Source organism: Procambarus clarkii, chromosome 8 (genome assembly GCF_040958095.1).
Source record: "Procambarus clarkii isolate CNS0578487 chromosome 8, FALCON_Pclarkii_2.0, whole genome shotgun sequence".
Taxonomy (NCBI): domain Eukaryota; kingdom Metazoa; phylum Arthropoda; class Malacostraca; order Decapoda; family Cambaridae; genus Procambarus; species Procambarus clarkii.
Genome location: NC_091157.1, coordinates 31102192 through 31174280, shown reverse-complemented (window position 1 = coordinate 31174280; position 72089 = coordinate 31102192). Strand labels below are relative to the sequence as shown.

At 45.5% G+C, this 72089-nt stretch overlaps 1 protein-coding gene across 1 annotated transcript; it reads right to left on the bottom strand.

Annotated features, from left to right (window-relative positions):
• Nucleotides 1–16297: 16297 nt before the first annotated feature.
• On the bottom strand, nt 16298–45628 carry LOC138360036 (tripartite motif-containing protein 59-like). Its single transcript, XM_069319964.1, has 4 exons — nt 45417–45628; nt 27874–27944; nt 17409–18062; nt 16298–16501 (listed from the first exon to the last, which is right to left on the bottom strand). Exons 2-4 carry the CDS (start codon nt 27877–27879, stop codon nt 16298–16300), a joined length of 864 nt encoding a protein of 287 aa, XP_069176065.1. The 5' UTR covers nt 27880–27944; nt 45417–45628.
• Nucleotides 45629–72089: the final 26461 nt, after the last annotated feature.

The window sequence follows — 72089 nt, the reverse complement described above, 5'->3', positions numbered from 1 at the left end:
CAACCCCTCCTTACTGGCAGGGGGTTGGTGCTGGACCTGTAGCTCCAGCCCCCCTCCACTGGCAGGGGGTTCGTGCTGGACCTGTAGCTCTAGCCCTCCTCTACTGGCATGGGGTTGGTACCGAACCTGTAGCTCCAGGACCCCCTCTACTGGCAGGGGGTTCGTGCTGGACCTTTAGCTCTAGCCCCCCTCTACTGGCATGGGGTTGGTACCGAACCTGTAGCTCCAGCCCCCCCCCCCCCTACTGGCAGAGGGATGGTGCTGGACCTGTAGCTCCAGACCCCTATCTACTGGCTGGGGGTTAGTTCTAGACCTGTACCTCCAGCCCCCATCTACTAGCAGGGGGTTGGTGCTGGACCTGTAGCTCCAGCCCCCCTCTACTGGCAGGGAGTTGGTGCTGGACCTGTAGCTCCAGCCCCCCTCTACTGGAAGGGGGTTGGTGTTGACCTGTAGCTCCAGCCCCCCTCTACTAGCAGGGGGGTTGGTGCTGAACCTATAGCTCCAGCCCCCCTCTACTGGCAGGGGGTTAGTGCTGGACCTGTAGCTCCAGCCCCCCTCTACTAGCAGGGGGTTGGTGCTGGACCTGTAGCTCCAGCCCCCCTCTACTGGCAGGGGGTTGGTGATGGACCTGTAGCTCCAGCTCCCTTCTACTGGCAGAGGCTTGGTGCTGGGCCTGTAGCTCCAGCCCCCCTCTACTAGCAGGGGGTTGGTGCTGGACCTGTAGCTCCAGCCCCCCTCTACTGGCAGGGGGTTGGTGATGGACCTGTAGCTCCAGCCCCCCTCTACTAGCAGGGGGTTGGTCCTGGACCTGTAGCTCCAGCCCCCCTCTACTAGCAGGGGGTTGGTGCTGGACCTGTAGCTCCAGCCCCCCTCTACTGGCAGGGGGTTGGTGATGGACCTGTAGCTCCAGCTCCCTTCTACTGGCAGAGGCTTGGTGCTGGGCCTGTAACTCCAGCCCCCCCCCCTCTACTGGCAGGGGGTTTGTGCTGGGCCTGTAGCTCCAGCCCCCCCCCCTCTACTGGCAGGGGGTTTGTGCTGGGCCTGTAGCTCCAGCCCCCCCCCCTCTACTGGCAGGGGGTTGGTGCTAGACCTGTAGCTCCAGGCCCCCCTCTACTGGCAGGGGGTTGGTGCTAGACCTATAGTTCCAGGACCCCCTCTACTGGCAGGGGGTTCGTGCTGGACCTGTAGCTCCAGCCCCCCTCTACTGGCAAGGGGTGGGGTGCTGGACCTGTAGTTCCAGCCCCCCTCTACTGGCAGGGGGTTGGTGGTGGACCTGTAGCTCCAGCCCCCCTCTACTGGCAGGGGGTTGGTGCCGGACCTGTAGCTCCAGCCCCCCTCTACTGGCATGGGGATGGTGCTGGACCTGTAGCTCCAGCCCCCCCCCCCTCTACTGGCAGAGAGGTGGTGCTGGACCTGTAGCTCCAGCCCCCCCCCCCTCTACTGGCAGGGAGTTGGTGCTGGACCTGAAGCTCCACCCCCCCACCTACTGGCAGGGGGTTGGTGGTGAACCTGTAGCTCCAGGCCCCCCCCCCCTCTACTGGCAGGGGGTTGGTGCTGGACCTGTAGCTCCAGCCCCCCCCCCTCTACTGGCAGAGGGTTGGTGCTGGACCATTAGCTCCAGCCCCCTTCTACTGGCAGGGCGTTGGTGCTGGACCTAGCTCCAGGACCCCCCCCCCCCCACTCTACTGGCAGCGGGTTGGTGCTGGACCTGTAGCTCTAGCTCCCTCTACTGGCAAGGGGGGTGGAGCTAGTGCTGGATCTGTAGGTCCAGCCCCCTCTACTGGCAGGGGGGGGGATGGACCTGTAGCTCCAGCCCCCCCCCTCTACTGGCAGGGGGATGGTGTTGGACTTGTAGCTCCAGCCTTGCTCTATTGGCAGAGGTTGGTGCTGGACCTATAGCTCCATCCCTCCACTACTGGCAAGGGAGGTTGATGCTGGACCTGTAGCTCCAGCCCCTCCTCTACTGGCAGGGGGTTGGTGCTGGATCTGTAGCTCCAGCCCCCCTCTACTGGCAGGAGGGTTGGTACTGGACCTGTAGCTCCAGCCCCCCTCTACTGGCAGGGGGTTGGTGCCGGACCTGTAGCTCGAGCCCACCTCTACTGGGAGGGGGATGGTGCTGGACTTGTAGCTCCAGCCTCCCCTCTACTGGCAGGGGGTTGGTGCTGGACCTTTAGCTCGAGCCCACCTCTACTGGAAGGGGGATGGTGCTGGACCTGTAGCTGCAGCCCCCCCCCTCTACTGGCAGAGGGGTGGTGCAGGACCTGTAGCTCCAGCCCCCCTCTACTGGCAGGGGGTTGGTGCTGGACTTGTAGCTCCAGCCCCCCCCCTATACTGGCAAAGGGTTGGTGCTGGACCTGTAGCTCCAGCCCCCCCCTCTACTGGCAGGGGGTTGGTGCTGGACCTGTAGCTCCAGCCCCCCCCCCCCCCACTCTACTGGCAGCGGGTTGATGCTGGACCTGTAGCTCCAGCCCCCCTCTACTGGTAGGAGGTTGATGCTGGACCTGTAGCTCTAGCCCCTCTACTGGCAGGGGGGGTTAGTGCTGGACCTGTAGCTCCAGCCCCCTCTACTGGCAGGGGGGGGGGGTGCTGGACCTGTAGCTGCAGCCCTCCTCTACTGGCAGGGGGATGGTGTTGGACTTGTAGCTCCAGCCTTGCTCTATTGGCAGAGGTTGGTGCTGGACCTGTAGCTCCACCCCCCACTACTGGCAGGGGAGGTTGATGCTGGACCTGTAGCTCCAGCCCCCCTCTACTGGCAGGGGGTGGGGTGCTGGACCTGTAGCTCCAACCACACTCTACTGGCAGGGGGTTGGTGCTAGACCTGTAGATCCAGCCCCCCTCTACTGGCATGGGGATGGTGCTGGACCTGTAGCTCCAGCCCCCTCCCTCTACTGGCAGAGGGGTGGTGCTGGACCTGTAGCTCCAGCCCCCCCCCCCTCTACTGGCAGGGAGTTGGTGCTGGACCTGAAGCTCCAGCCCCCCCACCTACTGGCAGGGGGTTGGTGGTGGACCTGTAGCTCCAGCCCCCCCTCTACTGGCAGGGGGTTGGTGCTGGACCTGTAGCTCCAGCCCCCCCCCCCTCTACTGGCAGGGGGTTGGTGCTGGACCATTAGCTCCAGCCCCCCTCTACTGGCAGGGGGTTGGTGCTGGACCTGTAGCTCCAGCCCTCCTCTACTGGCAGGGGGTTGGTGTTGGACCTGTAGCTCCATCCCTCCACTACTGGTGGGGGTTGGTGCTGGACCTGTAGCTCCAGCCTCCCTCTACTAGCAGGGGGTTGGTGCTGGACCTGTAGCTCCAGCCCCCTTCAATTGGCAGGGGGTTGGTGTTGGACTTGTAGCTCCAGCCCTCCTATACTGGCAGGGGGTTGGTGTTGGACTTGTAGCTTCAGCCCCCCTCTACTGGCAAGGGGTGGGGTGCTGGACCTGTAGCTCCAGCCCCCCTTAACTGGCAGGGGGTTGGTGCTGGACCTGTAGCTCTAGCCTCCCACTACTGGCATGGGGTTGGTGCTGGACCTGTAGCTCTAGCCTCCTACTACTGGCAGGGGGTTGGTTCTGGACCTGTAGCTCCAGCCCCTCTCTACTGGCAGGGGGATGGTCCTTGACCTGTAGCTCCAGAACCCCCCCCCCCTCTTGTGGATGGGGGGTTGGTGCTGGACCTGAAGCTCCAGCCCCCCCCCCCTCTACTGGAAGGGGTTTGGTTCTGGACCTGTAGCTCCAGTGCACTTCTACTGGCAGGGGGTTGGTGCTGGACCTGTAGCTCCAGCTCCCCTTTACTGGCAGGGGATTGGTGCTGGACCTGCAGCTCCAGCCCCCCCCCCTCTACTAGCAGGGGGTTGGTGTTGGATCTGTTGACCGAGGCCCCCTCTACTGGCAGGGGATGATACTGGACCTGTAACTCCAACTCCCCATTACTGACAGGGGATTGGTGCTGGACCTGTAGTCCCAGCCCCCTACTACTGGCAGGGGGTTGGTACTGGACCTGTAGCTCCAGACCCCCTCTACTGGCAGGGGGTTGGTGCTGGACCTGTAGCTCCAGACCCCCTCTACTTGTAGGGAGTTGGTGCTGGACCTGTAGCTACAGCCCCCCTCTACTGGCAGGGGGTGGGGTGCTGGACCTGTAGCTCCAACCACACTCTACTGGCAGGGGGTTGGTGCTAGACCTGTAGCTCCAGCCCCCCCTCTACTGGCAAGGGGTGGGGTGCTGGACCTGTCGCTCCAGCCCCCCTCAACTGGCAGGGGGTTGGTGCTGGACCTGTAGCTCCAGCCCCCTCCCTCTACTGGCAGAGGGGTGGTGCTGGACCTGTAGCTCCAGCCCCCCCCTCTACTGGCAGGGGGTTGGTGCTGGACCTGTAGCTCCAGCCCCCCCCCCCCCTTCTACTGGCAGGGGGTTGGTGCTGGACCATTAGCTCCAGCCCCCTTCTACTGGCAGGGGGTTGGTGCTGGACCTATCTCCAGGCCCCCCCCCCCCCCACTCTACTGGAAGCGGGTTGGTGCTGGACCTGTAGCTCTAGCCCCCTCTACTGGCAAGGGGGGGGAGCTAGTGCTCGATCTGTAGCTCCAGCCCCATCTACTGGCAGGGGGGGGGGCTGGACCTGTAGCTCCAGCCCCCCTCTACTGGCAGGGGGATGGTGTTGGACTTGTAGCTCCAACCTTGCTCTATTGGCAGAGGTTGGTGCTGGACCTGTAGCTCCATCCCTCCACTACTGGCAGGGGAGGTTGATGCTGGACCTGTAGCTCCAGCCCCCCCCTCTACTGGCAGGGGGTTGGTGCTGGACCTGAAGCTCCAGCCCCCCTTCCACTGGCAGGGGGTGGGGTGCTGGACCTGTAGCTCCAGCCCCCCTCTACTGGCAGTGGGCTGGTGTTGGACTTGTAGCTCCAGCCCCCCTCTACTGGCAGGGCGTTGGTGCTGGACCTGTAGCTCCAGCCCCCCCTCTACTGGCAGGGGGTTGGTGCTGGACCTGTAGCTCCAGCCCCCCTCTACTGGCAAGGGGTTGGTGCTGGACCTGTAGCTTCAGCCCCCCTCTACTGGCAGGGGATTGGTGCTGGACCTGTAGCTTCAGCCCCCCTCTACTGGCAGGGGGTTGGTGCAAGAACTGAAGCTCCAGACCCCCTCTACTGGAAGGGAGATGGTGCTGGACCTGTAGCTCGAGCCCCCCCCCCCTCCCTACTGGCAGGGGGTTGGTGCTGGACCTGTAGCTCTAGGCCCCCCTCTACTGGCAGGGGGCTGGTGCTGGACCTGTAGCTCCAGCCCACCTCTACTGCCAGGGGGCTGGAGCTGGACCTGTAGCTCCAGCCCCCTCTCTACTGGCATGGGGTTGGTGATGGACCTGTAGTCCCAGCCCCTTCTACTGGCAGGGAGTTGGTGCTGGACCTATAACTCCAGCCTCCCCCCCTCTACTGGCAGAGGGTTACTGCTGGACCTATAACTCCAGGCTCCCTCCACTCTACTGGCAGGGGGGGTTGGTGCTGGACCTGTAGCTCCAGCCCCCCTCTACTGGCAGAGGGGTGGTGCTGGATCTGTAGCTCCAGCCCCCCCCCCCTCTATTGGCAGTGGGTTGGTGCTGGACCTGAAGCTCCAGCCCCCCCCCCCTCTACTGGCAGGGGGTTGGTGCTGGACCTGTAACTCCAGCCCCCCTCTACTGGCAGAGGGGTGGTGCTGGACCAGTAGCTCCAGCCCCTCCACCTCTACTGGCAGGGGGTTGGTGATGGACCTGAAGCTCCAGCCCCCCCCCTTCTACTGGCAGGGGGTTGGTGCTGGACCTGTAGCTCCAGCCTCCCTCTACTGGCAGGGGGTTGGTGCTGGACCTGTAGCTCCAGCCCCCTTCAATTGGCAGGGGGTTGGTGTTGGACTTGTAGCTCCAGCCCTCCTCTACTGGCAGGGGGTTGGTGTTGGACTTGTAGCTTCAGCCCCCCTCTACTGGCAAGGGGTGGGGTGCTGGACCTGTAGCTCCAGCCCCCCTCTATTGGCAGGGGGTTGGTGCTGAACCTGTAGCTCCATCCCTCCACTACTGGTGGGGGTTGGTGCTGGACCTGTAGCTCCAGCCTCCCTCTACTAGCAGGGGGTTGGTGCTGGACCTGTAGCTCCAGCCCCCTTCAATTGGCAGGGGGTTGGTGTTGGACTTGTAGCTCCAGCCCTCCTCTACTGGCAGGGGGTTGGTGTTGGACTTGTAGCTTCAGCCCCCCTCTACTGGCAAGGGGTGGGGTGCTGGACCTGTAGCTCCAGCCCCCCTCTACTGGCAGGGGGTTGGTGCTGGACCTATAGCTCTAGCTTCCCACTACTGGCATGGGGTTGGTGCTGGACCTGTAGCTCTAGCCTCCTACTACTGGCAGGGGGTTGGTTCTGGACCTGTAGCTCCAGCCCCTCTCTACTGGCAGGGGGATGGTCCTTGACCTGTAGCTCCAGAACCCCCCCCCCCTCTAGTGGAAGGGGGGTTGGTGCTGGACCTGAAGCTCCAGCCCCCCCCCCTCTACTGGAAGGGGCTTGGTTCTGGACCTGTAGCTCCAGTGGACTTCTACTGGCAGGGGGTTGGTGCTGGACCTGTAGCTCCAGCTCCCCTTTACTGGCAGGGGATTGGTGCTGGACCTGCAGCTCCAGCCCCCCCCCCTCTACTGGCAGGGGGTTGGTGTTGGATCTGTTGACCGAGGCCCCCTCTACTGGCAGGGGATGATACTCGACCTGTAACTCCAACTCCCCATTACTGACAGGGGATTGGTGCTGGACCTGAAGTCCCAGCCCCCTACTACTTTCAGGGGGTTGGTACTGGACCTGTAGCTCCAGACCCCCTCTACTGGCAGGGGGTTGGTGCTGGACCTGTAGCTCCAGACCCCCTCTACTTGTAGGGAGTTGGTGCTGGACCTGTAGCTCCAGCCCCCCTCTACTGGCAGGGGGTGGGGTGCTGGACCTGTAGCTCCAACCACACTCTACTGGCAGGGGGTTGGTGCTAGACCTGTAGCTCCAGCCCCCCTCTACTGGCAAGGGGTGGGGTGCTGGACCTGTCGCTCCAGCCCCCCTCTACTGGCAGGGGGTTGGTGCTGGACCTGTAGCTCCAGCCCCCTTCTACTGGCAGGGGGTTGGTGCTGGACCTAGCTCCAGGCCCCCCCCCCCGCTCTACTGGCAGCGGGTTGGTGCTGGACCTGTAGCTCTAGCTCCCTCTACTGGCAAGGGGGGGGAGCTAGTGCTGGATCTGTAGGTTCAGCCCCCTCTACTGGCAGGGGGGGGGGGGCTGGACTTGTAGCTCCAGCCCCCCTCTACTGGCAGGGGGATGGTGTTGGACTTGTAGCTCCAGCCTTGCTCTATTGGCAGAGGTTGGTGCTGGACCTGTAGCTCCATCCCTCCACTACTGGCAGGGGAGGTTGATGCTGGACCTGTAGCTCCAGCCCCCCCTCTACTGGCAGGGGGTTGGTGCTGGACCTGTAGCTCCAGCCCCCTTCTACTGGCAGGGGGTTGGTGCTGGACCTGTAGCTCCAGCCCCCCCCCATCTACTGGCAGAAGGGTTGGTAATGGACCTGTAGCTCCAGCCCCCCTCTACTGGCAGGGGGTTGGTGCCGGACCTGTAGCTCGAGCCCACCTCTACTGGCAGAAGGATGGTGCTGGACTTGTAGCTCCAGCCTCCCCTCTACTGGCAGGGGGTTGGTGCTGGACCTTTAGCTCGAGCCCACCTCTCCTGGCAGGGGGATGGTGCTGGACCTGTAGCTGCAGCCCCCCCCCCTTTACTGGCAGAGGGGTGGTGCAGAACCTGTAGCTCCAGCCCCCCTCTACTGGCAGGGGGTTGGTGCTGGACCTGTAGCTCCAGCCCCCCCCCCTATACTGGCAAAGGGTTGGTGCTGGACCTGTAGCTCCAGCCCCCCCCCCTCTACTGGCAGGGGGTTGGTGCTGGACCTAGCTCCAGGCCCCCCCCCCTACTCTACTGGCAGCGGGTTGGTGCTGGACCTGTAGCTCTAGTTCCCTTTACTGGCAAGGGGGGGGGGGGGAGCTAGTGCTGGATCTGTAGGTCCAGCCCCCTCTACTGGCAGGGGGGGGCTGGACCTGTAGCTCCAGCCCCCCTCTACTGGCAGGGGGATGGTGTTGGACTTGTAGCTCCAGCCTTGCTCTATTGGCAGAGGTTGGTGCTGGACCTGTAGCTCCATCCCTCCACGACTGGCAGGGGAGGTTGATGCTGGACCTGTAGCTCCAGGTCCTCCTCTACTGGCAGGGGGTTTGTGCTGGACCTGTAGCTCCAGCCCCCTTCTACTGGCAGGGGGTTAGTGCTGGACCTGTAGCTCCAGCCCCCCCCCCCCATCTACTGGCAGGAGGGTTGGTACTGAACCTGTAGCTCCAGCCCCCCTCTACTGGCAAAGGGTTGGTGCTGGACCTGTAGCTCCAGCCCCCCCCCCCTCTACTGGCAGGGGGTTGGTGCTGGACCTGTAGCTCCAGCCCCCCCCCCCCACCCCCCACTCTACTGGCAGCGGGTTGATGCTGGACCTGTAGCTCCAGCCCCCCTCTACTGGTAGTAGGTTGATGCTGGACCTGTAGCTCTAGCCCCCTCTACTGGCAGGGGGGGGGGTTAGTGCTGGACCTGTATCTCCAGCCCCCTCTACTGGCAGGGGGGGGTGGTGCTGGACCTGTAGCTCCAGCCCTCCTCTACTGGCAGGGGGTGGGGTGCTGGACCTGTAGCTCCAACCACACTCTACTGGCAAGGGGTTGGTGCTAGACCTGTAGCTCCAGCCCCCCTCTACTGGCAAGGGGTGGGGTGCTGGACCTGTAGCTCCAGCCCCCCTCTACTGGCAGAGGGTGGGGTGCTGGACCTGTAGCTCCAACCACACTCTACTGGCAGGGGGTTGGTGCTAGACCTGTAGCTCCAGCCCCCCTCTACTTGCAAGGGGTGGGGTGCTGGACCTGTCACTCCAGCCCCCCTCTACTGGCAGGGGGTTGGTGCTGGACCTGTAGCTCCAGCCCCCCTCTACTGGCAGGGGGTTGGTGCCGGACCTGTAGCTCCAGCCCCCCTCTACTGGCATGGGGATGGTGCTGGACCTGTAGCTCCAGCCCCCCCCCCCTCTACTGGCAGAGAGGTGGTGCTGGACCTGTAGCTCCAGCCCCCCCCCTCTACTGGCAGGGAGTTGCTGCTGGACCTGCAGCTCCAGCCCCCCCACCTACTGGCAGGGGGTTGGTGGTGGACCTGTAGCTCCAGCCCCCCCTCTACTGGCAGGGGGTTGGTGCTGGACCTGTAGCTCCAGCCCCCCCCCCCTCTACTGGCAGGGGGTTGGTGCTGGACCATTAGCTCCAGCCCCCTTCTACTGGCAGGGGGTTGGTGCTGGACCTAGCTCCAGGGCCCCCCCCCCACTCTACTGGCAACGGGTTGGTGCTGGACCTGTAGCTCTAGCTCCCTCTACTGGCAAGGGGGGGGAGCTAGTGCTGGATCTGTAGGTCCAGCCCCCTCTACTGGCAGGGGGGGGCTGGACCTGTAGATCCAGCCCCCCTCTACTGGCAGGGGGATGGTGTTGGACTTGTAGCTCCAGCCTTGCTCTATTGGCAGAGGTTGGTGCTGGACCTGTAGCTCCATCCCTCCACTACTGGCAGGGGAGGTTGATGCTGGACCTGTAGCTCCAGCTCCCCCTCTACTGGCAGGGGGTTGGTGCTGGACCTGTAGCTCCAGCCCCCTTCTACTGGCAGGGGGTTGGTGCTGGACCTGTAGATCCAGCCCCCCTCTACTGGCAGGGGGTTGGTTCCGGACCTGTAGCTCGAGCCCACCTCTACTGGCAGGGGGATGGTGCTGGACTTCTAGCTCCAGCCTCCCCTCTACTGGCACGGGGTTGGTGCTGGACCTTTAGCTCGAGCCCACCTCTACTGGCAGGGGGATGGTGCTGGACCTGTAGCTGCAGCCACCCCCCTCTACTGGCAGAGGGGTGGTGCAGAACCTGTAGCTCCAGCCCCCCTCTACTGGCAGGGGGTTGGTGCTGGACCTGTAGCTCCAGCCCCCCCCCCCTATACTGGCAAAGGGTTGGTGCTGGACCTGTAGCTCCAGCCCCCCCCCTCTACTGGCAGGGGGTTGGTGCTGGACCTAGCTCCAGGCCCCCCCCCCCCCACTCTACTGGCAGCGGGTTGGTGCTGGACCTGTAGCTCTAGCTCCCTCTACTGGCAAGGGGGGGGGGGAGCTAGTGATGGATCTGTAGGTCCAGCCCCCTCTACTGGCAGGAGGGGGGGCTGGACCTGTAGCTCTAGCTCCCCTCTACTGGCAGGGGGATGGTGCTGGACCTGTAGCTCCATAGCTCCATCTTTCCACTACTGGCAGGGGAGGTTGATGCTGGACCTGTAGCTCCAGGCCCTCCTCTACTGGCAGGGGGTTTGTGCTGGACCTGTAGCTCCAGCCCCCCTTTACTGGCAGGGGGTTTGTGCTGGACCTGTAGCTCCAGCCCCCCCTCCCCATCTACTGGCAGGAGGGTTGGTACTGGACCTGTAGCTCCAGCCCCCCTCTACTGGCAAAGGGTTGGTGCTGGACCTGTAGCTCCAGCGCCCCACCCCCTCTACTGGCAGGGGGTTGGTGCTGGACCTGTAGCTCCAGCCCCCCCCCCCCACTCTACTGGCAGCGGGTTGATGCTGGACCTGTAGCTCCAGCCCCCCTCTACTGGTAGTAGGTTGATGCTGGACCTGTAGCTCCAACCACACTCTACTGGCAGGGGGTTGGTGCTAGACCTGTAGCTCCAGCCCCCCTCTACTGGCAAGGGGTGGGGTGCTGGACCTGTAGCTCCAGCCCCCCTCTACTGGCATGGGGATGGTGCTGGATCTGTAGCTCCAGCCCCCCCCTCTACTGGCAGGGAGTTGGTGCTGGACCTGAAGCTCCAGCCCCCCCACCTACTGGCAGGGGGTTGGTTGTGGACCTGTAGCTCCAGCCCCCCTCTACTGGCAGGGGGTTGGTGCTGGACCTGTAGCTCCAGCCTCCCCCTCTACTGGCAGGGGGTTGGTGCTGGACCATTAGCTCCAGCCCCCCTCTACTGGCAGGGGGTTGGTGCTGGACCTAGCTCCAGCCCCCCCCCCCACTCTACTGGCAGCGGGTTGGTGCTGGACCTGTAGCTCTAGCCCCCTCTACTGGCAAGGGGGGGGAGCTAGTGCTGGATCTGTAGCTCCAGCCCCTTCTACTGGCAGGGGGGGCTGGACCTGTAGCTCCAGCCCCCCTCTACTGGCAGGGGGATGGTGTTGGACTTGTAGCTCCAGCCTTTCTCTATTGGCAGAGGTTGGTGCTGGACCTGTAGCTCCATCCCTCAACTACTGGCAGGGGAGGTTGATGCTGGACCTGTAGCTCCAGCCCCCCCCCCCTCTACTGGCAGGGGGTTGGTGCTGGACCTGAAGCTCCAGCCCCCCTTCTACTGGCAGGGGGTGAGGTGCTGGACCTGTAGCTCCAGCCCCCCTCTACTGGCAGTGGGCTGGTGTTGGACTTGTAGCTCCAGCCCCCCTCCACTGGCAGGGCGTTGGTGCTGGACCTGTAGCTCCAGCCCCCCCTCTACTGGCAGGGAGTTGGTGCTGGACCTGTAGCTCCAGCCCCCCTCTACTGGCAAGGGGTTGGTGGTGGACCTGTAGCTCCAGCCCCCCTCTACTGGCAGGGGATTGGTGCTGGACCTGTAGCTCCAACCCCCCTCTACTGGCAGGGGGTTGGTGCAAGAACTGAAGCTCCAGACCCCCTCTACTGGAAGGGAGTTGGTGCTGGACCTGTAGCTCGAGCCCCCCCCCCCTCTCTACTGGCAGGGGGTTGGTGCTGGACCTGTAGCTCTAGGCCCCCCTCTACTGGCAGGGGGCTGGTGCTGGACCTGTAGCTCCAGCCCACCTCTACTGCCAGGGGGCTGGAGCTGGACCTGTAGCTCCAGCCCCTTCTCTACTGGCAGGGGGTTGGTGTTGGTCCTGCAGCTCCAGCCTCCCACTACTGGCAGGGGGTTGATGCTGGACCTGTAACTCCAGCCCCCCTCTACTGCCAGGGGTTGGTGCTGGACCTGTAGTCCCAGCCCCTTCTATTGGCAGGGGGTTGGTGCTGGACCTATAACTCCAGCCTCCCCCCTTGTACTGGCAGAGGGTTACTGCTGGACCTATAACTCCAGCCTCCCCCCACTCTACTGGCAGGGGGGGTTTGGTGCTGGACCTGTAGCTCCAGCCCCCTTCTACTGGCAGAGGGGTGGTGCTGGATCTGTAGCTCCAGCCCCCCCCCCTCTACTGGCAGTGGGTTGGTGCTGGACCTGAAGCTCCAGCCCCCCCCCCTCTACTGGCAGGGGGTTGGTGCTGGACCTGTAACTCCAGCCCCCCTCTACTGGAAGAGGGGTGGTGCTGCACCAGTAGCTCCAGCCCCCCCCCCTCTTCTGGCAGGGGGTTGGTGATGGACCTGAAGCTCCAGCCCCCCCCCCTCTACTGGCAGGGGGTTGGTGCTGGACCTGTAGCTCCAGCCTCCCTCTACTGGCAGGGGGTTGGTGCTGGACCTGTAGCTCCAGCCCCCTTCAAAAGGCAGGGGGTTGGTGTTGGACTTGTAGCTCCAGCCCTCCTCTACTGGCAGGGGGTTGGTGTTGGACTTGTAGCTTCAGCCCCCCTCTACTGGCAAGGGGTGGGGTGCTGGACCTGTAGCTCCAGCCCCCCTCTACTGGCAGGGGGTTGGTGCTGGACCTGTAGCTCTAGCCTCCCACTACTGGCATGGGGATGGTGCTGGACCTGTAGCTCTAGCCTCCTACTACTGGCAGGGGGTTGGTTCTGGACCTGTATCTCCAGCCCCTCTCTACTGGCAGGGGGTTGGTGCTGGACCTGTACTCCAGCCCACGTCTACTGGCAGGGGGTTGGTGCTGGACCTGTAGCTCCAGCCTCTCTCTACTGGCAGGGGGTTGATGCTGGACCTGTAACTCCAACCCCCCTCTACTGACAGGGGGTTGGTGCTGGACCTGTAGTCCCAGCCCCTTCTACTGGCAGGGGGTTGGTGCTGGACCTATAACTCCAGCCTCCCCCCCTCTACTGGCAGAGGGTTACTGCTGGACCTATAACTCCAGCCTCCCCCCACTCTACTGGCAGGGGGGGTTGCTGCTGGACCTGTAGCTCCAGCCCCCCTCTACTGGCAGAGGGGTGGTGCTGGATCTGTAGCTCCAGCCCCCCCCCCCCTCTACTGGCAGGTGGTTGGTGCTGGACCTGGAGCTCCAGCCCCCCCCCCTCTACTGGCAGGGGGTTGGTGATGGACCTGAAGCTCCAGCCCCCCCCCCTCTACTGGCAGGGGGTTGGTGCTGGACCTGGAGCTCCAGCCTCCCTCTACTGGCAGGGGGTTGGTGCTGGACCTGTAGCTCCAGCCCCCTTCAATTGGCAGGGGGTTGGTGTTGGACTTGTAGCTCCAGCCCTCCTCTACTCGCAGGGGGTTGGTGTTGGGCTTGTAGCTTCAGCCCCCCCCCCTCTACTGGCAAGGGGTGGGGTGCTGGACCTGTAGCTCCAGCACCCCTCTACTGGTGGGGGTTGGTGCTGGACTTGTAGCTCTAGCCTCCCACTACTGGCATGGGGTTGGTGCTGGACCTGTAGCCCAAGCCTCCTACTACTGGCAGGGGGTTGGTTCTGGACCTGTATCTCCAGCCCCTCTCTACTGGCAGGGGGATGGTCCTTGACCTGTAGCTCCAGAACCCCCCCCCTCTAGTGGAAGGGGGGTTGGTGCTGGACCTGAAGCTCCAGCCCCCCCCCCCCCTCTACTGGAAGGGAGTTGGTTCTGGACCTGTAGCTCCAGTGCACTTCTACTGGCAGGGGGTTGGTGCTGGACCTGTAGCTCCAGCTCCCCTTTACTGGCAGGGGATTGGTGCTGGACCTGCAGCTCCAGCCCCCCCCCTCTACTGGCAGGGGGTTGGTGTTGGATCTGTTGACCGAGGCCCCCTCTACTGGCAGGGGATGATATTGGACCTGTAACTCCAACTCCCCATTACTGACAGGGGATTGGTGCTGGACCTGTAGTCCCAGCCCCCTACTACTGGCAGGGAGTTGGTACTGGACCTGTAGCTCCAGACCCCCTCTACTGGCAGGGGGTTGGTGCTGGACCTGTAGCTCCAGACCCCCTCTACTGGTAGGGAGTTGGTGCTGGACCTGCAGCTCCAGCCCCTCCTTTATAGCAGGGGGTGGGTGCTGAACCTGTAGCTCCAGCCCCCCTCTACTGGCAGGGGATTGGTGCTGGACCTGTAGCTCCAGCCCACTTCTCCTGGCAGGGGGTTGGTGCTGGACTTGTAGCTCCAGCCCCCCTCTACTGGCAGTGGGATGGTGCTGGACTTGTAGCTCTAGCCCCCCGCCCTACTGGTAGGGGTTTGGTGCTGGACCTGTAGCTCCAGCCCCCCTCTACTGGCATGAGGTTGGTGCTGGACCTGTAGGTCCATCCCCCTCTACTGGAAGTCGTTGGTGCTGGACCTGTAGCTTTAGCCCTTCTCTAATGGCAGGGGGTTGGTGCTGGACCTGTAGCTCCAGCCCACCTCTACAGGCAGGGGGGTTAGTGCTGGACCTGTAGCTCCAGCCCCCCTCTACAGGCAGGGGAGTTAGTGCTGGACCTGTAGCTCCAGCCCCCCTTTACTGGCAGGGGGTTGGTGCTATACCTGTAGCACCAGCCCCCCTCTACTGGCAGGGGGTTGGTGCTAGACCTGTAGCTCCAGCCCCCTCTTCTGGCAGGGGGTTCGTGCAGGACCTGTAGCTCCAGCCCCCCTCTATTGACAGGGGGTTGGTATTGGACCTGTAGCTCCAGCCCCACTCAACTGGAAGGGGGGTTTGTTCTGGACCTGTTTCTTCAGCCTCCTCTACTGGCAGGGGTTGGTGCTGGACCAGTAGCTCCCCCAACCCCTCCTTACTGGCAGGGGGTTGGTGCTGGACCTGTAGCTCCAGCCCCCCTCCACTGGCAGGGGGTTCGTGCTGGACCTGTAGCTCTAGCCCTCCTCTACTGGCATGGGGTTGGTACCGAACCTGTAGCTCCAGGACCCCCTCTACTGGCAGGGGGTTCGTGCTGGACCTTTAGCTCTAGCCCCCTCTACTGGCATGGGGTTGGTACCGAACCTGTAGCTCCAGCCCCCCCCCCCTACTGGCAGAGGGATGGTGCTGGACCTGTAGCTCCAGACCCCTATCTACTGGCTGGGGGTTAGTTCTAGACCTGTACCTCCAGCCCCCATCTACTAGCAGGGGGTTGGTGCTGGACCTGTAGCTCCAGCCCCCCTCTACTGGCAGGGAGTTGGTGCTGGACCTGTAGCTCCAGCCCCCCTCTACTGGAAGGGGGTTGGTGTTGACCTGTAGCTCCAGCCCCCCTCTACTAGCAGGGGGGTTGGTGCTGAACCTATAGCTCCAGCCCCCCTCTACTGGCAGGGGGTTAGTGCTGGACCTGTAGCTCCAGCCCCCCTCTACTAGCAGGGGGTTGGTGCTGGACCTGTAGCTCCAGCCCCCCTCTACTGGCAGGGGGTTGGTGATGGACCTGTAGCTCCAGCTCCCTTCTACTGGCAGAGGCTTGGTGCTGGGCCTGTAGCTCCAGCCCCCCTCTACTAGCAGGGGGTTGGTGCTGGACCTGTAGCTCCAGCCCCCCTCTACTGGCAGGGGGTTGGTGATGGACCTGTAGCTCCAGCCCCCCTCTACTAACAGGGGGTTGGTCCTGGACCTGTAGCTCCAGCCCCCCTCTACTAGCAGGGGGTTGGTGCTGGACCTGTAGTTCCAGCCCCCCTCTACTGGCAGGGGGTTGGTGATGGACCTGTAGCTCCAGCTCCCTTCTACTGGCAGAGGCTTGGTGCTGGGCCTGTAACTCCAGCCCCCCCCCCTCTACTGGCAGGGGGTTTGTGCTGGGCCTGTAGCTCCAGCCCCCCCCCCCTCTACTGGCAGGGGGTTTGTGCTGGGCCTGTAGCTCCAGCCCCCCCCTCTACTGGCAGGGGGTTGGTGCTAGACCTGTAGCTCCAGGCCCCCCTCTACTGGCAGGGGGTTGGTGCTAGACCTATAGTTCCAGGACCCCCTCTACTGGCAGGGGGTTCGTGCTGGACCTGTAGCTCCAGCCCCCCTCTACTGGCAGAGGGATGGTGCTGGACTTGCAGCTCCTGCCCCAACTACTGGCAGGGGTATTTTGCTGGACCTGTTGCTCCAGCCCTCCTCTACTGGCAGGGGAGATTGGTGCTGGACCTGTAGTTCCAGCCCCCCTCTACTGGCAGGGGGGATTGGTGCTGGACCTGTAGCTCCAGCCCCCCTCTACTGGCAGGAGGTTGATGCTAGATCTGAAGCTCCAGCCTCACTTTACTGGCAGGGGGTTGGTGTTGGACCTGTAGCTCCAGCCCCCCTCTACTGGCAGGGGGTTAGTGCTAGACCTGTAGCTCCAGCCCCCCTTCTACTGGCAGGGGGTTGGAGCTGACATTGTTTGGGAGTTTGTTGGCAGTTTCAAGGTTTCAGTCTCTTCGAACCCAGCAGTGGTTTGTTTTGGTTCACTGTCTTCCTGGATGCTTTCCGGGTAAGATGGAGAGTGGTGACACTCCACTACTCCACTTGGTAGAGTGTCACTCGCTCTCTGTGCCTCTGTGAGGGGGCAAGGATCCTGGGTTCAATAGAAGATCACAGGTTCAATCACCATGCAGGACAGAAGTGGTTTACATCTTTCCTTTCACCTGTTCCACCTGTTCACCTACCAGTAAATATTTATCCCAGAGGTAGGAAACTATTGTAAATTGTATGTTAAGGAAAGTCAGTAGGTGACCTTGGGGAACCCCGATAAACCTAAGAACAGGCTTCCTCTCCTCAAAACGCAACTCAATATCTTGTGATATGATCTATGAGAGAAAATAAAAAACTTACTGTTAACTGCTTCTGGTGGATCTCTCCAGTGATTTCCTGAACTTTATTCATGATGCTGGAGGCTGTCTCTCCCAGGTGTACGGGGTCAGCTGTGGCACCTGTCTCTGTGGTCATCATCTCCAGGGCCTCCCTGATGGTCTCCTGCACCTGTCATTACCAACACAAACATTAATGGTGGAGGCTGAGTCTCCCAGGTGTACGGGGTCAGCTGTGGCACCTGTCTCTGTGGTCATCATCTCCAGGGCCTCCCTGATGGTCTCCTGCACCTGTCATTACCAACACAAACATTAATGTGGAACCTGGACTATAATGAATCATCAGGCTCTGAGTAAAGTAACTGGACTATAATGAAACATCAGGCTCTGAGTAAAGTAACTGGACTATAATGAAGCATCAGAATGAGTAATTTCACAACATAAGTAATTTTGTTTCTCTACACTGACCACAGTGTAGAGAAACACCAAGATGACAGTTGACTTTATTATTAATAACAATGTTTCAGGTGTTAGAGCAAAAAGTTTCCTATCTATAAAGTCAACTCTCATCTTGATGTGTCTCCATGTCAAAAGTGTATATATAGAGGCAATACTACACTCAGTTGGGTGAGAACAATGTGACCTTCAGCAGCGTACCTTCACTGAGGTGTGGACAGTCTTGACATCTGGGAAGAGTTCCTGGCACTTCTGGAGCCAATCTTCTACCTTCATGCTGCACCCATCAGCTGTGTCTATGGTTGTGTCAACCTCCTGTAGGGTGTTGACTGTGTCGAGGTTCCCCAACATGGCCTGCAGCTGAGTCTTCCCTTCCTCTCCTTGTGTTGTCATATCCACCACACTGGTATCCTCCAGTTCCAAGAGCTGCATTGCTGACTTGTTCTCCTCTACCAGAGCATAGAGTCTGTCCTGGAGCTGGAGGTGGCAAGTCTTCCAGTCCCCCAACTGCCCCCGGTACTCCCCCAGCTGGGACAGTACCTCTTCACAGCTAGTAATGAGGCTGCTGATGCTGCTCTTCTGCTCCTGCACCAGGGAATGTAACTTCTTTTTTACTGGTACAGTTTTCTTTTGTGTTAGCTGGATATCTTTCAGTTTCCTAACAAATGCCTCCACAGCATAGCTAATTGGGAACTGAGTAGCAGCTGTGGCAGCGTGCTGGGCACGGCAGTTGGGGCAGGTCAGCTGACCATTCTCGATAGCATTGTCAATACACTGGGAGCAGAATGTGTGGCCGCACGGCAGTGTGCGAGGCCGTAGCTGATTGTCATCATAATCGTTATAACACACTGAACATTCCTCTGGCTTGTTATCCTGTGGAAAGAATATTTGGTTAAGCTATACGTATTATTACAGTACAGTATCACATCGAAAAAAAGTAATATTACAGTACAGGTACTTTATTTACTAACAGTAATTATATAATATTTACATATTTTATTTGCTTTATTTATTTATTTATTTATTATTTACATATATATTTGCTGAGCATATTGGATTCAAACACCACCGTGTGATGCCACTACATCCTCAAGCAAATGGAGAAGTTGAGAGATTCATGCAACCTCTCATGAAAGCGGTACGCTGTGCTCATGCCGAAGGACGATCCTGGAAACAAGCTATGTATGCTTTTCTCAGGAACTACCGTGCAACACCACATGGAACACTGGGCAAGTCGCCTGGCGAACTTTTATTTGGACGACCTATGAGGATCGCACTACCCGTCATGCCAGCCGAGGTAACGGATAAACGTCTCGCTCAGAAGGATGCACTAGCCAAGGGCAAAATGAAAATTGCTCATGATCAACGTGCAAAGGAACAATTCATAAAGGTTGGAGATACTGTTCTCGTTAAAAAGAAAAAAAAGAGGGAAAGCTAGATATGCCGTATGATACAAAACCATATAAAGTGATTAGTGTAAAAGGAACTATGGTAACAGCTAGTAATAGAGATCATAGTATAACACGTAATATGGCTTATTTCAAAGTGATTCCAACTAGTGTAGAAAATGATGAAGTGCAAAGTCGTGCAAAAGAAAAAGAAAAAATGAGTTATAACTCAATAAACAATTCATCAAGGGATATTATTGTATTTGGAGACTCTCGTCCTAAACGTCATGTTAAACACCCTACGCGATTTGATGATTAATTGTGTTCCTATGTAATGAAAAGTATTTACTTGTCATGCTGAACTAAATTTAATATTGTTTGAATAATGCAGATATCTCATTCAATATTTTGTAACTTTGTATTACAGTTTCTTTCATGTTTGTTTAACATTGCATATGTATTTTTAACATTGAAATCCTTTGTGGTAATGATTAAGTTGTTTAAATTCTTTGTGCTTAATTAATGTTAAATGTATGCAATATCTCTTGATATGTTAATAACTTACTTTGTGTCAATAACTTTGCTTTGTGCCACAAGCATGGTAGACATCCTGTATTCATTCTTTTTAAAGAAAAGGAGGGATGTCATGTTCACAGAAAATGGTACCATCCGTTTTCTATGTGCGGCGGAGCAGACGCCAGGGAGAAGGTAAACAGAGCGTACAGGATGCCCGCCAAGCTTGGTAGCTACTAGTCATGTAACATAAATAATATATAACATAAATAATGTTTTATACGATAAAACGACATTGGAAATACACAGAACAAATAATTGAAAATATATTTGTGGCAACACCCGGTGCTTGAATGGCCCACGCGACCGTGTCTGGGCGTGTCACGCACAGGTGACCAGCCCCTGATGACATCACAGCGCACCATGTCCACGTCCCCACAGCCAAAGTAAGTGGAGTTTGGTATATATTTTTACATAGTTTTCAAATTTGTTCAATTTTTTTTTTTTTTTTTTTTTTTTCTAAGAAATGTGGAGCAGCCTACCTGACATATTCTGAACGAACCTTTTGCTATAGAAAAAATAAAAAAAATAGAAAAATGTGAATAAAGTTGAAAAAAGAACAAATGTCATAAAGGTTTGTTCAGTTTGTCAGATAGGCTGCTCCATGTTTCTTAAAAAAAATTACAAAGAAAAAAAAATTGTGCAAATATGAAAAAAAGGAAAATGTTATAAAAGTTTGTTCATTGTATGTCAGGTAGGCTGCTACATTATTTAAAAAATCGAATATCATATTGATATTTTTCGGCAGTAGAACGGATTAATTTTATTTCCATTATTTTATATGGGGAAATGTGTTTCGAAAGACGAGCGTTTCACATGACGAGCTCGGTGCTGGAATGGAATAAATTCGTTAATCGAGACTCTACTGTAATTTAAAGGCTGAAGCGTGATTAGCAAGCTACATATGTGGTAAAATCTCCTTATAGACATTTTCTGTGATGAAACAAGATGAGTGAGGATGGACAGATAAGGGAATACTGTACTGTAAACCTTACTTGGTTTTCCTTCGTCTGTGTCATCGTAGTTCAGTGACCCTTGACTTTGAAAGTTTCAGATTATTAAATCATTTCTAAAACCAGTTTTAATAGCTTTTTATTATCCTAATTAAATTAAACTAAATAAAACCGAAAATATACTGTCATATGATAGACATCTGCTAATTGGAAATTATTTACGTTATTGGAACAACAACTCCAGCGCGAATGGACGGGTCTAATCCTTGAAGACACAGCACCATGCATGTTTCGTTCGATTTCGTCACCACAGTTCAGTCACCTACGGGCAGGTCCCTGGAATACGATCCCCTGCCGCGAAGAATCGTTTTTTCATCCAAATACACATTTTACTGTTGCGTTAAACAGAGGCTACAGTTAAGGAATTGCGCCCAGTAAATCCTCCCCGGCCAGGAAACGAACCCATGACAAAGCGCTCGCAGAACGCCAGGCGAGTGTCTTACCACTACACCACGAAGACTGCAATATTTGAAAGAAATTTACGTTACTGAATCTGGCTTAAATCCCAGCATGCAGGGAGTATAGACCTAGTCTACGTTCATACAGTAGACACCCAGTGCCGTTAGCTTTGTCTGGGAGTGATGTGTTTGTCCGCCGGTGGAAGAATAATTGTGGAATTTACCATTTTTTGACTACAGCTGTACAGCAGCTAGTACAGCCATACCCAGCACCAGTATAACAGAAGCAGCTGAAGCCAACACAGCAGCAGCGAGCACCAGCAAAGCTGATGCAAACATTTGAAAACATTGTGTGTGGCGTAAACAGTTAGAACAAGTGTTAAATTTAAGTGTGTACATAGTGTTAAAATTAAAGTTGCAGTAATTTTAGTGTACAATAGTTTCATAAACTGTATTGTAGTACTTCAACATACAGGAAAACTACTTGATCAACACAGTGCTAACGGCATAATACACTACAGTACGTACTTACTGTACAGCATTCACATCTCCATGAGACTTCAAGATGGACATAACTCCAACAATAAGGTAAATAACAAATGTAACACAGTATTTTTTAGTAGAGTAGTAATATATATGTACAGTACATAATATGATAATGCATTTTTATTGTGTACAAGAAAAAAAAGACACTGATGCAAACACCTCCTGAAGGTCACCTCTTGCAACGAATCCAACGCTCCAACACACTGGGGCTGGTCCCATATAGTGCGTTGAATCGAGGTTATACTGTATGTGTGAAATGGACTACTTTACTGCATATTTTGATGAGCCGCTCATGGAGCATATTGTTCAGGAAACGAACAAATATACGACTGATCTCAATGGTGAGGAGTTATCCGATTTTTCACGATTACAGCGATGGAAAGATACGACTTTAGGTGAAATGTATGTGTATGTTGATGAAGCATTGTGTCAAACACGTACTCGACCATTATTGGAGCAAAGACCAAACTATTCCAACACCATTGTTTGGGAAATATATGTCTCGAGACCGATTTGCGATAATCCTCAGGTGTCTTCATTTTGCAAATAATGAAGACCAGATTGAAGATGATAGACTTCGGAAGGTGAGGCACATCCTGAATGAACTTGTTTGAAAGTCAGAGATTTCTACGTACCAGCTCAGAAGCTGGCAACTGATGAATCCCCTGTGCTTTTCAAAGGACGGTCTGCCTTCAAGCAGTATATTCCCTCAAAACGCCTCAGATTTGGATTTAAATTCTGTGTACTCTGTGACTGTGAAACAGGAACTGTGTTACACATGATAATGTATACGGGTACAAGTGTAGACATTCCTGCTAATAACAATCATGGCTTCTCAGGTAGTGTGGTGAAGTCACTGCTTGCACCATATCTGAACAAGGGCCACATATTATACACAGATAACTATTATACCAGTCCCTTGCTAACCAGGTTCTTGCTTGATAATAGAACTGGTGTGTGTGGCACAGTGAAGGCAAAACAAAGGAAAATGCCAGTGTTTCACACTGCTATGTAGGTTGGTGATTACGAGCTAAGAAAAACTGGTGCAATGCTTTCAGTGCAGTGGAAAGACAGGCATGAAGTGAACATGTTGACCACCGTTTACGATGGTACAATGGTGGACAGTGGCAAGGTGAACAGAACAACAAAACAAATAATCTATAAGCCTGATTGTGTTTTGGACTATAACATCAACATGCGTTTGGTGGATAAATGTGATATGATGGTAGGGGCAGTAGAGTGTGTACAGAAAACAGTGAAGTGAACCAAGAAGATGTTTTTCCACCTTGTTGATGTAATAATGCTGAACAGTTACAATATGTATTTTGTCAAAAGAGATGGTAAATGAAATTTCTGTGCGCTCAGTTTTACTGTAGAGACAATTACTAGAAAAGTTTGTCAAACCAATTCCTGGCATACAAAAGCTCTATTGTGAACCCAACATTGCACCATGCTCCCACACCCAGGCTCGCTTACAAGGACACCTTTCTGACACACAATGTAAGGTATTTACCACCAACTGGAAAGCGTGCAGTAGCCCAGCGTGAGTGCATTGTATGAAAGACCACAAAAAGAGGGAACAAAAATGTAAAATTGGTCTTAACTTGGTGCACAGCATGAAAGGTCCCATTGTGCTATGACAAATGTTTTGACGAGTATCACAGTCTCGAGGATTTCTAAATGTCCAATACTGGTATAAAAACATCTACATATTGAGTAAGTGTATATAGTGAAAACAATTCATAATAAATTTCATATTTCCTGAAATATAAAACATTTTTGTGCACATGTGACAATAATATGTGACAAAATATTAAATTTATACCAGTTGTATTATAATAAAACATCCAGTGACCACACATTGTACCACATCCGTGAAAAAATGTTGTAAAATATGCCATAGATACTGCAAATAATGCCGCTGTTATGACCCTGGATTCCCATTCAGAAACCAGAGGTCAAATTAAGTTCCAAATAGTTGTGTAAGAGGGATATTTAATAAACAATAATGTTTATATTCAAGGCTTCTCATACCTGATGCGTATTTGTCTCAGTCTTCCTTGCCAGACGTAAGAAGAACCTTGTTACTCGCAGATTATTCAGACTCTGGGCTTGTTGACTATTAAATATAATATTGAACTAGTTCCCAGCTATTCTTAGAACTGTTAAAGTAACTAGTAATGAATGTTGGTGAAGACTTGGTATGTTTATAGCTGTATGATCAGCTAGGTACCCTTCCCAGCAGCATATTTAACCCTTACACTGCTCAGGGGTCCTTGGGACATTTACACCCCTGTGCGCAAGAAAAAAAAATTCAAAATTTTTTTTTCGTCTTCTAAACATGTTAATTTGTGTCCCCTGAGCACGGAAAAAATAAAAAAAAATCGTAGGTGACATATTTTGGGCGCTATTGACCAAGGAAGTCTGGCAAAAAATGGGCGTTGACAGAGTGGTCGTCAGACCCGGTCAGCGTCACCCGCGCTGACAGATGGGAGTTGCCACAAAGATATTATTACCTAATTGTTTCAATGTTTCCGATTGATTTTTTCTTAGTTTTTATGCAGTAATATTATTCAATAGTTTGTATTGTAATATATTTATATAATAAAAGTGGTGAATAATCGCTATACTCAAAAGTATGATGTGCATATTAGTGATTCAATTATTATGTTTATAAAACAATAAACAAATAGTTTTGCTGCTATTACACTCTATACACAGGTTATATATAAGTATCTGCATGTTTTGGTCACCATAATGAACCACTAAGTTGGTATTGAAAGTCGAAAAGCAACGAAGAGTTACCGCCACACACCAGCCAGCAACTCGCTGCCACTCCCTCAACACACGCACTAAACTTTCTCCCCCAACAATACCATTTGTGGTGTTATTACACTATATACAGACGTTATATATAAGTACAGGCATACCTCAGAATACGAGTTTAATCCATTCCTGGAGACGCCTCGCATTCCGAAAACTCGCATTCCGAAGTAAATTTCTCCATAAGAAATAAAGGGAAATGAATTAATCCGTTCCTGACTACCCCAAAAACCCCACATCAAACTAAATTTTTATACCTAATTTACCTAATTCATCTAAATAAACCTACAAAACTATGTTCCAGTTATTACTTACCTTGCTGTCGAGTGCTGTAGGTGTATGGAAGATGGTGAGGAGGGGGGAGGAGGAGAGGAGTTACTGTTTGGAAGGGGAGTCCCCTTCCATAATCACATCACATAACCCCATGCCTTGTAACACTATGGATACCACTTCTCTTTCGAAATTTTTCAAACCAGCCCCTGCTTGCCTTAAACTCTTTCTTATCTGCATCACTCGTTGCAGGGGTATTCTTTAGAAGGTCTTCGTGCAACACCCTGGCTTTCTCACAAATAATGGCCTCCGAAACACTATCACCCCTCAACTCCTTGTCGTGTATCCAAATTAATAACAACTTTTCCACTTCTTCAAGTATTTGTGGTCTTTGTGCCATTAATGTTCTTACTCCTTTTGCCACTTTAGCACCCATAATCTTATTTTTCTTCTTAAGTATAGTGCATATTGTTGATGTGGCTTTGTTGTACTGCCTACAAAGTTCAACAACATGTGTACCGTTCTCATGCTTCCGAATGATCTCTTGTTTCTCCTCTATTGTCATCCTCACATGAGCTTTCTGGCCTTTATCCTTACCACTGGCTTTCTTGGGACCCATGGTGAGATATATAATAACAAATTGTATAGACAAATCACCAAAAATCCAACAAAACACTGAAAATCCGCGAGAAGAATTGATGTGGGGGTAGTCACTGAGCGCGAGACAATGGTAAACTGAGGGGCGGCGGGGCAGAGGGGCGACGATCGCCGAACCACCACACGCTAGGTCGGCCTGTACGCGTATCAACAAACTTGCGTCCCGAAGTAACCCTCGCCTTCCGAGACAAATTTTTGGAGTAAATACTGCTCGCCTTCTGAAAACCTCGCATACAGGGACAATCGCATTCCGAGGTACCACTGTATGTATATATTTTGTTCACCACAACTGTATAGCTAAGCTGGTATAGTTAGTTCAGGCACTAAGAGTCGTCGCTATACACAGATGGCGGCTGGCGGCTCCCTCACTCTTTCAAGGTCACACGCACTAAACTTTCTCCCCCAACAATACCTTTTGCAGTGTTATTACCCTATATACACATATTATATATAAATATCTACATGTTTTATGCACCGTAACTGTACACCTAAGCTTGTAGTGCGCCTAAAGAACATAGTGGCCACCCTCTAAACAGCTAGACAAATCGTGCAGACGACGTCACCTCCGTCACCCATATGGCTCCTCCCAGCATAATCTTTTTGCTGTTATTACACTAATACACACATTATATATAAGTATCTACATTTGTGTTCACCATAGAGAACCACTGACCTGGTATGGTGAATGCAAACAATAACAGGTGGCCACACAGTCAGTAAACGATGCTGTCTCCCTCCATATCTCAGCATCACTCCTCCCACAGCGCTAATTATTACAACAATCCTGCTATTATCACAACCCTGGTTATTTATATCACAGTCATGGGTCATCTGTAATATTGTCATCGCTAAATAATAACAATTATATATTTATTTTGACATTTTTCGGCGATGCTGTGGTCACAAGCTGAACAGCAATGCTGTTCGCTCATGCTGCGTGCGCCGGCCTTGGTTGCTCCAACAGTACTGTGCCTCTCACACCTGCGAATATTGCCCACGATTTTTTTTTTAAATGGCATCTGTTTACAAGAGCCCTGAGGAAGCTACTGTGAACCCCGTGTAGCCGTGGGCCATTTGAATGAGGCCTGGCACCCTATGGCATATATATACGCCATGCGCACCATGGGACATGTTACTCAGGGCGTATATATACGCCATGCGCAGTTTAAGGGTTAAGAGAGCGGAGGAGGCTGCTCTCGCTCTCTCTCGTTCTGGCTGTTGTGGTGTTCACACTCTCCCGCGTGGGCTCTGTTCTCCTCCTCCTCCCTTTCCCTTACCTCATTCTACATTTATTATCTAAGATAAATATAATACCGTGTTATCGTGTTCTTGCAAATTGTGTAGTTAAGTTCTTGTGTAGCCTAAGCTAGTGATTATATCCCTAAGATTACTCTAGGGTGTTTTAGTAAAACTACGTGTGCTCAAGTTTTACCAGGCTATCTAGAGCCTTTACTAGTGTCCTACTCCAAGTAGTCTTTACCCTAGTTGTAATTGTAAACTCTGCACCCTGTCTATGTGGACCAAGATGTTTAACGTAAGGTAGAGTGGTAAAGAAATTTATTGTATTAATGGATATGGGGGTTATTAGAGGGTTTTAATAAACAAGTTAGATTATGAGAAGTATTAATTCATCCTGTTGAAGTGGTGTAGATGATTAGCTACTAGACAGCAGACCTGTAATTTAAAACATAGAATCATTACTAGGAACATTTATTCCTTGGTGAGCCGGCCCTATCTATCCCACTATTTTAGATACATCTTGACTAACTATTGGCTCTTCTCAGTACAACCACATACCCCATAACAAGTGGGGGGCCTGTCCGGGAGCTGAAATTTTTATATATAAATTGTAAAAAAATTAGATTTTTGAGTGCCGAAACTAAATTTCTTGCATTCCGCAGAACAGTTATGTGGTAGCCTAGGGTCCAGCTCAACTAGCAAAGGATACATCTTGCACTGACTGAACATCCAACTGGATCCCTTCACAATTGAGGTAAGTGCGAGGTGTGTGCCCGCCGACGGAAGAGTGGACCCAGTTAGCTGACCGTGTTGCTAGAGATGGAGCGAGAAGAGTGTTACTGCCATCGGACAATTCTACCTATATTATTTCCTATTGCAAGTGTATATATTTTCTTCAGTAAACTTTTTAATCTTACCAATGTGTTTGAGTGAGCCTCCCTTCTCTAGGGCTATTTTGAGTGAAACCATTTATGTCGCCTTGCACTGCACATGAGATTGCATCCTTGATTTAAGATAACTAATGAGACCACTGAAGTGTTGCCAGGACACGAGTATAAACACCCAGCTGGCGACCTCGAGCAGACCAGATATCTAAGACAGAGTGTCCCAGTGTCAAGACGGGCAGGTTCAGGTGTGATACAGGTAAACTTGAACCTCTCTACTCGCTAGGGGTATATATAAAAGGCCAGCCCTTAGTGGACTGGGTTTAGCCCCAGGGCGAGCAGTTGCGTCTGGTACGGAGGGGCAAAGACCCATGGGAACAGCCCCAAACCATATAAGGTAGGAATGGGTGAGAACCTTGACACCTTCCCAATCATGTCAAAGACTGTACCTCTCTCAACCAGTTTAAGATAAAAACTCAAAACTACCTAATAAACTCCATGTAACATACCTTACCCCTAAATGTCAACCCATGTCTTATTATTGTAATCAATGCTTTTTGTTGACCAACTTGTATAATTGCTTTTCTCTGCCTTGTTCCCCCCTCCCCTTTTTTTTATTTTTTTTCAATGCAATTTATACTTTAAGCTCAATTACTATTAAGTTTTAGTCTAAGTGTTTTTTCCCCCTTCACCTTGCCCGAAACGCTATGAGTACTAGTGGCTTTAAGTATTGTATGTACTATCTCTATCTTTAAATCCATCATTATGTATGCAACTCAATGGATGTACCTTTACCTGAATAAAGAATCTGAATCTGATGGTGAGTGTATTATTGACAGCAACATGATAGCCCACACATACTAATAGTACAACAAGAATAAAATTGTCTTTACCATCATTAATGAGTAGAAGTTGTGTTTGCTATCGTCCTTGGTAGCCGAGCAGAGACTGGAAGCAGTATTACCTATTAGGCGAAAAAGAAAACAAATTTAAGGTTTCTATGACTAAATTTTTCCCACCAAAACATAGTAAATGTTTAGAACATTAAATAAAAAACCAGTGTTGAATGTAATGAAACGCCATTTTCTGGGTGAGTCCTGGAGGCTCCCCGGAGCTTTCCCAGGCAGATATGCTAATGTCAGACTTTGGCATCAGTTATGTGTATGGAGTTCTTAGGCCTACCGGGGACCACAGCCAGAACCGGGCCCCACTCAGAGAAGCAAGGAGAGCAATGGCCTATAGAAACCCCCGTATGGTTGGAAGCATTCTATGTCTGCCATCGACTGGAACAGGCACCCAGAAAGGTAAGCGCCTCAAAACAAACCCCTGTTCTGATGAAAATTGCTACCAAAAGCCGAACTAGTGGATAGAACTCCCCAACAGAAAACAAGCAAACTAGTGTGACGTCACACGTCGCCGCACCACTGTCTGCACAGCTCCCCCCTCCCCGGGAGGAAGAAGGGGGAGCCCCAGACCCTCCACGCCAACTACCCACACCTCAGTTCTTGAGGCTGGATATCAAAAACGCGAAAAAAACGCCGACCGGAGGGAGGGAGGGATGCCGGGGAGCCTCCGGGACTCACCCAGAAAATGACGTTTCATTACATTCAACGCTGGTTTTCTGGGGGGAGCCCCATCGGCTACCCGGAGCTAACTACCCACAGACGGAAATAGAGGGACTTACCCGGGAGGCGGTCGTCGCTCACCCCTCAATTCGAAGTCGAGACAACTGGTTGCAACCGCTGACCCAAAGCAACACAGGACCGACGGGGCCCAGGGACATTCACGAGGTAACGAACAGCCAGGACCCTCTTCGACCGCCAAAAACCTCACGCCCAAATATCAGACCAAGACATATTCCCAAAGACGGCAGCAAGAGCTGCGAACTTACGGACGTCATGGGCACGGGGATAGACCGCAGGCTGGCTGGACTTGATAACCCTGCGGACGACCTGGGAAACCCGAACCCGCGAACAGGGAAGAAAGGAAACCGGATCAACCAAAAGCGCGTCCCCGGACACAGAAGCCGTGGCGCGCAAATAACGGCGAAGCGCCGCAACCGAACACAAAACATGATGCGCCCCCGGCTGGACCAACCAAGCATCAACCACCCACGGACCCCTCCTGCATGCAGCAGTCTCATTCTTCGCCAGAAAAGGAGACGCCTGCAAGCGAACAAAACAATCTCCACAACCAAAAGAGCAGAAACCCCTGCGCCGGAGGAGACAATGAAGCTCCAATACCCGACCCCCAGAGGCTAATGCCAACAAGAAAAGAGCCTTGGAGAAATAATCCCGGACCGAAGGGGCCACAATGAAACGAAGAGACAAAAGGTAAGCGAGCACTCTGTTCAAAGACCAGGAAGGCTCAAGCGGCGCATGAACAGGCTGGAGGTGAAACAAGGCACGAGACAGCTTGCGAAACGGCACAGACATAACATCGATACCGAAGGCAAGCTGAAGCGGCTCTGCCAGTGCCGCACGATATGAGGCGACAGTGTTAGGCATAAGATGACGGTCCTGAAACAACCAAGAGAGAAAGGACAAGACCACCCTAACAGACAACGAACTAACACAACGAAGACGCAAAAAGAAACAGAAGGACTGCCAGGAAACTTCATACTGCCGCCGAGAAGAAGCCCTCAGGTGGGACACCAACAAAGAGGCCTCCTGATCACCATAGATATGATGATAGACTCGATTAAAAAAAACCATACGCGAAGACTCAAGGAGAAGATCGAACCAGCCACGTGACGTACCGGCCCGATCTTCTGAAAGAGGCGGAGTCGCGGAAAAACCCTCGGGTTTGGACACCGAGCAAGCAGCGCCTGAAACCAAGGCCGGGCCGGCCACCAAGGGGTCAGAAGGACAACTCTTCCCTGATAAGTCTCCAAGCGAGTCAGGACCTGGAGTAACAGCCGAACCGGGGAAAAGAGGTACAGGAACCCCCACCTCGACCAGTCTAGCCGAAAGTCATTGACCCCGACGGCCTTCCGACCCCTTCCGCGATTGGGGAAGGGCGCCACATACACAGGAAAACGCCGCGTCCACGCCGACGCAAAGAGGTCCACCTTGGGGCGCCCGAACGTCTGGCAAAGCCAACAGAAGGAAACGTCGTCGACCATCCACTCCGTGGAGAGGGGAACAAAGCGAGACAGGCCGTCGGCCAAGACGTTGGACACGCCCCGTACGTGAACCGCCAGGAGAACCAAACCCCGAGAACTCAACAGACGAGTCACCCGAAGCGACCAACCCCAAAGAGACAAGGACCGCATCGAACCCCCGCGGTTCAGGCAATGACCCACCGGAGAGCAGTCTGTATGGAGCTGAATCATCGATCCGCAGGCGACCCGAATCCTCTGAAGAGTAAACCACACTCCCGCGAACTCCCGCACCATGCTGTGAGCTCGATGGAAGGACGGATCCTAACGCCCCTGGTCGGCCGGGCCTGGTGAGCACTGGTCACAAAGCCCCAGCCGAGAGACGACGCATCCGTGTACACATCAAGTGAGGGCTCGGGCAGGCGCCAAGGCACTGAACCCCGAAAAATCCAAAGAGGAAGCCGGTGACGCAGCAACCGATGCAAGGCCCCCGGGGGTCGAACCCAGTTATCGTGAGAGAGGCGGAAGGGGTGACCCTGAAGGAACCATTACAGCCAACGAAGCCAAACCCGACCCGGCGGGTAGACTACCATCATGAAGTTCAGGCTCCCGTACAGCCCCTCGAGCAACCGTCGGGTGACCCGAGGGTCCACCAGAAAGACGAAGGTGGGACTGCAGCCGCAGGAGAGATTCCGGAGGGAGAGACAAGGAGGCGGTCCGAGAGTCCCAAACAAGACCCAGCCAAGTCCGAACCTGAGAGGGGACCAGATGGGACTTCCTCCAGTTCACCAAGAACTCGAACCCGGTGAGCTGGGATAGAACCAAACCCCTGACTAGCAAGCAAGCTGACCGGCTGGGAGCCCAAACCAGCCAGTCGTCGAGGTAGGACAACACCCGAACACCTAGGAGACGCAAACGGGCCACCACGACCCGCGTACGGCGCGTGAACACGCGAGGTGCCAGGTTCAACCCGAATGGGAGACAACGAAAGTGGTAACTCAGACGCCCCACAACAAAACCGAGCCAGTCCCTGAACCGCGGATGAATCGGGACATGCCAATAAGCATTCCCGAGGTCCAAGAACACCATCCAAGTGCCCGGCTCCAGGAGAAGCCAAACCTGAGACAGCGTAGTCATCCAAAAGGAGGGGCAATGAACCCAGGGGTTCAGACGGGACAAGTCTAGAATGAACCGCAGGTCCGCGCAGTCCCATTTCGGGACCAGAAACAGACGGGAAACACATCTGAGGGATGACGTCGTTTCGACGACACCCAAGTGAACCCACTCCAAGATGACCTGACAGAGCGCAGGTGAAAAAACCTGCCCTGCCAGCCCCGACCCCCCCAAGGGGGGGGGGCCACCCAACGCCACCGCAGGCCGACAGACACGACCCGAAATGCCCACGAATCTTGGGACCTGGCCTGGGCGAACAGCACAAGCTGCCACCCCCATCACTCCGTCAATGGGGCAAACCACAAAATGGCCGGCGCCCCTTACGAGACCCAGAACCCCGCACAGAGCGAACACCGCACCGACCAGACGAGGGTGGGTCCGAAGCAGGAGCCGAACCCGAACCTGACACCAGTGACCTACCACAACGAGAGGAACCCCGAGCCCCGGCACGACCCTTCTGGGAAGACCCACCCCGGGACCCCCGGAAAACCAACAAGTCCGACATCGGACAACAAGCCGACGACGCAGCCTGAATAAACTGCGCCACGGCCGACTCCTCAAACAGAAGAGGACAAAAAGGTGAAGACCGCCTAAGAGCCAGAGCCCAAGCAGATTCCACGGAGGAACCCACTACCGCCTGCCGACACCCTTTAACAGGAAGCATAAAACAGGGAAACCGTATCCAGCAAAATTGGCGTTTAAAGCTTCAACAAGGCAGCGGACGAACGCGCTGCCGAGGACAAGGCGCCGGACCCCGGGACGGACCCAAGCGTCCTCACATCCTCCACGAACCAATCCGAGGACAGCTCCAGGAGGAAAAAGAACTATAAGGCTGAAGCCAAAAGGCCCCAGGCGCGCAAGTCCTCCGCTATGAGCGCAGCCAAAAGGGCAGGAACCTGCACATGAAGCTGAACAACGCCCACATCGCGGGAAAGGGCAGGGGGCAAACAAACATTCATTCAGGTACTCAAGATCGCCCCCCAGGAAAACTTGATGCACCGTGGAAGCTTCCCGCCACTCCAGCGTGCAGGAACAACATAAGGAATGCCAGAAATCCAGAACAAACAAGGGGGAAGTCCGCTAGCCAGGAAGACTCCAGAACCTCGTAACAGAGCCAGAAAGGGAACGAAGTCCCAAACCTGAACTTGGACGGATCCATTTCCGAGGCATAATCCGGGTCACGCAGGAGGTAAGCTGCAAGGGCCACTCGCACCACACCAGGTTGGATGTGATAAGCCGAAAACCTCCAGAAAGACGGAACCGACATACCCGGGGAAACACGGAACCGAACCCAGGGAGGGGCCGACACCAAATCCAACTCGTACACAGAGGGGGGAAAAGAAAGCCCCACACCTTGTAACAATAAGCCCCGCTCAGAGGGAAGAAAAACCCAGGCGGGGTCCAGCGGGGCCCAAGGCCCCTAAGTCAGCCCCTCCCCAGCCTCGAGGTCCTTCACCACAGGATCCGGAGCCGAGTCCTCTCCCCAAGCCCCGACCCCACAAAACAAGGACGGAGCAGCCATAAAAGCCGGAAGAAAGGGGGCCCACTGGTCAGACCCAGAAGCTTCGGTCGGGAGACAAGACTCGAATGCCACTTTTGCCCCCCCCCCCGGAAGGGGCACCCACGAAGCTGCCCGAGTCTCGAGATCAAGTAACCCCTGCTCCGACTCCAAAACCTTCAGACGTTTCGGGGCCGGAAGCAGGGTAGAGGGGGACCAGAACGAGCAGAAGGGGAAGGACGAGGAGGTGCGGAATGAACCAGGATCAAAGCGACCCTCACCCCAAGTCTGGGTCTCGAAAAGCAAAGCAGGGTGGCCCCGGGGCATCCGGGTGAGCAACCAACCGAGCCCGTTGCAACAGAAGAAACCTAGCTTGCAATGCACGCGCCGCCTGTACCCAAATAGAATCATCAGAGGATTGGGTAAATTGAGTCACAAGCAAGTAGCAACACTCACAGGACTCAGGGTCGAAAGTATCACCGACCCAACAGGCAGCGTGGCAGAGGCCAAAACAATGAGGGTCACCCTGAGACAAGGGGACTGAGCAACCATCAAACTCGCACACATCGAGAGGGACTCCAGGGTCACATCCATCGGACCCACGCGCCCCCTAGGGGATTCCCAGGGTCCCGAGAGTTTACTTTAAGAGGACTCGCGCTCAGGTAGTCCCAGGCAGAGCGCTGCTAACCGGCACCCAAAACTACTAAGCGAACTTCTATAGCTGTACCCCAGGGGCATGTACACTCATGGGGACCTAGCAGGGGGCGCCACCGAGGAGAACCGTGGAAGGGCAAACACCAGTGTTTGCACCAAACACCAAACACCAAACTAAAAGAAAAACAAAACCCTGCAGGAGGAGAGCGAACCCCAAGGTACAGAGCCGGCCACTATGTCGGGAATACAAAGCTGTGCAGCACCCTGCGCCCCTACCAGCGCAAACTGTCTCTTACCTGCAGGTAACACGGGAGAACAGAACACCCAAGAGCCCAACAGGCGGCTGAAAAACCGAAAAGGTAAAACAGACCAGCAGAGGCAGACCCCGAGGAGCCTGTGGAAGGTGGCCCCAAGCCCCAAGGGCAGTACTTACAGGGCACCTAGGTAAGGCAGCCCTAGGCATGCAGCCCAAGTACTGAAGATAACTCCTGGCTCTCGCACCCACAAAAACAAACGCCACATGCGAAGCACAGTGCTGTAGCGACACTGGAGCCAGAGCACACGACCTTCGCCTATAGCATCAGCCTCAAGAACTGAGGTGTGGGTAGCCGGTGTGGAGGGTCTGGGGCTCCCCTTTCCCTTTTCCGTGGGAGAGGAGAGCTGCACAGACAGCGGCGCGGTGACGTGTGACGTCACACTAGTTTACTTGTTTTCTGTTGAAGAGTTCTATCCACTAGTTCGGCTTTTGGCAGCAATTTTAACCAGAACAGGGGTTTGTTTTAAGGCGCTTACCTTTCTGGGTGCCTGTTCCGGTCGATGGCAGACATAGAATGCTTCCAACCACACGGGGGTTTCTATAGGCCATTGCTTCCCTTGCCTCTCTGAGGGGGCCTGGTTCTGGCCGTGGTCCCCGGTAGGCCTAAGAACTCCATACACATGACTGATGCCAAAGTCTGACATTAGCATATTAGCCTGGGAAAGCTCCGGGGAGCCAACGGGGCTCAAATCTGTGTATCTATGCATTTACCTATGTAGGTTAGCTTAGCATTTTAAAAGCACCGAATCACCTTTTGTGGTTGATTGTTCAATAAACCCTTGAACTATATGTTTAACACATCTCTAACCCTGTCCATGGAGGACAGAAGAAAATGTATATATATTGGTTAGCATTGTATATGTGTGGCCACGTCTGTGGTAAAAATAATAATAATAAAAAAGCCTACGTAATACAAACCACATGCATTAACCCTAAAGCTACTACAGCCTGGGCTGTAAAAGCTGGGGCTGGGCAAAAAATATTTGAATTATGTGAAAATTAATATTAAATGCTAAATAAATCACCAACTTATTGGCTTAAGCATCATGAAGGTTTCATCCCAATATTTATAAAAATGTATTTTAGACAAATATTTTTTTAAAGGAGAACATTTTATTGATAAGGAGAACAGCTCCTATTAACTGGAACTGAGGAATAATGCAGTAATAAGGAGATGCAAGCACTTGTCCAATGTACAAACAAGAAGAATAGTAGCAAGAAGTGTCCACAAAGTGGACATGCAACTGGTGCCTTTATATCATTGCTGAGTAATACATAATAATACCAATAATAATGAGTATGTTATCATGCCCTATTTTGTTATATATCATAAAAATGCATTGCCTAATGTTAATATCTGTTACTTTCACCAAAGTCTAATAAATATTTTTTGGGGGGTATATTTTTTTTCTAATTTGTTTATTATCTGATGTTGTTATAAACTCTACATCCTAGAGAATGCATACCCATCCCTAACTATGTCAAGATAGAATGAAATTGGTTATCAAATAAATCAGTCACAACTGGCAGAACTTGGGACTTTGAATTTTTTCGACTGAGTTTTTCACAGATTTCAAATTCTATTTTCTTTGTCTCTTTAGGCAGTTTTGATGATTAGGGACCAGATTAGGGCTTTATCACTTTTATAAAGTATAAATTTTTATCCCCTAAATCATTACAATTATCCCAATATTTTGTTTTTTTGAGGGTTATTTTTTTTGACATCATTCCAACACACATTGACCTACAGCTTTCACATACTCGAGTACGAATGTCAAACAACGTATATTAAAACATATAAGTAAATTAATGAATTAGAACTACTGTACCTTATTCATTGTCGATAACTTCAATTATCTCAAAAACTAGAGTTTCAACTTTGAGTCAGCTTCAAAAATATCCAGTTTCTGACCAATTCTCACCATTTTTACAAATAATGTGCACAGCTGTCTGTTCTACAATCTTATTAGAATGGACTTTTCACGAACCCTAAACGTTTGAAGTTATCCTTTTTTTCTAAATTTGGCGCATAATTCAAATGCCACATTGACGATTTTTTTTTAGTAAACTAAACTAAAAACATATATTCTATATCTATGAAAATGAAGATCATATACTATTCTGAGAGCATAATAACACCAAATGAACAATTGGTGATAGTTTATATTTTTGCAGCTGATTTCAAAATCTGAAGTTTTCAATATTCAATTTTATAATTATTATTTATTTTCTTAATTTTCAAGTTACGTTTGTGATCATTTAGACAAAGTTGCAGGATTTGCTAGTATGCACAAAAAATTAGAAAGAATTAGAGCAAATTTGAGAAATTGAACTTTGCCATCAGTTCCTGTTGTATATGTATGCCATGGACAGCTCAAGCGTCATGAAAATTTCATCCCAATATTTTCAGAAATGTATTTAAAAAAAATTAAAAGGGAGAACAGCTCCTATTAACTGGAACTGACTCAAAGTTGAAACTAGAGTTTCAACTTTGAGTCAGTTTTAAAAAAATCCAGTTTCTGACCGATTCTCACCATTGTTACAAATAATGTTCACAGCTGTCTGTTCTACAATCCTATTAGAATGGATTTTTCCCAAACCCTAAATGTTTGGAGTTATCAATTTTTTTCCTAAGTTTGGCGCATAATTCAAATGCCACATTGACAATTTTTTTTACAGTAAACTAAACTGAAAACATACATTCTAAATCTATGAAAATGAAGATCATATACTATTCTGAGAGCATAATAACACCAAAGGAATAATTGGTGATAGTTTATATTTTTGTAGCGGATTTCAAAATATGATGTTCTCAATATTCAATTTTATAATTATTTTTTATTTTTTTATTTTTTAAGTTACGTTTGTGATCATTTAGACAAAGTTGCAGGATTTCCTAGTATGCACAAAGAATTGGAAAGCATTAGAGCAAATTTGAGAAAATGAACTTTGCCATCAGGTCCTGTCGTATATGCTTCTGAAATATGGTGTATATGGTCCCAAAACGCTATGCGTACTAGTGGCTTTACAAGAATGGTAATTTAACTAAATTTCTATATTCTCTGTTAACCCACCAATATATCTTCTTGTAAATAAATAAATAAATAAATAAATATGTATGCCATGCACAGCTTAAGATTAATACAGTATAAAATGTACTGTATAAAACTTCAAACTAACAATAATAATATTTTAAATAAAACAATTTGTAAGTTGATTCTATTAGAAATGCAGCTGAGAGACTTGCTGTAAAGTTAAACATAGACAATTTCAAGGGTAGCACTGAATAGGTATGTTGATTTAAAGAGAGGTAATGCATCATTAACAAAAAAATTTGTGGCGAGGCATTAAGTGCAGATGTTGGAAGTACTAATGCATATAAGCATAAAATTTCTCAGCACATGATATCTAATACTCTAAGCTGGTTCTAAGTGTACAAAGCAGATGAAACAGGCTTCAACTGAAAGATATGTATATGATAAGATATATGATAAGATATTTAACTGAAACTATATATTATGAAAGATACTGTAATGAAGCTCACAAGAAAGAAACAAACTAAGATTCCAAAGTTTTGGTATGGTTTCACAGTAGGCCTACAGGACCAGCACTAGCAAGGACTCACCTTCCGAGGATGCCCAGGCAACTGGACTAGCACCCAGCACTAGCAAGGATTCACCTTCCAAGAATGCCCAGGCAACTGGGCCAGCACCCAGCACTAGCCATAACTTACCTGGGAGTACCAATTGAGCTGTACAGTACAGTTCTAATGACATTAAATGAACAAAGTGTAGTTTATATGATATAAGTGTACTGCAGTAGTGTGATTCTAGTGGTCTGTACTTTATGTACAGACTGTAGTGTATAATGTACATTTGTTAGAAAAGTTACTGTTCTTTAAACAATTTATATTCATGTGTGTGGCACTCTCAGGATATTAAGGCTAACAAAGTTTGCACTACAAAACTCAACTGGTAGAGTAAGTACAGTACTGTAACGTGCAATATCATTTTATTTCATTGCAATTCAAATTCTTTGTTATTTAAATTTTTCAAAAGGCAAATGTGTACTGGCATATGTATTATTAATTTTTTTTTTGGGGGGGGGGAAGGGGAATGCTGGGGCCGGATTGATGAAATGAATTCCACACATGAATGAATCGGCTACGCCCCCATATAGCTCATTCAAGCGAGGGCACACTGTATTACTCATATAATTTCTACATTTACTATCTACATTTAATGTCATTTAATTTCATGCATTTCTTTGATAAAGTGTTTACTCGTGTCCTTTATGATCTTGGTAATTTGTAAGTTTTTTATTTATTTATTTTTATTTATTTATATACAAGAAGGTACATTGGGTTTGTGAGAATACATAGCATAGTACAGTATTTACAATCTTGTAAAGCCACTAGTACACGCAGTGTTTCAGGCAGGTCCTTAATCTAACAGATAATTTTAAGTAGGTAAATTCTATCTGAATTAATAAAATGATAACAAATACATTGCAAGAAAAAAAATGAGATGAGAGAGATTAGTAAGTATATTAAAGCACATTGGTATATTAAAGCTCTGATTAATTACATTGACAGCTTGATTGGTAATTTAAACAAGATTAATAGACACCATACAGCAGATTGACAGCACAATCACCCCATTGACCCTATTAAACTTAAATTTTAGTATGTTTATGTTACTCTATGTTCTGATAAGTTCCAAGAAAATGTCATGAGAAGTAGTTCTAAATTACACCTTGTATTTCCATTCAGTAATTAATGTAAATAAACTACTGTACTATTGCTAGAACTACTGACTCCATAATGTAATAATCTATGCCAGTACTCTGACTATACTCTGTACCTGTAAAGTAAGGCTGTAAAGTACCTGTACACATTTTTTGTCAATTTTACTGTAAATTATCTACTTAAAATTATCTGTTAGTTTAAGGACTTCCCCGAAACTCTATGCGTGCTAATGGCTTTACAAGAATGTAAAATCAACTTAATTTCTATATTTTCTCTTAACCCCCAATGTACCTTCTTGTATATAAATAAATAAATAAATGCTTGTCATCCTTATGTATCACCTTTGTATTAATTTTTTATTTTCCTTGAACATTCTCATTTTGTTAACTAACTTCACTTATAGTATTAAGTGTTTTACCCCATCACAATATTAATTAAAAAATTTCTATACTGTATTACTATTAATTTTGCCCGAAGCGCTTTGCGTAATAGTGGCTTCATTAGTACAGTATGTGTAACTGCTTTCCCTTCAATTGAACAATACTCTTATTACACATAGAAATCACAATAGTGTGATGCATCAAATTTATTTATTTATTTATTATTTATTTATTTATTTATATACACGAAGGTACATTGGGTTTGTGAGAATACATAGCATGGTATTTACAATCTTGTAAAGCCACTAGTACGCGCAGCATTTCGGGCAGGTCCTTAATCTAACAGATAATTTTAAGTAGGTAAATTCTAGCAGAATTAATAAAATGATAACAGATACATTGCAAGAAACAAAAAAAATTAGATCAGAAAGATTAGTAGGAATATTAAAGCACATTGGTATATTAAAGTTCAGACTGATTGCATTGACAGCTTGATTGGTAATTTAAACGAAGATTAATAGGCACCATACAGCAAATTGAAAGCACATATAAGAAGACAGCAATGATCACAATGGTAAAGTTGTTTGGACTGGGTACATGGAGATTGGGTAGCACTACATACAGTGCAATTTTAAAGCAACAAGGTAGAAAACTATGAAGATGAAATTAAGTACTTTTTAAGTTTTGTTTTTGAATGATGCAAAAGCTGGACATCTTTTCAATTCATTAGGAGTGAGTTCCATACACTAGGTCCTTTTATTTGCAAAGATTGTTTGCACAAATTAAGTTTGACTCTGGGGATATCAAAGATATACTTATTTCTGGTGTGGTGATAATGGGTCCTATTATATCTGTCCAGGGAGAGTGTCAGAACATGATTTGCATTTAAAAACAGGGTTTTGTAAATGTAGTTGACACAAGAGAATGTGTGGAGTGAGATTATGTTTAGCATGTTTAGGGAGTTAAACAAGGGGGCTGAGTGTTGTCTGAAAACAGAATTTGTTATTATTCTGATAGCAGATTTTGCTGGGGGATGATGGACCAGAGGTGGTTTGCAGTGGTTGAACCCCATGCACAGATACCATAATTAAGATAGGGATAGATTAGTGTATAATATAGTGAGATGAGAGCAGAGTTAGATACATAGTATCTGATTTTGGAGAGTATACCAACTGTTTTAGAGACTTTCTTAGTTATGTGTTGTATGTAGGTGCTGAAGTCGAGTCTCTTATCTAGGAATAGGCCAAGAAAATTTCCATCATTTTTATTACTAATGATAACATTGTCTATCTGAAGCTGAATTGCATTTGTTGATTTGCTTCCAAATAAGATGTAGTAGGTCTTATCTATGTTAAGTATTAGTTTGTTGGTTGACATCCATAAGAGGACTATTTTTTAGTTCATTATTAACAGCATTATTTAGTGTATGTGTTTTGGGGTTAGAGTAGATAAGGGTAGTATCATCAGCAAACAATGTAGGTTTCAGAATGTTGGTGACATCAGGCAGACCATTGATGTACTGTATATAAGAAATAGGAGAGGTCCCAAGATGCTGCCCAATGGCACCCCAATGGTTATTGGTAGAGTGAAAGTTATATCGTTGATGGCTACACATTGGTGTCTATCACTAAGATAGGATTGTATATAGTGCAGGGCATGGCCTCGGATTCTATAATGATGCAGTTTACATAAGAGGTAGTTGTGATTACCAGTATCAAAGGCCTTTCTTAGGTCAATGAAGAGACCAATCGGAAACTCATTTTTGTCAAGGGCTGAGTAAATTATATCAAGGAAACTAATAATTGCGTCATTAGTACTCTTTTGGGAACGGAAGCCAAACTGACAGGAGCCAAGTATGTCGAATTTTACGAGGTAGGAGTACAGCTGTTTGTGGATAATTTTTTCAAATATTTTTGATAGTACGGGCAGGTTTGATATGAACAAATTTGAAATAAGTTTGTTTGTTTCATTTCAAGTTTGAAATGAACAAATCCACAAGAGCCATGACGAGGGTTCAAATCTACGTCCGAGAGTGTGTAATGAAGGAAGGGCGAAGAGGTAGAACAGCTTATTGACAGAGCTCAGGTGCATGGGGGAATTGTGTAAAAACCTACAGTAGTTTGTGTCTCAGAGAGACTGCAGGATCCGTGGTAGGTCAAGTTGATTTCTCGGTTGCAATTCTTATCCATGTCGTTGTTCAGTCAATTAACCACCATGCTGTGCCGAGTTTATTGTGAAATTCCCCGTGCGCATGAAATAAAGCGTTCCCAAAAAATTCATTTTTCTTCATAAAATGATAAATTCCCTTCCCTGAACATGTCTATGTAAAAATAAATACTGTACCAAATTCCACTTACTTTGGCTCTGGGAACGTGGACAAGGTGCGTTGTGATGTCATCAGGGGCTGGTCACTTGTGCGTGACACGCCCAAACACGGTCGCGCGGGCCATTCAAGCACCAGATGTTGGCACAAATATATTTTAAATTATTTGTTTTATGTATTTCCAATGCAGTTTTATTTGTTTGTTTTTTTATCGTATATGATGCATATTTGTATTCTTTACAATATGTATTCAGTAGAACGTTCATAATGTTCCATGAAACTGTGATACATGTGTCAGCAATGTGTCCACAATAAATGTTTATTGTCGCAATATTACTTGTTAAAAATTCACTAAAATTACAATATGTACAGTTTCACACACTACACAGTAACACACTGTATTACACACTCAGTACTTCGGAAGTGAGTAATAATCAATGAAGTAGTCCAGGGTACACAGTGCGACTTCTCTCTCGTTGCACCAGGTACAGATAGAATTTCGCTTCCTGTTTCTTTGTTCTGTGTGCTTGCAAATAACGCACTCATGTACACCCTTGGCTTTAGTACCTGTAGGTGGTATGTAGCCAACCTTGCAAAACATAAAGTAGTCTTGCAAAGATTACAGGGAAAGATCAATTTGTAAGGTAGTCGTGAAAAGATCGCCTTGTAAGGTCCCACACAGGAAAAAATTCAGTCAGGCTCAAAGAGTGTCCGTCAGTCTGGAAGAGATTCAGCCAGCCTCAAAGAGTGTCAGTCAGTTAAGAAGAGATTCAGCTATTCTTGAAAATATCTATGGAAAACACCACCATGGAAGCTGCTAACACTGTTTATCTATGCTACTTGTATCAGATGCATCATCACTGAATGCAGAAAACGATTCATCTATGTATCATCTAAATAAATTGGAGATAGCATAGGTGGGCAAGGGTGGCGCTCAGAGCTACAACTGGATACGCTCGCTGTATTGTCCTCATAGGTGCTGTATCACTTGCATCTGACCTTTGTGTTAGGTCCTTATTGCACCTAGCTTCACCAATATTATGACCTTATATTCTTCAAACATTAAGGTTTGAATTTCACCGACAAAGCGCGATCTTTCAACACTGTGTCAGACAGGTGTTTGGGAGCCAGAGGCGCGTGCGCCACTCATGGTTGCTCACTCAGTCCTAACCCAGCCAGCAGCCCTAAGGGAAAAAGGGGAATTTTTTCCAAGATGGCTGCCTCTCACTGGAGGTCCTAAGAGTCCATTTCGTACACATCCAACCTCGCACACATTTAGAATGGGTACGAAAAAAATCAAAACGAGCTTTCTTGGTTGGTGCAGTTTCCCACCGACCGAGAATACTCGGTTGGCGCAGTTAAGTGGTTAAGAAGCGTCTGGGGTCCTCTCGGACGTAGGTTCGAACCCTCATCACGGCCCTTGTGGATTTGCTCATTTAATACTCTTATGTTCTTTGTACACAATCTTTGTATAAATAATAATAATAATATTATTATTAATATTATTTACACATATACACCGAGAACTTCAACAAGATCTTGTAGATCTGAGGCAAAGTGAAATTGACACCACTAATTCCATCTATCATCATACTATCATGCAAGAGGAGCCACACATCTATGGATCATCCAATAAAATCAGCAGACTTCTAGATGTTACTACTGCTCGGCTTAGACTCGGTTACAAGTATCTCTGGGAATTCTCATTATCTGCTGATGTAGACCTGACCAAATGTAAACTGTGTCAACAAAATTATTCGCACACCCTCCGTCACTATGTGATGGAGTGCGAAAAGATAAGTGAATTTAGAGACAATTCTATAACCAATGTTCCAGCGCTGTGTCAATATTTCATTCAAAATGATCTGCTACCAGAAATTTTAGCCAAATATCCCCAGTTTGCTAACTGTAGGTAGTAACTAAGTGATTGTAACCTATCCACCGCTGCCCACTGGATGGGGGGCGGTGTGCAGGACAAACATATAAATTTTGACACTAGCTGTCCCCATATGTCAGTTGCTTAACTTAGAACCTGTACTTGAGGTCGATCTCGAACCCATTGTTGATGTGATGACTTATATTGAATTTTGTAACTCGCTCATCAAGATTGTAACTTGCTTAGCTAAATGAATTGTGGGGTTCAGTCCCTGAGCCCATTATGTGCCTCTGTAACCCTTTCCACTACCGCCCACAAGATGGGTATGGGGTGCATAATAAATGAACTAAACTAACTAACTTATTTACACACAGAAAATCACACTAACGTGATATACATAAATGAGAAAATTCACTCCGGCTGTGAGGGGATGCAACCAGTGGATTGTTCATTGATGTATATCTCATTAGTGCGATTTTCTGTGTATCTGAAGATGGGCGTACAGTGTTCAACTACAATATTTTACCCCTTCACCTGAGTGCTTCGGGGTCTTACGTAAAACTTGGACTGGCATCAGGACTTCCTGTGATATCAGGATACTTCCTATGATATCAATCACCAAAACCTTCTTCTTAAATTACATCATTATGGTGTCAGAGGACACTCCCTACAATACCTCAAATCCTACCTTACTGACAGGCTCCAATGTGTTTCTGTGAATAATACAATTTCTCCCACCCTACCCATCAACATTGGTGTTCCCCAGGGCAGCATACTTGGCCCTCTCCTCTTTCTCATCTACATTAATGACCTTCCAAATGCCTCCCAACACCTCAAACCAATCCTATTTGCTGACGACACAACCTTCATTTACTCCAGTCCTGATCCCCTTGCTCTAAATGCCACAGTAAATACTGAGCTAAATAAAGTCCATCTGTGGCTAACTGCCAACAAACTCACCCTTAACATTGACAAAACTTTCTATATTCTGTTTGGCAATAAATCCTCTAATCAAATAAATCTCAAAATAAACAATACCCAAATTTGTAACAAATTAGATGGCAAATTCCTTGGCATTCTCATTGACCACAAGCTGAATTTCCAGGGACACATTCTAAACATATCTAAAAAAGTTTCAAAAACTGTGGGCATTCTTTCTAAGATCAGATATTATGTACCACGCCCTGCCCTGGTGACTCTCTATTACTCCCTTATCTATCCATATCTCAACTATGGTATTTGTGCTTGGGGCTCTACTACCCAAAATCATTTACGTCCTCTAATTACTCAACACAAAGCTGCTATTAGGACAATATCCAATTCTGGCCCCAGACATCACTCGGTACCCCTATTCAAATCCCTGAATATGTTAGACATTAAGTCACTGCACATTCTCTCATGTGTACTATACATATACAAAACGCTAAATTGTAATGCCAATCCGGATCTCAAAAGCTTCATAGAAGGTTGTAACAGAACCCATGAGCACCACACCAGAAATAAATACAGTTTTGATATTCCTAGAGTACGACTTAATCAAACCAGAAATGCTCTACAAATCAAGGGGCCCAGAATGTGGAATGACCTTCCCAACCATGTTAAAGACAGTACCTCTCTCAACCAGTTTAAGATAAAAACTAAACACTACCTAATAAATTCCCTGTAACCTACCTCACTCCTCTATTGTCAACCCATGTCCGTTATTTTCTTTTTTTTTAATCAACACTGTTTGTCAACCTATTGTATTTGTGCTGCTTTTTCAGTCATGTTCCCCCTTTTTTTTATCTTTATTTGTATTTGTTCTCAACACTTTTTATTCTTTATGCTCAATTAGTATTAAGTTCTAGATATTAATGTTTTTCTTGCCCGAAACGCATTGCGTAATAGTGGCTTTAGGCATTGTATGTACTAGCTCTATCTATATATCAATCCATTAATGTAACATCACTTGTATGTATATACCTTACCTGAATAAACATCTGAATCTGAATCTGAATCTGATATCTTTAGAAATCTGATTGTAAGACTTTTAGGAAGACAGTGGTGGTACAGTGGTAGAGTATGCGGCTGGCAATGCCTTGGTCGTGGGTTTGCAACACCACACAGTCCCAGTGGATTTTCTCATTATTATTATTGTTATTAATATTATTATAAAAATTATCATTATTCGATAGACCAATGTCCACACCCCAACAATGCTATAGGCTTATAATTCACCCCAACAATGCTATAGGCTTATAATTCACCCCAACAATGACATTGGCATATAATTTACCCCAACAATTCCATAGGCCTATTTCCACACCCCAACAATTGCATGTTGAGGGTGTGTAAGACAATGGTGGAGCAGAAAGTACTCCAGTACTTACGGAGGATGATGAGAGTGCGAGGAACAAGGTGGTCAGGTGGAGCCAGTGACTCCTTCCTTCAACAGTTATGTCTCTCCCTCGTGGTATATCCTCAATGTCTTCAGTGGTGTGGCCTCACCACACACTTACACTGCCATAAGTGTCCTGAGAGTACTGTGGGAGGGACAATTTGGCGGGTATTGTGGACACAGGTCTTTAAGACAGGCGAACTTCCCGGGTGGCGTACACGTGGAACATAGCAACCTTTGTTGTGCTGACGTTGTTCCGAACCATAATGGAAACTGACCCAAGTATAGGATGGGTTAGCCCAAGTATCGCGTTTTCAAAAGGGGCCGCCCGTGTTGGAAAAGAAGAACGCTGAAAGAATATTGTTGAAAACATCTTGATAACTGATTAAACCAAAATTATTTATTAGTCAGAAGAAAGACAGAAACGCGATCTATATGTAAAACCTCTACCAGACAAATATTTTAAGTAAAACCGAAGATATTTGTAGTTGTATAAAAGTGGCAGTTTTCATCGCTCGTCGAGCTCGAAAACTGCAACATTCATCTCAGAACAATGCCTATTTCATGCAGATTCCTTAATAAACGTAAGAGTTTTATATGTCACAAGAAAGATAGACATATAAGCTTCGTTCTAAATACCTTACTATTGGCATATTTAAATTTAAAGCGAAGATACGTGTACTTTTTTAATAGCCGAGCTCCGACTCCGGACAGATCGATGGACGTAGCAACTCTCAGAACAATGTTTATTTCACGTGAATTCGTTAATAAACATATATGTTTTATATGTCTCAAGAAAGGCAGACATATAAGCTTTACTTTAAACATCTTACCATAGACATATTTAAATTTCTAATGAAGATACATGTATTTTAAAAATTACGGAGCTCCGACCACGTACAGACTGAACGACAGAGCAACTCTCTCAGATCAATGTTTATTTCACGTAAATTCGTTAATAAACACAAATGTTTTATATGTCTTAAGCAAGATAGAAATGTGAGTTTCATTTTAAATCCATTGCAGTAGACATGTTTATAGCTCAAGTGAAGATATATATGTTTTTATAGTGGCGTTCAGTAGCTTTTCGGTCATGGAGTGCAGACGCCTACGCACTTGCCGATACATTGTATAATTAACAAAGATACGCTATTAAAACCTAAAATCTTATATGCCTCCAGAAAGGCCCAGATATAAACATTATTATGATTGCACCAAATGAAATATATCATGTTGGAGACAAAGATATATCAATTTTAAATTAAGTTTCGTCTCCCGCCCGGGCGAGAGAGATGAGGCGACTCTCGCCCCATCTATTGGAGATTCTGTCCACTAAAGGCCCAAAGCTACTCAAACCCTCCTAGCATTACTTAGGTAATGAAGTAATATGGTATATTTACTCACTATAATGTGAGTGCTGAATGCAGAACATGAGAAAACATATATTTACTCCAAACTAATATAATTTCATTATGAAATAAGTAAATAAGTAGCATCAAAGGAAGTCGACGGTCCAAGCGTCAATGTTGTGGAGCGACTTATCAAAGATATATTGCTCTCTGGAAAGTGTTTGCTGGCATATCCAGTTGTCGTACTTCTCTGCACAAATTATCACAAATTTAAATAATAATGTTAACAAGTAGAATACGTATTTTTAATAAAATCTAACATAACTAGCCAGAAAACATTTAACATTTATTAAAAAATATATGTTTGGAAGTTAAATCGACTTCATAGGACAATAGTTTCTCTCCAAAACTCTAAGCCTCTACAACACTCACTGTCCCCTCCTTACCAAACAAGTAACTGATAAAAGAAAAAATAACCCGTGGCTCACAAGTGGCATAATTAAATCAATCAACAAAAAACATGAATACGAAAAGAAATTTAGGGGTGGCCTAGTTTCAATGGAAGTAGTTAAAAGGTACTCATCAGTGCTTACCAGTATCATAAGAAAAGCAAAACTTTCGTATTATGATACTAGATTCAAAGAAGCAAAAGGCAACATGAAAAGCACATGGAATACCATCTCTAACATCCTGGGAACTAAACAACACTTCCACAACCAGATAACACTCTCTAAGGATGGCCTTACACTGTCATCTGACTTAGAAATGGCGAATGAATTTAATTGCTTCTTTTCATCTACTGGTGCTAACCTTGCAAGTAAAATCCCACAGACTCAGACACATATCAACACATATCTCTCAGGCAGCTATCCAAACTCTCTTCTCCTCTCACCAGTCAGCCCGTCAGATGTTGTGTCCATCATACACTCACTAAAAACCAAAGCTGGGAACATCAGTGAAATCCCATCCATTGTATACAAGAGCGCCTCCCATGCCCTTGCGCCACCTATAGCTCTGCTGTTCAACAAATCCCTTGAGTGTCATACCTTCCCTGATATCCTTAAAAAAGCAAGAGTAACGCCAGTTCATAAAGGAGGTAATCCGTCAGACATAAACAACTATAGACCAATATCGAACCTACCCATACTATCAAAAATATTTGAAAAAATTATCTACAAACAGCTCTACTCCTATCTCGTAAAATTCGACATTCTTAGCCCCTGTCAGTTTGGATTCCGCTCTCAAAAGAGTACCAACGATGCAATTATTAGTCTCCTTGATATAATTTACTCAGCCCTTGACAAAAATGAGTTTCCAATTGGACTCTTCATTGACCTGAGAAAGGCCTTTGATACTGTTAATCACGATTACCTCTTAAGTAAACTCCATCATTATGGAATCTGAGGCCATGCACTGGACTATTTCCAATCCTATCTTAGTGATAGACACCAATGTGTAGCCATCAATAATATAATCTCTCCTATTCTACCAATAACCGTTGGAGTGCCACAGGTCAGCATCTTGGGACCTCTTCTTTTTCTTATATACATCAATAATCTGCCTAATGTCTCTAACATTCTGAAACCTATTTTGTTTGCTGATGATACTACCCTCATCTACTCCAACCCCAACTCACATACACTAAATGATGTTGTTAATAATGAACTAAAAAAAGTCCACTTATGGATGTAAACCAACAAACTAACACTTACCATAGAAAAGACCTACTACATCCTATTCGGAAGCAAATCTACAAATGCAATTCAGCTTCAGATTGACAATGTAAACATTAGCAATAAAAATGATGGAAAGTTTCTTGGCATATTCCTAGACAAGAGACTTAACTTCAGTACCCACATACAACACATAACTAAGAAAGTCTCTAAAACAGTTGGTATACTCTCCAAAATCAGATATTATGTTCCTAACTCTGCTCTCATCTCTCTATATTATGCACTAATCTATCCCTATCTCAACTATGGTATCTGTGCATGGGGTTCAACCACTGCAAACCACCTCAAGTCCATCAACACCCAGCAAAAATCTGCTATCAGAATAATATCAAATTCTGCTTTCAGACAACACACAGCCCCCTTGTTTAACTCCCTAAACATGCTAAACATAATCTCACTCCACAAATTCTCTTGTGTCAACTACATTTACAAAACCCTGTTCTTAAATGCAAATCCTTGTCTGAAACTCTTCCTGGACAGATGTAATAGGACCCATTATCACCACACCAGAAATAAATATCTCTTTGATATCCCCAGAGTTAAACTTAATCTGTGTAAACACTCTATGCAAATAAAGGGACCCAGTTTATGGAACTCACTCCCTACTGAATTGAAAAGCTGTCCAACTTTTGCATCATTCAAAATCAATACTAAAAAATACCTAACTTCATCTTCATAGTTTTTCACTTTTTGCCTTAAAATTGCACTGTATCAATTGCTACCTAATCTCCCAACCTTTATGTTCCCAATTTGAACATCTTTACCATTGTGATCATTGCTGTTTTCTTTTATGTGCTGCCAATCTGTTGTATGGTGTTTATAAATCTTGTTTATCTGTATCTTTTGCTACCCAGTCTCACAATCTTTATGTACCCAATCTGAACATCTTTACCATTGTGATCATTGCTGTCTCATATGTGCTGTCAATCTGCTGTATGGTGTCTATTAACCTTATTTAAATTACTAATCAAGCTGTCAATGTAATCAATTAGAGCTTTAATATAACAATGTGCTTTAATATACTTACTTATCTCTCTCATCTCATTTTTCTCTTGTAATGTATCTTTATCATTTATCAATTCTGATTGAAATTACCTACTTAAAATTATCTGCTAGATTAAGGACCTGCCCGAAACGCTGTGCGTACTAGTGGCTTTACAAGAATGTAAATACTGTACTATCCAATGTATTCTCACAAACCCAATGTACCTTCTTGTATATAAATAAATAAATAAATAAATAAATAAATAAATAAATAAATAAATAAATAAATAAATAAATAAATAAATCAGCATACCCAGTAGTGTGTATCATTATATCATCATGTATGATGATACATGATACAAGGAGGTCTAAATTGATCGATCGAACGATCTAAATTGGGTACTGAAATATGGTCAAAAGATTGGGGGAGGCCGTTTAATTCTGACAAATGAAAGGTTTAGAGGATAGGTAATGACGATAGAGTTAGAAGCAAAAGGCAACATGAAACGCACATGGAAAACCATCTCTAATATCCTAGGAACTAAACAACACTCCCACAACCAGATAACACTCTCTAAGTATGGCCTTATACCATCAACTGACTTAGAAATGGCAAATGAATTTAATAGCTTCTTTTCATCGGTTGGTGCTAACCTTGCCAGTAAAATCCCACAGACTCAGACACATATCAACACATATCTCTCAGGCAGCTATCCAAACTCTCTTCTCCTCTCACCAGTCAGCCCGACAGATGTTGTGTCCATCATACACTCTCTAAAAACCAAGGCAGGGAACACCAGTAAAATACCATCCATTGTATACAAGAGCGCCTCCCATGCCCTTGTGCCACCTATAGCTCTGCTGTTCAACAAATCCCTTGAGTGTCATACCTTTCCTGATATCCTTAAAAAAGCAAGAGTAACGCCAGTTCATAAAGGAGGTAATCCGGCAGACATAAACAATTATAGACCAATATCAAACCTACCCATACTATCAAAAATATTTGAAAAAATTATCTACAAACAGCTTTGCTCCTACCTCGTAAAATTCGACATTCTTAGCCCCTGTCAGTTTGGCTTCCGCTCCCAAAAGAGTACCATCGACGCAATTCTTAGTCTCCTTGATATAATTTACTCAGCCCTTGACAAAAATGAGTTTCCGATTGGACTCTTCATTGACCTGAGAAAGGCCTTTGATACTGTTAATCACAATTACCTCTTACGTAAACTCCATCATTATGGAATCCGAGGCCATGCACTGGACTATATCCAATCCTATCTTAGTGATAGACACCAGTGTGTAGCCATCAATAATATAACCTCTCCCATTCTACCTATAACCGTTGGAGTGCCACAGGGCAGCATCTTGGGACCTCTCTTATTTCTTATATACATCAATGATCTGCCTAATGTCTCTAACATTCTGAAACCTATTTTGTTTGCTGATGATACTACCCTCATCTACTCTAACCCGAACCCACATACACTAAATAATGTTGTTAATAATGAACTAAAAAAATTCCACTTATGGATGTCAACCAACAAACTAACACTTATCATAGAAAAGACCTACTACATCTTATTTGGAAGCAAATCTACAAATGCAATTAAGCTTCAGATAGACAATGTAAACATTAGCAATAAAAATGATGGAAAGTTTCTCGGCCTATTCCTAGACAAGAGACTCAACTTCAGTACCCACATACAACACATAACTAAGAAAGTCTCTAAAACAGTTGGTATACTCTCAAAAATCAAATATTATGTACCTAACTCTGCTCTTATCTCTCTATATTATACACTAATCTATCCCTATATTAATTATGGTATCTGTGCATGGGGTTCAACAACTGCAAACCACCTCAAGTCCATCATCACCCAGCAAAAATCTGCTATCAGAATAATAAAAAATTCTGCTTTCAGACAACACACAGCCCCCTTGTTTAACTCCCTAAACATGCTAAACATAATCTCACTCCACAAATTCTCTTGTGTCAACAACATTTACAAAACTCTGTTCTAAAATGTAACCATGCTCTGAAACTCTCCCTGGACAGATGTAATAGGACCCATTATCACCACACCAGAAATAAATATCTCTTTGATATCCCCAGAGTTAAACTTAATCTGTGTAAACACTCTATGCAAATAATGGGACCCAGTCTATGGAACTCACTCCCTACTGAATTGAAAAGCTGTCCAACTTTTGCATCATTCAAAAACAATACTAAAAAGTACCTAATTTCATCTTCATAGTTTTTTACCTTTTGGTTTAAAATTGCACTGTATCTATTGCTACCCAATCTCCCAATCTTTATGTACCCAATCTGAACATCTTTATCATTGTGATCATTGCTGTCTTCTTATATGTGCTGTCAATCTGCTGTATGGTGTCTATTAATCTTGTTTAAATTACCAATCAAGCTGTCAATGTAATCAATCAGAGCTTTAATATACCAATGTGCTTTAATATACTTACTAATCTCTCTCATCTCATTTTTTCTTGTAATGCATTTGTTATCATTTTATTAATTCTGATAGAATTTACCTACTTAAAATTATCTGTTAGATTAAGAACCTGCCCGAAACGCTGCGTGTACTAGTGGCTTTACAAGAGCGTCAATACTGTACTATGCTATGTATTCTCACAAACCCAATGTACCTTCTTGTATATAAATAAATAAATGAATAAATTAGGTAGTGCTTAGTTTTTATCTTAACACTTTCTCGCTCTTAGCAAACCAAAAAAAACTTGCCCCAAGTGCCCACGGCGTTTCCGGCGATCGAGCTTCAACACTTAAAAGTGTATACTCTTTTTACTGTCCTGACCTTAATTTTCGATGTAGGTATTGTATTTTTATACCAATATGTTCGCATTAGAATTTTCTAGAAAAACATAAGTATAAAATGTCACCAAAGCATGAGTTAGTCCAGCACTAAATAAAGAACTCTGTCGACCACTAGCCGTGAGCACCAAATAGCGACGAAATGTTTCTATTCTCTTCAGGGTTGTCAACTCCACTCTTATCCTACAGCTTTAAATTTGGTTTCACTGAGACCGCAATAAAATTCCCTACACGGACAAATGCATATAAATGTAGAATCATGACCGCGGCCCACCCGCAAGAGTGTGGGAAGTGGCGGAAGTGTTTCCTGTTACTGCACACCCGACGACACATCGGCGAAACCCCTATTGAAAAGTGTATATTCTTTTCACTATCCTGACCTCAGTTTTCGATGTACGTACTTAATTTTTCTACCAATGTGTTTGCAATAGAATATTCTAGAAGAACATATGTATAAAATGTCACACAAAGATGCGTTAGACCGGCACCAAATAAAAAACTAGATCGATTACACTCGTCGTGTAAACAATACAATGGTCTTACCACGATTATGTTGTTCTCCCAAATAGGCTATGTGGCTATTAGAGAAAACGAAAATTTCATGGCAAACATGTTTATACTATCTCCAAGTCGAGCGGATAAGAATTGGATCTTATAGAAATATTTTTTCAAATGCCGCTTGAGCGCGGCATTTGGGTGCATTCAAGGGAAAATATATGTCGCGCTCAAGTGACATATGGGTGCGAAAGTGTACTGGTTGAGAGAGGTATAGTCTTTAACCTGATTGGGAAGGTCATTCCACATTCTGGGTCCCTTGATTGGTAGAGCATTTCTGGTTTGATTAAGTCGTACTCTTGGAATATCAAAAAGGTATTTGTCTTTATTGTGTATTGTTATTATTGTGTATTATTTTGATCTGCTTTTGTGTCAAAATTTCTTCAAATTACCTGTAATCATTTTTTGTTGATATTACTGTAAATATTCTACTTAAAATTATCTGTTCCTGTAAAGAAAAGCTGTAAAATACCTGCTAACATTTTTTATCAATTTTACTGTTAATTTGTCAAAAAATTTCTGCTAGTTTAAGGACTTGCCCGAAACGCTATGCGTGCTAGTGGCTTTACAAGAATGTTAATTCAACTTATTTTCTATATTCTCTGTTAACCCCCAAATTAACTTCTTGTATATAAATAAGTAAATACTCCGGAGAATCTGTATAAGTCTCTGGTGCGTTCCCACCTGGATTATTGCATACAGGCATTAAGACCTTATCTTCAGAAAGACATAGCTGCTCTGGAGAAGATGCAACACCGGGCAACAAAAATCATACCAGAGCTTAGTCATCTCTCGTATCAGGAACGGTTGAGGGCCACTGGGCTGACAACACGACATGAAAGGCACATGTAAAACCATCTCTAGTATCCTAGGAACTAAATAACACTCACATAACCAAATAAAACTCTATAACGATGGTTATACACCGTCATCTGATATAGAAATGGCAAATGAATTTAATAGCTTCTTTTCATCGGTTGGTGTTAATCTTGCCAGAAAAATCCCACAGACTCAGACACATATGGCTGTGAAACTGTGTATGGCTGACTCCATACACAGTTTCAAATGTAGATATGATAGAGCCCAGTAGGCTCAGGAATCTGTACACCAGTTGATTGACAGTTGAGAGACGGGACCAAAGAGCCAAAGCTCAACCCCCGCAAGCACAATTAGGTGAATACATATTAACACATATCTCTCAGGCAGCTATCCTAACCTCTCTTCTCCTTTCACCAGTCAGCCCGACAGATGTTATGTCCATCATACACTCACTAAAAACCGAGGCAGGGAACATCAGTGAAATTCCGTCCATTGTATACAAGAGCGCCTCCCATGCCCTTGCCCCACCCATAGCTCTTTTGTTCAACAAATCCATAGAGTGTCATACCTTCCCTGATATCCTTAAAAAAGCAGGAGTAACGCCAGTCCATAAAGGAGGTAATTCGGCGGACATAAACAATTATAGACCAATATCAAACCTACCAATTCTATCAAAAATATTTGAAAAAATTATCTACAAACAGCTCTATTCCTACCTCGTAAAATTCGACATACTCAGCCCCTGCCAGTTTGGCTTCCGGTCCCAAAAGAGCACCAATGATGCAATCATTAATCTCCTTGACGTAATCTACTCAGCCCTTGACAAAAATGAATTTCCGATTGGACTCTTCATTGACCTAAGAAAAGCCTTTGATACTGTTAATCACAACTACCTCTTACGTAAACTCCATCATTATGGAATCAGAGGCCTTGCTCTGGACTATATTCGATCCTATCTTAGTGACAGACACCAATATGTAACCATCAATGATACAACCTCTTCCACTCTACCAATAACCGTTGGAGTGCCACAGAGCAGCATCTTCGGACCTCTTCTATTTCTTATATATATCAATGATCTGCCTAATGTCTCTAATATTCTTAAACCTATACTGTTTGCTGATGATACTACCCTCATCTATTCAGACTCCAACCCACATACACTAAACAATGTTGTGAATAATAAATTTTAAAAAGTCTACTTGTGGATGTCAACTAACAAACTAACACTAAACATAGAAAAGACTTACTACATCTTATTTGGAAGCAAATCATCGAATGCAATTCAGCTACAGATAGACAACATTAACATTAGTAATAAAAATGATGGAAAGTTTCTTGGCCTATTCCTAGACAAAAGACTCAACTTCAGCACCCACATTCAACACATAACTAAGAAAGTCTCTAAAACAGTTGGTATACTCTCTAAAATCAGATATTATGTTCCTAACTCTGCTCTCTTTTCACTATATTATGCACTAATCTATTCCTATCTGAATTATGGTATCTGTGCATGGGCGTCAGCCACTGCAAACCACCTCATGCCCATCATCAACCAGCAAAAATCTGCTATCAGAATTATAACACACTCAGCTTTCAGACAACACTCAGCTCCCTTGTTTAAATCCCTTAACATGCTAAATATTAACTCCCTCCACACATTCTCTTGTGTCAACTACATTTACAAAACCCTGTTCTTAAATACAAATCCTGCTCTGAAACTCTCCCTGGACAGATGTAATAGGGCCCATTATCACCACACCAGAAATAAATATCTCTTTGATATCCCCAGGGTCAAACTTAATCTGTGTAAACACTCTATGCAAATAAAGGGACCCAGTCTATGGAACTCACTCCCTAATAAATTGAAAAGCTGTCAAACTTTTGCCCCATTCAAAAACAAAACCAAAAAGTACCTAATTTCATCTTCGTAGTTTTCCACACTGAGCTTTAAATTTGCTTTGTATCTCGTGTTACCAAATCTCCCAATCTTTATGTACTTAATCCAAACAACTCTGTCATTGTGTTCATTGCTGTCTTCTTTTTATGTGCTTTTGTGCAATCTATATACTGTATTGTGCCTACTAATTTTTGTTAACTATCATTCAAGCTGTCATTGTAATCAATCTGAGCTACCTATGTGTCTTAATATACCTACAAATTTTTCTCATCTTATTTTTTTCTTGCTATGTATCTGTTATCATTTTTATAAATTTTGCTAGTATTTACCTACTTAAAATTTTCTTAGATTAAGAACCTGCCCGAAACGCTGTGCGTACTAGTGGCTTTACAAGAATGTAATTACTATGCTATGTATCCTCACAATCCCAATGTACCTTTTTGTATATATAAATATATAAATAAATAAATATATAACACTGCAAACCAGCATGACAGGGCTGAGCTCATCGAAACCTTTCAAATACTAAAAAATTTGGACGATGTCGATCTGGACACTTTCTTCAAAAGGTCAGATTCTCGGGTTCGAGCTCAACAAGCCACAATGTAGGACAGAAAACAGAAGATGCTCTTTCACCTGTATGTTGTAAACCCATGGAACCGCCTACTCGCCGAAAAGTAGGTAAGGTAAACGCCCAAACTCTATTGGGTTTTAAAATACAGATAGAAAAGATTATCTGGGCAAATGGATGGAACCTTTGACAAGCCGCCAGCTTCATGTCCTCGTCGTGGTCACTAGTATTAGTGGCTCTCGGGTAATATGAAGTACACTTAATGTCGGCCTGCGAATGCCTATGCCTATGCACTCTGCACCAGGCCCGGATTCTTGGAACTCCATATTCATCAAGAACTGTAAAAAAAACACTATCGCAGGCCCTCCACATTCTGTGGAGACAAAGCCTAGATACTGGCGTTATTCCTGATATACTAAAAACAGCAGAGATAGCACCACTTCATAAAGGAGGAAATAAGGCAGAGGCAAAAAATTACAGACCGATAGCAGTAACATCGTACATTATAAAACAATTTGAGAGAGTGCTAAGGAGTAAGATCACAAAATACATGGAATCACAGCAACTCCATAACCCCGGACAACATGGTTTCAGAACAGGGCGCTCTTGCCTGTCGCAGTTGCTGGACCACTATGATATGGCATTAGATGCTATGGAAGACAAACAAAACGCTTATGTAATTTACACAGATTTCGCAAAAGCTTTTGATAAATGTGATCATGGCGTTATTGCATATAAAATGCGTTCAAAAGGAATTACCGGAAAAATAGGCAGATGGATCTACAATTTCCTGACCAACAGAACCCAATGTGAAATAGTCAACAAAATAAAATCCAGCCCATCAACCGTGAAGAGCTCAGTCCCCCAGGATACTGTGCTTGCTCCAGTACTTTTTCTCATCCTCATATCGGACATAGACAATAACACAACCTATAGCACTCTGTCATCCTTTGCAGATGACACTAGGATCTTCATGAGAGTAGGCAACATAGAGGACACGGCAAACCTCCAGTCAGATGTAGATCAGGTCTTGCTATGGGCTACAGAAAATAATATGGTGTTTAATGAAAATAAGTTCCAGCTCATGCGCTATGGAAAAAATGAAAATATAAAAACGGAAACCACGTACAAAACTCAGGCAAATCATGACATAGAACGAAAAGGCACTGTAAAGGATCTGGGTGTACTCTTGTCGGAAGACCTTACCTTTAAAGAACACAATAAAGTAGCCGTCACAACTGCAAGAAAAATGACAGGTTGGATAACAAGAACTTTTCACACTAGAAATGCTATACCGATGATGATACATTTCAAAACGCTTGTGCTCTCTAGAGTGGAGTACTACTGCACAATAACAGCCCCTTTCAAAGCTGGAGAAATTGCCGACCTGGAGAGCGTGCAGAGATCCTATACTGCTAGAATTCACTCAGTAAAACACCTAAACTATTGGGACTGACTAAAGAGCCTAAATCTGTACTCCCTTGAGCGCAAGCGGGAGAGATATATAATAATTTACACGTGGAAAATGTTAGAGGGGCTGGTCCCAAACCTGCACACAGAAATAACATCACATGAGACCAGAAGACATGGCAGGATGTGCAGAATACCCCCGTTGAAAAGCGGAGGTGCAACAGGTACTCGAGAGAGAACTCTATCAACATCAGGGGCCCTAGACTGTTCAACACGCTTCCGCTACACATATTTATTTATTTATTTATTTATTTATTTATTTATTTATTTATATACAAGAAGGTACATTGGGTTTGTGAGAATACATTGGATAGAACAGTATTTACATTCTTGCAAAGCCACTAGTACGCGCAGCGTTTCGGGCAAGTCCTTAATCTAGCAGATAATTTTAAGTAGGTAATTTCAATCAGAATTGTTAAATGAAAGATACATTACAAGAGAAAAATGAGATGAGAGAGATAAGTAAGTATATTAAAGCACATTGTTATATTAAAGCTCTGATTGATTACATTGACAGCTTGATTAGTAATTTAAACAAGATTAATAGACACCATACAGCAGATTGACAGCACATATAAGACAGCAATGATCACAATGGTAAAGATGTTCAGAATGGGTACATAAAGATTGAGAGACTGGGTAGCAAAAGATGTCGGAAAATCCGACACCATTTAATAATAATCATACAGATAATAGCTGTATTGTATAAACAAGTTACCCATAGAAAACGTAATTTGTAGTGGAATTACCGTCTATAGAAAACGGGATATCATCACCACATACTATTATAATTCACCACCTATTATGGTGGGAATTATTCTTAAATACATTAGTCTTTGGACTTTACCATCATAAAAACATCTTATATAAATTAACTTAATTATCAATATTAAAGTAGAGTAAATGTGACCCTTCTATCACCTTTGGACATCTGGACAATGTAAGCCAGGCGTCAGGGGGAAGAGGGGCAGCCATTGTTGTGTCACCTCCGAGACGTGTGGAGCAAATTTGGCTCCTATCATATCTGGACAATGTCGGCCAGGCGTCAGTAGTATGGAGTGTTAGTCGCAGCCATTGTTGTTTATTGAGACCAGAGGCTCACACGGGAGCAAATTCGGCTCCTGTTAAATTTACTTGGACGTAGTGTTATGGAAACTAAAAGTGTACCATTATCAACACGCTGTCTACAAATTCAAGTTAAGTGTTCTTTCCGAAACCCATTATCTATCATTAGTGGCCATTAATGTCATTGGGTAGGGTTAGCCGGTTAGAACGCGAAATCGCCTCATACTAAAGGTAATTAAGCCAGGTCTTTATTGTTCCATGTACTGTATAGTGTTTTCTCTGATATAGCTTGTCATATATAGGATTCTGGCTTCACAGCTAGCGCACTTTTGACAGGTCAAGACGAGGAAGATTTTGTGCACCAGTTACTGGGTGATGGAAGCTACCTCAAAGAGGATAATTTGGTGTCTACACCCTAGTTATACCTGGTGGACTAACCTGCTGTACTATAAGATAAGGAACCTCTTCAATGTATGTAGTTAATTCTGTAGTTTGATTGGCTGCATATAAATTCATTTAATAAACCCCCCTAATGTGTAGAGGATCGATTTGTGAGATTATGAGATTATTGCAGAAATACAGTCCACTTAACATTATACAAATTGCTATCGAAGTATACAAATTAACGTAAATATAAATTCATATAAATTAAATAAATATAAATCTCACAGGTCGGTTCCCACATTATTTGGTCATCTTCGAACCGGATGACAGATTATTTGATCCTTTGAACCCACATTTGGTCATCTTAGTACCGGATGAACCAGTTAACCAGTGGATTCATTAAATAAACTAGTGCAGTGTTATTTAAACAAGGCCAGCCAGTCAAAGACAGCGGCGAAGCCTCGTGGGAGTTCACGAGCCCCGCTCAGTTCAGTTCAGCTTCGTCAGCGGTTTCATGTACACCCACAGAGATTTGGTGGAGTGTTATTCTGTGAAATGACAGCGCTAATATAGAAGCCAGCCAAATTAGTGACTGTGTCTTCGCGATATTGTTCACGGATTTCGTGGTGTTACATTTCGCGAGAGATTATCTACGAATTTTGTGGACTTTATTTCGCGAGGTCACTAATAATATTTAATACTTCTTGATAATATTAGAAGTTTCATAGAGGCAATTAAGAGGCTATTATCAATAATTGTGTATATTATTTCTCCAAAATAGAGAATTATTTAATATATATTGCACTAGTGATCACAGTATAATATTTACTAATTGCCAACCCACAACAGGGTAGGATATGACTAGTTGAACTATTATCGTTCATCCTAGTCCCATTATTACCATAGTCAGTTGTACTATATTGATCAACCTAACACCATTAATGAATGGTGTAGACCCTATTTTGGGTGTAATTTTTATCAACTCGAATTGAGTTGTGTATATATAATAATTTACTTATGATCATTACACCTTTGAGTGATTAATTAGTGTCTCTACCATCCTAGGGTGATATAGAAGAGCTAACCTAAAGGTACTTCCGGTGACACTGGTTTATCACTCAAATCATTAGTGTGTATGATTGTATATATATAATGTGTATTAATTTTAAGTGCTAACCTCTAGTAGAGGTAGGATTATTGCCTAGTGAGTGCAGAATTGACCCTAGGCTACCATCAGTGTTTGTTCAGTATTATGAGCAGCCCAAGTACAAGCCCCACAAGGCTTCACCAACTAGCCAGTATGGATAATGCAGGGAGAATGAAAAGAACCCTTGCAGGTCTTAAAGGCCACTTAACAAGACAGATCAAGAAATGTGAAGATTTGTCACAACAATCAACAGTTGATTATGCTGACCTGGAAAGCTATTATCAAGCAGCTGCAGGTAAATTTGAGCAAATCAAATGCCAAATAGCAACATATGTGGCTGAACTTGCCAACACCAATTTATCAGAAACAGAAATAGACGACATTATGGTTGATCTTGCGAATTATGAAGATCAGACTCAAGCCACATTACAGCCTTATGTCAAATTAATTGCCCAGAACAAGGCAGCAACAACAACAACAGTTGCATCTAATACGAGTCAAGCAGAAGCTCGACTCCCTCCAATTAATTTACCCACTTTCTCAGGAAAAGATGAGGAAGATTGGGACGAATTTTGGAACAAATTCGTTGACCTTGTAGACTCAAAACAATCTTTACCAAAGAGTAGTAAATTCTCTTATTTGCAAGGTCAATTATCAGGTGAGGCTAAAACAGTAGTATCCCATCTGAGATTAACTAATGACGGCTATGATCTGGCAGTAAAACTCCTCAAGGATAATTATGCTGATCCAGAAGTAAGAACATCACATTTAGTTCATGAGCTGTTGCATTTACCCCCACCGGAGGCTTCAGCTGATTCACTCCAAGTCTTCAAGCTGGAGGTAGAATCATTGATCAATGCCCTCAGCCTGACAGCAGATACAAACGGGGCTGAGTGGGTCTTGAAAATAATTGTCCAGGAGAAAATACCTAGGGACATATTGAGACAAATGAGTGCTCATTACAATAAAAGTATCTTATCCATGAATGAAATATCTGAAGGTTTAAAGTCAGTAGTTCATCAATTACGAACACATGACAAATTAAAACCACCAAGTAAACCCTCAGAAACCAATAATAGTAAACCACAGAGTACCAAAGGTACTCCAAATCAATCTAGACAACATAATTCAACACCAAAGTGGAACAGTAGCAGTGTGGGCGTATATGCAGTGGGACCCTCCAAGCCTATAGTTACTGTGTCACCCAAGAACGTGACACCAAAGGGTACTGGAAGCTATGGAACATGTTTGTTCTGCCAAGAGAAACATTCAATGTACCACTGCCCTAATTTTCCTGATAGTGACGCCCGTGTTGAGCGACTCAAAGATTTGCAACATTGCACGAGGTGCCTCAGGAAACATAACATCAAGGATTGTGATACCCAATTACACACCTGTAATAGGTGTAACAAAGGTCAGCACCATGCAGCATTGTGCAGAGACACCAAAACAACGTCTCCAAACCCCAAGGTGGAAGATAGCATTCCCACCTCAGTACAGTACTGCAAGGTGCAACAAACAAAGAGTGTCCAATCGGCAAAGTCTAAAGGTAATACGACTTTGCCTACTGCCCAAATTACCATCCTGAATAAGAGGGCCAAGGTCCATACCCATGGGTTGTTTGACCAAGGATCCCAAAGAACATATATCACTAAAAAGCTGGCAGATGAATTACAATTAAGGCCTGTAGCCCAGATGTCATTCAACATCTCAGGGTTTGTAACAGATGCAGGACCTCAAGTCTACCAGGTGGTACAACCATCAGTACGTTTAGGCAGGTACGTCTGTCGAGTACAAGCCATTGTGGTGGACAAAATACCAGTAGACCTACAAGTTCAAGGTCTGAGAGTAACAGCCAAATTCCTGAGAAATAGAGGAATAAAATTGGCAGATAATATTAAGTCTGATCACCTCACCGACTTCGATCTCCTTGTAGGGACAGACTATTGCCATCGATTCATCGGTAGCCCTACTAAATATCAGGGTATAACCATGTTAAACTCTGCAGGAGGTAAATTACTCTCAGGCCCAGTATCAAGCCTGAGGAGACCTATGCCTGCAGATAAACAATACCAATAGAAATCTGAATTTGTCAGCTGATTATATTTCTCCAGTAGCATTATACTAAGGAGATTACAGCTGACTATACCAACAGAGGTTGATGTTAGTATCATCATTTAAAGCTGAAGATGAGTTCATGAGGCCTCAGTGGCAAATCAGTGAACAGTAGCCTAAAACAGCTACAAGTCACTGCGACCAATGTCACTGAACCCACTGCAGTCTCAGAACCATACTTTGCTTTAATGATGAGCTATTCAATCTTCTGAATCCATTAACTAAATTAAACCCCAATAAATCTGATGACTGGTTTGATACATTTATTATTTAATCAAGATGTATTCCATGGGCCTCAGTGTTTATATATCAGTGACCAGTTACCTGAAGAAACTTCAAGTTATATCTATGTCACTGATCTCACTGCAGTCCCTGAATCATACTTGACTGTAGTACTTGATCACATTCAGTCTTCTGGGTTAAATAATATGTAATAAGGCTTGAATATTAGCCTTTCAAGAGTTGACAGGGAAATGAAATCGCATTAGACTTCTAACCCCTGCAACTCTAGTATGGGACATCCGTCCTGTACGAACAGACACACAAATGTGTGATTACTAACTACTAACATCAAATTAATCTAATAATTCGAAGGAGGAGTATCGGTGTTCGTCTGTTCTAATTAGGACTTCGACCCGTGAGCAGCCCCCTGGGGAATTATGTCGGAAAATCCGACACCATTTAATAATAATCATACAGATAATAGCTGTATTGTATAAACAAGTTACCCATAGAAAACGTAATTTGTAGTGGAATTACCGTCTATAGAAAACGGGATATCATCACCACATACTATTATAATTCACCACCTATTATGGTGGGAATTATTCTTAAATACATTAGTCTTTGGACTTTACCATCATAAAAACGTCTTATATAAATTAACTTAATTATCAATATTAAAGTAGAGTAAATGTGACCCTTCTATCACCTTTGGACATCTGGACAATGTAAGCCAGGCGTCAGGGGGAAGAGGGGCAGCCATTGTTGTGTCACCTCCGAGACGTGTGGAGCAAATTTGGCTCCTATCATATCTGGACAATGTCGGCCAGGCGTCAGTAGTATGGAGTGTTAGTCGCAGCCATTGTTGTTTATTGAGACCAGAGGCTCACACGGGAGCAAATTCGGCTCCTGTTAAATTTACTTGGACGTAGTGTTATGGAAACTAAAAGTGTACCATTATCAACACGCTGTCTACAAATTCAAGTTAAGTGTTCTTTCCGAAACCCATTATCTATCATTAGTGGTCATTAATGTCATTGGGTAGGGTTAGCCGGTTAGAACGCGAAATCGCCTCATACTAAAGGTAATTAAGCCAGGTCTTTATTGTTCCATGTACTGTATAGTGTTTTCTCTGATATAGCTTGTCATATATAGGATTCTGGCTTCACAGCTAGCGCACTTTTGACAGGTCAAGACGAGGAAGATTTTGTGCACCAGTTACTGGGTGATGGAAGCTACCTCAAAGAGGATAATTTGGTGTCTACACCCTAGTTATACCTGGTGGACTAACCTGCTGTACTATAAGATAAGGAACCTCTTCAATGTATGTAGTTAATTCTGTAGTTTGATTGGCTGCATATAAATTCATTTAATAAACCCCCCCTAATGTGTAGAGGATCGATTTGTGAGATTATGAGATTATTGCAGAAATACAGTCCACTTAACATTATACAAATTGCTATCGAAGTATACAAATTAACGTAAATATAAATTCATATAAATTAAATAAATATAAATCTCACAGGTCGGTTCCCACATTATTTGGTCATCTTCGAACCGGATGACGGATTATTTGATCCTTTGAACCCACAAAAGATACAGATAAACAAGATTTATAAACACCATATAACAGATTGGCAGCACATATAAGAAAACAGCAATGTTCACAATGGTAAAGATGTTCAAATTGGGAACATTTAGGTTGGGAGATTGGGTAGCAAATAGATACAGTGCAATTTTAAGGCAAAAAGTGAAAAATTATGAAGATGAAATTAGGTACTTTTTAGTATTGATTTTGAATGATGTAAAAGTTGGACAGCTTTTCAATTCAGTAGGGAGTGAGTTCCATAAACTGGGTCCCTTTATTTGCATAGAGTGTTTACACAGATTAAGTTTAACTCTGGGGATATCGAAGAGATATTTATTTCTGGTGTGGTGATAATGGGTCCTATTACATCTGTCCAGGAAGAGTTTCAGACAAGGATTTGCATTTAAGAACAGGGTTTTGTAAATGTAGTTGACACAAGAGAATTTGTGGAGAGAGATTATGTTTAGCATGTTTAGGCAGTTAAACAAGGGGGTTGTGTGTTGTCTGAAAGCAGAATTTGATATTATTCTGATAGCAGATTTTTGCTGGGTGATGATGGACTTGAGGTGGTTTGTAGTGGTTGAACCCCATGCACAGATACCATAGTTGAGATAGGGATAGATTAGTGCATAATATAGAGAGATGAGAGCAGAGTTAGGAACATAATATCTGATTTTGGAGAGTATACCAACTGTTTTAGAGACTTTCTTAGTTATGTGTTGTATGTGGGTACTGAAGTTGAGTCTCTTGTCTAGGAATATGCCAAGAAACTTTCCATCATTTTTATTGCTAATGTTTACATTGTCAATCTGAAGCTGAATTGCATTTGTAGATTTGCTTCCAAATAGGATGTAGTAGGTCTTTTCTATGTTAAGTGTTAGTTTGTTGGTTGACATCCATAAGTGGACTTTTTTTAGTTCAATATTAACAACATCATTTAGTGTATGTGGGTTGGGGTTGGAGTAAATGAGGGTAGTATCATCAGCAAACAAAATAGGTTTCAGAATGTTAGAGACATTAGGCAGATCATTAATGTATATAAGAAATAGTAGGGTCCCAAGATGCTGCCCTGTGGCACTCCAACGGTTATTGGTAGAATGGGAGAGATAATATTATTGATGGCTACACATTGGTGTCTATCACTAAGATAGGATTGGATATAGTCCAGTGCATGGCCTCGGATTCCATAATGATGGAGTTTACATAAGAGGTAATCGTGATTAACCGTATCAAAGGCCTTTCTCAGGTCAATGAAGAGTCCAATTGAAAACTCATTTTTGTCAAGGGCTGAGTAAATTATATCAAGGAGACTAATAATTGCATCGTTGGTACTCTTTTGAGAGCGGAAGCCAAACTGACAGGGGCTAAGAATGTCGTATTTTACGAGATAGGAGTAGAGCTGTTTGTGGATAATTTTTTCAAATATTTTTGATAGTATGGGTAGGTTCGATATTGGTCTGTAGTTGTTTATGTCTGACTGATTACCTCCTTTATGAACTGGCGTTACTCTTGCTTTTTTAAGGATATCAGGGAAGGTATGACACTCAAGGGATTTGTTGAACAGCAGAGCTATAGGTGGTGCAAGGGCATGGGAGGCGCTCTTGTATACAATGGATGGGATTTCACTGATGTTCCCAGCTTTGGTTTTTAGTGAGTGTATGATGGACACAACATCTGACGGGCTGACTGGTGAGAGGAGAAGAGAGTTTGGATAGCTGCCTGAGAGATATGTGTTGATATGTGTCTGAGTCTGTGGGATTTTACTTGCAAGGTTAGCACCAATCGATGAAAAGAAGCTATTAAATTCATTCGCCATTTCTAAGTCAGATGACAGTGTAAGGCCATCCTTAGAGAGTGTTATCTGGTTGTGGGAGTGTTGTTTAGTTCCCAGGATGTTAGAGATGGTATTCCATGTGCTTTTCATGTTGCCTTTTGCTTCTTTGAATCTAGTATCATAATACGAAAGTTTTGCTTTTCTTATGATACTGGTAAGCACTGATGACTACCTTTTAACCACTTCCATTGAAACTAGGCCACCCCTAAATTTCTTTTCGTATTCATGTTTTTTGTTGATTGATTTAATTATGCCACTTGTGAGCCACGGGTTATTTTTTCTTTTATCAGTTACTTGTTTGGTAAGGAGGGGACAGTGAGTGTTGTAGAGGCTTAGTGTTTTGGAGAGAAAGAGGGGCATAAGGGGCATAACTGGCCGACCCCTCACAGTGTTCAAGAGAGAACTGGATAAGCACCTCCAAAGGATACCTGATCAACCAGGCTGTGACTCATACGTCAGGCTGCGAGCAGCCTGGTTGATCAGTCCAGCAACCAGGAGGCCTGGTCGACGACCGGGCCGCGGGGACGCGTAGCCCCGGAAGCACCTCAAGGTAAGGTAACCTCGGCAAAGATCAGTAACCAAAGAAAATGGGAGGAGCACCGTGGCGGGTAAGCGAGCGAGCGAGTGACGTCATCACAACAATGGTTGCTACTCAACGGGTCCACGCCCCGGAAGTTCGCCGGTCGTAAAGACACGTGTCCACAATACCCGCCAAATTGTCCCTCCCACAGTACTCTCAGGACACTTATGCCAGTGTAAGTGTGTGGTGAGGCCACACCACTGAAGACATTGAGGATATACCACGAGGGAGAGACAAAACTGTTGAAGGAAGGAGTCACTGGCTCCACCTGACCACCTTGTTCCTCACACTTTCATCATCCTCCGTAAGTACTGGAGTACTTTCTGCCCCACCATTGTCTTACACCCCAACATGCAATTGTTGGGGTGTGGAAATAGGCCTATGGCATTGTTGGGATGTAGACGTAGGCCTATGGCATTGTTGGGGTAAATTTTTTTTGAGATATATACAAGAGTTGTTACATTCTTGTACAGCCACTAGTACGCGTAGCGTTTCGGGCAGGTCCCTGGCATATGATCCCCGCCGCGAAGAATCGTTGTTACAACCAAGTACACATTTTACTGTTGAGTTAAACAGAGGCTACAGTTAAGGATTTGCGCCCAGTAAATCCTCCCCGGCCAGGATACGAACCCATGACAAAGCGCTCGCGGAACGCCAGGCTAGTGTCTTACCACTACACCACAGAGACTGGTAAATTATAACCTTATGGCATTGTTGGGGTAAATTATAAGCCTATGGCATTGTTGGGGTGTGGACATTGGCCTATCGAATAACAATAATAATAATAATAATAAGAATAATTATGAGAAAATCCCCTGGGACTGTGTGGTGTTGCAAACCCACGACCAAGGCATTGCCAGCTGCATACTCTACCACTGTACCACCACTGACTTCCTAAAAGTCTTACAATCAGATTTCTACTGATGTCACAGGAAGTCTGTGATATCCTTATATCACAGGAAGACTTGAAGCCAGTCCAAGTTTTACGTAAGACCCCCCAAGCACTCAGGTGAAAGAGTAAAGTGTTGTAGTTGAACACTCTACGCCCAACTTCAGATACTACACTGAAAATCACACTAAGGTGATATACATCAATGAACGATCCACTGGGGCTGTGAGGTGACGCAAACATTGCAGGTTCGCATCGCCTCACAGCCCGAGTGAATTTTCTCATTGATGTATATCACGTTAGTGTGATTTTGTGTGAGTAAATAATAATAATAATATTAATACAGTAATAATATTATTATTATTTATTCAAAAGAGTGTGTGTACAAAAAACATAAGAGTAATAAATGAATAAATCCACAAGGGCCATGACGAGGGTTCGAACCTACATCCGAGAAGATCCCAGACGCTCCTTAACCACTTAACTGTGCCAACCGAGAATACTCGGTTTGATTTTTTCGTACCCATTCTAAATGTGTGCGAGGTTGGTTGTGTACGAAATGGACTCTTAGGACCTCCAGTGAGAGGCAGCCATCTTGGAAAAAATTCCCCTTATGCCCTAGGGCTGCTGGCTGGGTTAGTACTGAGTGAGCAACCATGAGTGGCGCACACACCTCTGGCTCCCAAACACCTGTCTGACGCGGAGTTGAAAGATCACGCTTTGTCGGTGAAATTCAAGCCTTAATGTTTGAAGAATATAAGGGTCATAATATTGGTGAAGCTAGATGCAATAAGAACCTAACACAAAGGTCAGATGCAAGTGATACAGCACCTATGAGGACAATACAGCGAGCGTATCCAGTTGTAGCTCTGAGCGCCACCCTTGCCCACCTATGCTATCTCCAATTTATTTAGATGATACATAGATGAATCGTTTTCTGCGTTCAGTGATGATGCATCTGATACAAGTAGCATAGATAAAAAGTGTTAGCGGCTTCCATGGTGGTGTTTTCCATAGATATTTTCAAGAATAGCTGAATCTCTTCTTAACTGACGGACACTCTTTGAGGCTGGCTGAATTTCTTCCTGTGTGGGACCTTACAAGGCGATCTTTTCACGACTACCTTACAAATTGATCTTTCCCTGTAATCTTTGCAAGACTACCTTATGTTTTACAAGCTTGGCTACAAACCACCTACAGGTACTAATGCCAAGGGTGTACACACAGAACAAAGAAACAGGAAGCGAAATTCTATCTGTACCTGGTGCAACGAGAGAGAAGTCGCACTGTGTACCCTGGTCTACTTCATTGATTATTACTCACTTCCGAAGTACTGAGTGTGTAATACAGTGTGTTACTGTGTAAATAGTGTGTGAAACTGTACATATTGTAATTTTAGTGAATTTTTAACAAGTAATATTGTGACAATAAACATTTATTATGGACACATTGCTGACACATGTATCACAGTTTCATGGAACATTATGAACGTTCTACTGTATACATATTGTAAAGGACACAAATATGCTTCATATACGATAAAAAAACAAACAAATAAAACCGCATTGGAAATACATTAAACGGATAATTGAAAATATATTTTGTGCCAACATCTGGTGCTTGAATGGCCCGTGCGACCGTGTCTGGTCGTGTCATGCACGGGCGACCATCCCCTGATGACATCACATCGCACTTGTCCACGTCTCCAGAGCCAAAGTAAGTGGAATTTGGTATTTATTTTTACATAGACATGTTCAGGGAAGGAAATTTATCATTTTACGAAGAAAAAAGTTTTTTTAGTGAACACTTTATTTCATGCGCACGGGGAATTTCACAGTAAACTCGGCGCAGCATGGTGGTTAATCGACATGGATAAGAATTGCAACCGAGAAGTCAACTTGACTTACCACGGAACCTGCAGTCTCTCCGAGACACAAACTAGGTTTTTACACAATTCCCCCATGCACCTGAGCTCTGTCAATAAGCTGTTCTACCTCTTTGCCCTTACTTCATTACACACTCTCGGACGTAGATTCGAACCCTCGTCATGGCTCTTGTGGATTTGTTCATTTCAAACTTAAAATGAAACAAACAAACAAATTCATTTCAAATTTGTTCATGTCAAACCTACCTGTACTATCAAAAATATTTGAAAAAATTATCTACAAACAGCTGTACTCCTACCTCGTAAAATTCGACATACTTGGCCCCTGTCAGTTTGGCTTCCGTTCCCAAAAGAGTACCAACGACGCAATTATTAGTCTCCTTGATATAATTTACTCAGCCCTTGACAAAAATGAGTTTCCGATTGGACTTTTCCTTGACCTGAGAAATGCCTTTGATACTGTTAATCACAACTACCTCTTATGTAACCTGCATCATTATGGAATCCGAGGTCATGCCCTGCACTATATCCAATCCTATCTTAGTGATAGACACCAATGTGTAGCCATCAATGATATAACCTCTTCCACTTTACCAATAACCATTGGGGTGCCACTGGGCAGCATCTTGGGATCTCTCCTATCTCTTATATACATTAATGGTCTGCCTGATGTCACCAACATTCTGAAACCTACATTGTTTGCTGATGATATTAACCTCATCTACTCTAACCCCAAAACACACACACTAAATAATGCTGTTAATAATGAATTAAAAAAAAGTCCACTTATGGATTTCAACCAACAAACTAACACTTAACATTGAAAAGACCTACTACATCTTATTTGGAAGCAAATCAACAAATGCAATTCAGCTTCAGATAGACAATGTTAACATTAGTAATAAAAATGATAGAAAGTTTCTTGGCCTATTTTTAGATAAGAGACTCAACTTCAGTACCCACATACAACACATAACTAAGAAAGTCTCTAAAACAGTTGGTATACTCTCCAAAATCAGATACTATGTATCTAACTCTGCTCTCATCTCACTATATTATTCACTAATCTATCCCTATCTTAATTATGGTATCTGTGCATGGGGTTCAACCACTGCAAACCACCTCAAGTCCATCATCCCTCAGTAAAATCCCAAATAACAAATTCTGTTTTCAGATAACACTCAGCCCTCTTGTTTAACTCCCTAAACATGCTAAACATAATCTCACTCCACACATTCTCTTGTGTCAACTACATTTACAAAACCCTGTTCTTAAATGCAAATCATGTTCTGAAACTCTCCCTGGACCCATTATCACCACAACAGAAATAAATATCTCTTTGATATCCCCAGAGTCAAACTTAATCTGTGCAAACAATCTTTGCAAATAAAGGGACCTAGTCTATGGAACTCACTCCCTAATGAATTGAAAAGCTGTCCAACTTTTGCGTCAGTCAAAAAGAAAGCTAAAATGTACCCAATTTCATCTTCATAGTTTTCTACCTTGTTGCTTTAAAATTGCACTGCATCTAGTGCTACCCAATCTCCCAATCTTCATGTACCTAGTCCAAACAACTTTACCATTGTGATCATTGCTGTCTTCTTATATGTGCTTTCAATTTGCTGTATGGTGCCTATTAATCTTCGTTTAAATTACCAATCAAGCTGTCAATGCAATCAATCTGAACTTTAATATATCAATGTGCTTTAATATTCCTACTAATCTCTCTCATCTTATTTTTTTTTCTTTCTTGCAATGTATCTGTAATCATTTCATTATTAATTCCACTAGAATTTACCTACTTAAAATTATCTGTTAGATTAAGGACCTGCCCGAAACGCTGCGCGTACTAGTGGCTTTACAAGATTGTAATTCCATGCTATGTATTCTCACAAACCCAATGTACCTTCTTGTATATAAATAAATAATAAATAAATAAATAAATTTAATGCATCACACTATTGTGATTTCTATGTGTAATAAGAGTATTGTTCAATTGAAGGGAAAGCAGTTACACATACTGTACTAATGAAGCCACTATTACGCAAAGCGTTTTGGGCAAAATTAATAGTAATATTGAAATTTTTTAATTAATGTTGAGACGGGGTAAAACACTTAATACTATAAGAGAAGTAAGCTAACAAAATGAGAATGTTCAAGAAAAATAAAACATTAATACAAAGGTGATTCATAAGGATGACAAGCATTTATTTATTTATTTTATTTATTTATTTATTTATTTATATACAAGAAGGTACATTGGGGGTTAAGAGAGAACATAGAAATGAAGTTGATTTTACATTCTTGTAAAGCCACTAGCACGCATAGAGTTTCGGGGAAGTCCTTAAACTAACAGATAATTTTAAGTAGATAATTTACAGTAAAATTTACAAAAAATGTGAACAGGTACTTTACAGCCTTACTTTACAGGTACAGAGTATAGTCAGAGTACTGGCATAGATTATTACATTATGGAGTCAGTAGTTCTAGCAACAGTACAGTAGTTTATTTACATTAATTACTGAATGGAAATACAAGGTGTAATTTAGAACTACTTCTCATGACATTTTCTTGGAACATATCAGAACATAGAGTAACATAAACATACTATAATTTAAGGTTAATGGGGTCAAAATTTACAAATAACCAAGATCATAAAGGACACGAGTAAGCATTTTATCAAAGAAATGCATGAAATTAAATGACATTAAATGTAGACAGTAAATGTAG

Coding starts and splice junctions, on each gene's coding strand:
- LOC138360036 (XM_069319964.1), bottom strand. Junction 16,502..17,408: donor TCTTCCCAGATGTCAAGACT/GTCCACACCTCA, acceptor TATTGAACCCAG/GATCCTTGCCCCCTCACAGA.